At 40.2% G+C, this 72,089-nt stretch overlaps 1 protein-coding gene across 1 annotated transcript; it reads right to left on the reverse strand.

The window, feature by feature from the left end:
• Positions 1–30,144: 30,144 nt before the first annotated feature.
• On the reverse strand, positions 30,145–57,698 carry LOC126424874 (V-type proton ATPase catalytic subunit A). Its single transcript, XM_050087701.1, has 12 exons — positions 57,636–57,698; positions 54,428–54,521; positions 54,118–54,230; positions 49,290–49,517; positions 48,217–48,354; positions 47,892–48,043; positions 46,484–46,755; positions 44,266–44,392; positions 41,291–41,539; positions 38,087–38,293; positions 35,717–35,906; positions 30,145–31,410 (listed from the first exon to the last, which is right to left on the reverse strand). The coding sequence occupies exons 2-12, from the start codon at positions 54,504–54,506 to the stop codon at positions 31,318–31,320; spliced, it is 1,848 nt and encodes a 615-aa protein (XP_049943658.1). The 5' UTR covers positions 54,507–54,521; positions 57,636–57,698; the 3' UTR covers positions 30,145–31,317.
• Positions 57,699–72,089: the final 14,391 nt, after the last annotated feature.

The raw sequence follows: 72,089 nt of genomic DNA on the forward strand, positions 1-72,089 counted from the left end.
GTCCACTGAGCAAGAGTGTGTTGGAATGGCAACAAGCACAGGCAGACGATAAAGGTTGTCAGGCTTCTAAGTCACAAAATGCAGACCATGTGCTGTAGTCCCAGAAGTTTTTCAAATGGAAATGTTACAATAGGCTCATGACCATGTGCTGTCAGATCATGGTGAGCGATGAACAACAGATAGACATATTGTGGAATGGTTTTGGTTGATGAATAGGAAGTGTGTTGTGGAGCAGGATGTCAGAAACTGTGTACCCTGCATGGAGAGAGCAAATATTTTGCACCCTTTGTAGAGGTTACCACAAGCATCAGTGCTATTTCAAATGCTTGGAGTTGACATTTGCAACCCATATAACAGAAACCCTGCAGGGAATAGGTATGTGCTTATGATCATCGACCATTTTTCATGTTTTCTAGTTGACAGCAATTCCAGACCAACAGGCCACTACTATAGCTCAGACATTAGTTAACAGTTGGATATTGAAAGTTGGAGTGCCTGATACCTTCAGTCACAGATGCAAGATACAAACTTCGTTTCGGAACTTATGACACAGATATGCCACATGTTGCATATTCTGAAGTTATGAATGAGCTTATTCCACCCTCAAACCAACAGTAGGACAGAGTGCACCCATAAGACCATTTTGAAAATGCTAAGCTTTTACATGGATGCTAGACATGAACACTGTGATATCTATGTTCCACTTGTGGTTAGCTCGTACAACTTGAAGACTCGTAGGGGAACAGATAAGTCAGCATTTGTAGTAGTGTATGTGACACACATACCCTTCCCCTTTGATTTTTTAAGTCCTAAATTAGGACCAAACTGTGAATCAGTGAAGAAGTTTGCAAGAAGAATAAGGGAAGTGTAGAGAAATGTACAAAAGGTGAACACAAGGACTATGGAATGCCCAGAACAGCCGAATAGGCCCATGGACAGACAACCAGGCAGTGGGTATTGGTCGCTAATCCCTGTACGCCAAAGGAAAAGAAGATGAAGTTCTTGACCCAATATCAGGGGCTGTATCAGGTCATAAAGATGACCCCACCATTTAATGTAAAGGTACAATTTCCGACCAAACCGTTTCTCATAAGCATCATCCGGGTGAAATAATTTAAGGGTATGGTAGATACAGTACCACTACTAGCTGCAATTGATATGGTATGCAAAGGTGCAGTAGGCAGGAAGAAGGAACCTTTAGCTGTTAGACAGTACAAGGCATAACATATGCCTTTTGCTTTAAGGTCACATAATAAGTCTGAGAGACATATTCTTGATATTTGTGTTATGGGTATGTTTTGCACTGTGTTGTGCTCTGGCGGATTTTGTGTTTTCATGTCATTGCCACAGGTATTTTAGTTTTACTATTGTCAGGATTTTGTTCCTGTTGCTTCTTCTTTGTATTTGTAATTAGTTATTCATTTCAGAAGGAGGGAGTGATGCTGGATGGTTCCTTTCCTCACATGGTGAATTTGCAAGGACATCCTGGATGATGGGAATGGTCCTCGGCTAGTCATACTTCATCAAGAGTAGAGCAGAATACTTAACTGTTGATCAATCGTTAGAATAAGGTGTGTTATTCTCTAGGCACTCAGATGTCTGGCTTATAAGCCATCAATGGACACTGAAGTCAACAGTAGAGATCTGGGAAATTAGGAATGAAATTCAGAAATGGGGAGATGTTGTTTTGGAGCTGTATAAAGAGGTGCAGGGAAGTGACATTTTTAGGGAAGTGCAGTGGGAGTACCATGAGTTACAGTTTACCTACAGTACATTAGGAGCACAGTTATAACAGATGGTGGATATTGTACCACAGACCTTAGTTCAGAGAAAATAAGTTGGTTAAATGCAGGAGGTAAATTACTAAAAATGGCGTTTGGGCCAGTGGATGAGGAGGATGTTCAGGAATCAAATTATACATTTGATCAGTTCCAGCAAATTTCATGTTCTACAAAGGGTGTTGTAGAATGGCATGCAACTTGATTGTGTAGTTTACAGCAGGAAGTATTAAACAATACAAGGAGTTAACTATTGAGGTAACTTGGTATATCAGTGATACAAAGAAGGTGCTGAATAACAATCTGAGGGAGATGCAAGAACAATTAAGTTTGTGGTATAATAAGTTGTCCATTGCAAGGTTGCTCCTTGCATTGGAAAACTGGCTGGGCGACACAAGAAGTGAGGTGACAGTATCGCAGGATGCAGTAAATGGACTGCTCAGTCCAGTGTTGATTCTCTGGTACTGCACACCGCGGAATTTGAATCCTCGCCAGTCGGCATGGACGTCGAAGACCCCTAGAGGTCTCTGCACCATCGCGCCATAAGCTGTGGCGGTGCGCACCTCCTGGCCCACTTTTAGTGTGAGGGCACCACAGTGAAACACGTGGTCCAAGCGGCCAATAGCGGCGCCCCCGACAGTATACTTAAGCGCCTGCCTCAGGCTCAGCCAGCAGTCTAACATCGCATTGTGTCTCAGTACATATCGTCTCAGACAGCATATTGACTTCGTGTTTCTATTCCAGTGGACGTGGTTGTCTTGTTTTGGTTTGTACTCTGTTGTCTGTTCTTGCTGTGTTGTAAGGTCTTCTATTGGTCATGTTCGTCCTCTCCCGTTGTGTTGTTCGCGGGCCGCTCCGCGGGTCCCGCCGCGTTTCCGTAACTACTATCCCGCGACCGTTCTAGTCGCCGTTACAACAGATTCCAGCATGAAAGTTTATGTTAGAATTACACCTAGTGGAGATGCAGTTGCCAGCAGAATTAAGATGTATAGTGGAAGCAATAAAATGTAGTTTAGCATCAGTTTTTCATATGGCTAAGGTAAAACAGGATGGAGCAACGGCATATAATTCGATTCACTTACCTATGGCATGGTTTGGTTCAAAATTTCAGTGTTACACCATTTGCCAATATCCAGAGAAATGGGGAGGGGGGAGAATAATACTAAAATGGATGTGATAAAGGATACAAAAAGTATTCTTGTTTTCAGATAGTAGGGGGTTATCATATAGCTAGTGGATTTGAAGAAGTGCACTCAGTGCAGTATTGTTGTCCGTCTAGACCGAATGGTACAGACTGAGATGCAGACGTGAGGCACCTATGTTTTTATGGGAAATGAATGAGACAAGGTGTGAAAAGAAAATCTTGCCCACAGGGTCTCACTTCAAAAAGGTAGGGAGGCATTGGCTGTACTCGGTCTTCTCTCCAGAAACTGTGTTGTCAAATTGCTGTGAAAAAGGGGCTGAGAAGATCAGAGTTGCAGGGATGTGGTCTTATCATTAATGATATAGCTTGTGAGATGGTCGGGAAGGATTTTGACCTTCTGGCTACACTCACTGGTATGGCTGTAATGGCACTCATGCAGAATACGTTCTATTGGCTGGAAGGGCCACTTTAACTTACCTTAGTGCCACCCTCAATCCTGAACTTATATATTCATTAGACAAATTTATTGAATCACAGCAGGAGGCAAAATTTCAATAAAGTGAATGTTACAACATATTCAAAATTTTAAGAAATTGTCAGCACAAGATTACACTAATAAGCATTTCAGTTAACAGTTGTGGCAGGTTTCTATCGGTTATTTGCATATTTGATTTCCAAAATAAACATAAACTTGCAGAGTCTACAGATCCACTGACACATCAGTTGCCAGTCGAGTGGTTAGCCTGCATAGGTAGAGGGAACAGTTGATGAAAATGAAACCTCTGTATTAAGCAATATAATTTTGTGATGCTGGTCAACGGTGGAGCACATGGAGCAGTTAATATGGTGTGACCAAGTGTGAAGTAACATTTTGTAGCTCAGGCACTTGCTCGCTACTGAGAAACCCACATGCTGCAAATTTAACTGGGCCTAGCAATTCGTGCCCAGGGCAGAACCATTTAGGAACAACTGACAGGACAAGTGCAATGAAACAAACTTACTCATACCCCTCCAGTTTGACTACATCAAAAGCAGAGGTATAAGGGTACAAATAATCAAGCTTAGGGGCTAAAAACATTCAGTTGGCTGCCATTTAGTCTGCATCTTGAACTGCAGAGGATGATGGGCTTTTCAAGTTTCAGAGCAACCATGTCCCACACTCGGTGATGAATATCGGCTGACTACCTGCTACTGCCTCACTTACAGAGATGTGCCCTTCTGGACTCCTGGCTATCTAGACATCCTCGGCCACTATCCCGGTCTTCGATCCCCGGGTGGGTTTACGGGGCACTGCTGCTCGGCAACAGGCATCTGGTATCGACTACTGTACCCAAGCACACGATACTGGGACCACGAATAAGCACAAGGGTGTGTCGCCAGCAAGTCTCCAGAGGACCTGGGTGGCCTGCAACCGTTCTGCACAGATGGCAGCATGCACAGTGCACTTGCTGGTGGGCTGCTTGGCCTCGCAGTAGCTGTCGCTTGCAACCCACGGCAACGGTCGTCACCAGCAGATCAGGGTGTCAGCGCTTTCCATGATTAGCTGCATTTGCAAGCACACAACATGGCTGCGAGGACAGTCAGAGTGCTGTATAGGACTGTTTGAATAAATGCCTGTCAACACTACCACTGTCTGGTTGTCTGTCCTAGCATAAATTTGCTCTCCCTCACCATTTCTCCCACCCATCCTGATGTGTAGCAGCCCGGAATCGGACACATTGTAGCACAGCTTAGTTCTTTTTGCATTAGATGTGGACTACAGTGAGCCTTAAAGGGGCTTGTAGAGGCACCATTCAGTTCATGTGCAGTTCCTGATAAAACCTGAAAAAGGCTTTGTTCACCATGTTTTCATCTTCAGCAGCAGACATCTAAATAATAATTGTAACAAATTACTCAAATTTTAATGGTATGTTCTCTAAGCATTTATCTAGAAGTGCCATCTTCCTGTTTTCAAAAAATATTCATCCATTATTGAGAAACATGGTTTTTGGGTGCTAAAACCAAGCCACGGATTCCAAGATAATCAGGCACAGCAAATGTATGTAATTTTTATGACATGTTGCTGAGATACCAGTCTCTAACATCCTTGAAATGTTTCTTGGTATCTTTAGCTGTGTCTTAGATATAGAGGTTCAAAGTTAACCTACTTATACTTGTAAATATGCTTGTAAAATCTGGTTTGAGGTGAAAACATAATATGCAAAGTGACCTAGCATGGAAAAATATTGTATCAAGTGTCCCCATTATCATCAGAAGGGTTCTGGGAACCACATGTTGTAGTACTGCAGCAAATGCAAATTTTTTTGCATGTAAATTCCAATTAAAAATTCATTGTGCATTATTCCAATTCCACATAAGTAAACTATCTAAATTTTACTGACCCATAAAAGTTGTTTTCTTATGAGTGACGTACCCTGCTGCAGGTGGGAGAAGAAGGGAACAAGCAGAAAAATACTCTTATCAGAGCACAAAAAAGGTGAATGTACTCCTGTTTACAAGACTGACTTAGAACTAGGGTACCAGATGCCTCAATCTACCTTCTTCAGAAACTTTAAAAATCTTCCCAAAATTTTTTACATGCAAACATATTCATACTATTCTGTGCTGAGAGAGGAGGAGGCAGGGGCGGTGGAAAGAGAGACAGAAAAGTAATAAATATTGGAAGATAGCAGGCAGTGGTTGTGATACAGAAAGGGTGAAGGTGACAATCACAGTGAGAGATGGATGGCACCAGTAGGAAGGAAGAAATGAATGAGACAGTAGCAATAAGAGAGAGCAAGAGGGAGACAGTGACAGTGAGACAGTAGTAGTAGTAGTAGTAGTAGTAGTAGTAGGACAGAATGAAGAGACTGTGGCTGTAAGACAGGAACCAGTGTCAGAGAGACACAAACAGATAATGACAATAAGTTGGGATGAATGAGTGAGTGACACGTGCAGATGGGTACGAGCGACTTACAGCGCTGGACTAGTGGGCGTGAGTGAGCTTGTGGGAAAAGGTGAGTTGCATGTTAAAAAGGACATAGATATGTACACATGCCAAAACTTTTGGGAAAATTTTTTTAGGGTGCTGAGGAAAGTACAATAATGTCATCAGAGTCTTTTAAACAGGAGCATCTTCACCTATTTTTGTGCTCTGGTAGGAGTGTTTTTCCATTGGTAATAGTTTGTGTACATCAACGGATACATATGTTCAGCATACCTTCTGAGAAATTCCATTTGAGAGAGCCACAGCGTTTGGAAACCAGTTGTCCAAACATATGAGAAGTGCATATGTCACATAATTGATTTAAGAACTTTAATAGTATCAAACTCTCACAATTTTAATAACATAAAAATTTACACACTGTAATATCAAAGTACACATTCACCATTATCAATATTTCACTTCACACTACGATTATGAACACAAGTCTGTGAAGTGTGATTATGTAAGCACATGAATGAGGGAAGCTGTTTCTTTCAGTAATTTCTGGCTACATTCTGGAAGTTGGTCTTTCTGTAATTATTTATATTATTATTTTTTTTCCTTTGAAGACAGAACTTCTTGCCCTTCCTGTCTCAACTTCACAGATTCCTACCTGTGGACTCAAACCGTGTCAGTTTTGTTGTTGGCTGCAGGTACAGTCAGCTGTGAACAGCTGCCTATACCTGGTGAGGATGATATCTGCAGGTGGTCAGCTTGTAAGCCCATCCCCATTGGCAATAAAGTGTAAGGTAGCTTTGTAATTTTCTAGATTTCCTTGCCATTTTCTCAAATTTTTTTTTTTATTTTTTTTTTTTTTAGGTCGAGGAAGGGAGTATGTATCTCTGTACACATGAAATATCCAAATTCTTATCACAGCTGTATTTTTCTAAACCTTATTATCCAGTGCAATACTTACACACTACTGATATTAAAAACAGAGTGTTCATGCTGAAACATTTTCTTAATGAAATATTCAATATTTATAATCTGTGAAAACTATGTGCATCACAAAATTTTCTGCTTCCAAAAATGTATACTTTTACTACAATAGGATTATATTTAACTTAATGAAATATGTCAATCAGAAAATTTGAGTTTCCAGACATTGCTTGATGAACTTTCCTAAGTTCTAGGGATAAAAGTGCATGCCCAAACTTCTGCTACTTAAAACAGAACCCTTCATTTAGGCCATTTGAAAACTATACAGTCTACAGTTAAACAAAATACACTGGTGTCCCAAAACAAAGAAACAAAAAGAAATTTTGGAAGGTTGTATTTTTTCACAAAATAGTACAAACAGATGATAGTAAAGTACAAACAGTGTAAAAAATACAGAATATAAACAATTGCAAGATGCATAACAGTAGACAAAAGTGTTCTTTGTTTTTTCCAACTTAACGAATTTGCACACACATTCCAACAACTGGTTAATGTGCTCAGTAGGGCTTGTGACCTCTTCTGGCAGCAATACAGTCCTGACGATGTCTGGGCATGCTGCGAATGACGTCATCAATTTCACGTTGAGGCAATAATGCCCATTCTTTCTGCAGAGCTGCTTGCAAGTCTTGCAGAATGGTTAGTGGATGCTGGTGTGATGCCACCTGTCTCCCTAGTGCATCCCAGACATGTTCCATGGAATTCAAACTGGAAGAGCAAGCAGGTTAAGCCATGTGTGCAATATCTTCTGTTTCTAAGACAACGTTAGCCACCAATGCTCTATGAGGTCAAGCATTATTGTGCATCAATACAAAGTCTGGGTCCACAGCACCTTGCAAGAACCACATATGATGTTCCAAGATCTCTCACAATGCCTCACAGCTGTTAAAGCTTGCCAATTTTTTCATGATATCAATTTCTTTTCACAAGGCCTGGGTCCCAAAATCATGTTCCACATTCCCTCCAGATGAGAATCCATTGCAAGTCACTCTCCAGACCAAATTGGGACTAGTCTGTCAAAAGAACATTTGCCCACTTTTCAACTGTTCAGGTAGCATGTTGACGACTCCACTCTAGATGTTCCCTTCTGTGGTGACATGTCAGAGGTACGCATACAGCAGGTCTCCGACAATAAATGCCATTTTGTCGAAGCCTTCTGTACACTGACTGTTTTGATACAAAATGTCCAGTAGGTGCTGAGAAGTCAGATGCCCGTTGCCATGCAGTACTAAGGCAGCACTGTCATGCCCGTTAAGCCAAATAACATTCCTCTCTTTCTGATGTTGCATGTGGTCGGCCCTGTCCTGGTCTTTGGGATACAGTTTCTGTGTCTATAAGCTGTTGCCATATCTGAGAAACAACAGAATGATTCGCATTAAGCCACTGGGCCAAATCAGTTTGCGACTGTCCTGCTTTCGTTGTTCCTATGGCTCTCCAGCGCAGAGAGTCTGGCAGGCATCTTCTATGTACCACGCTGCACTGTGTGTGACAGTGTATGTGAACACAGTGACTGTGGATGTGGGGCTACACACCAAATACTACTGTGTTTGACATGTGCAATGACACCATCATTGTTGTGGTTGTCCATTGACCAAAATGCCATCTTCTGTGAAGGACACAATAGTACGGACATTTGTTGACAGTTTGTATGATTATATCATGAATTTAGACATGGGACGGGGAAACTGGTTTGTTGCTTTAATTTTGGACGCTAGTGTAAATCAGTTCTCTAATGCGTATATGTATTCTCTACTTATTCTGTCTTTTGTATTGTTACTTAAAATAAAACAACTTTGTATTTATGTAATTTGCAAAAACAACATTACACACTTGCAGAACACTACACCAAAGGTTGGTGATTACTCAAGCAGACCACAGAGCCGGAAAAGCTTTCTGGAATCTTCAGGTTAGCCTAATTAGTGCAGTGCTTATTGTTCACCCAGTGCCTTCCACAATCCTGACAGCAGTCATAAATGCTAGCCAAACAGCAGTTGTGCAGGCTTACACCAACAAACTGACCAACACTGATGAATGTTACATTTTTCCAGAAAGTTGTAACAAGTGCAACAGTGGTGGAATGTGTATAACAAGACTGCTTGCAATTTATCAACCTGTTAAATGTTTCCACCCAAAAACTGAAGCTCATATTATGACAACTTACACCAACCATGAACTGACAGTCTCTGCTTTCCAGGACACCAGCAATAAGTTTTCCCTGGTGGTTAAGAGATGTAGAATCTATCACCAAAATTACAATGGATGTGTGCCACATAGAAAGAGCAGAAAACATTGTGGTGATTATGTTTTGAGCATCTGTGGTGTCGCAAATACCACGGACTACAGAGAACACACCACTGGTCAGGAAGAAGATCCACAACTACACGATTTATTGACTGTCCCTTCCACTGGACTGTGTCTTACCCAAACAGCAGTGCCAGGCACCAAGTTAATACTATGATGTAATGTCTCTTGGCAGAAGCCAAGCCCCTACATTTTATCAAAAATCTGCAAAGCTGCATTCGGTAGTGTTCACAATCTTTCACATCGAGGCGCAAACATGATCATGAAGTTACTGACTGACTGTTTTGTGTGACCATTGATTAAAACATATGCTGGAGGTTGGGCTCATTTGTGTATTCAGTGCCAGCAATGCAATGTGGGATGATACATACATGCCGACATTGGGCAGTTTCGAGGCACTCTAACAACATCCGCCCGTGTGTACATCATCAAACTCTTAGGCTGCCCTTCCACCTGCGGAAGGCTACAGATACCTTTTCACAGTGGTGGGCAAAAGCTATACTCACTGTGCACATTTCTCGTGAGACATGAGTGAACACTCTTGTTGTCATGTGGGTAGCACAACTTCACATCACTACAGATCAGAGCTGGCAATTCAAATCTGTTTTGTTTACAGAATTGTCCAAATTGTGTGGCAGCCAGCATCATAATACAATGAGCTAATACAAGGGGTCTATATAATAGTTTGTACAGGGACAGGGGGGGGGGGACTAGACCAGGGGGTATGGTATATTTCTAATATTTTGGAGACAAATGGCAACTTGTAAGTAGCCAAAAATTTTTCAGATCCAAACATGTTAAATACAGTGCAATACTTTTAAATCATTTTATTCAAAGAAAAACACCTAATGCACTATTTTTTTTTTCTTTCCGTGAAAGCTACAGGGTAGGGTGGGGGTTGAGGGGCACAAGCTCCTCTTGCCCATAGGTATGGGCACCTCTGAGCTAAGATCCTGCCAGCAATCAGCAGTGGGATGGTAGAAAGGTGCCATAGCACCCAAAGGGCAGCTCTCATGAGCCACTGTGAGAAATGGGTAAAGGCCCTTCCCTTGGCCCTTTTATACTTTCACAGAGGGTACAAGCAGAATGTCACAGCATTGTGAGCACAAATGGTGTATGGGGAGCCACTAAGCATTCTCATTCTCACAAACTCACATCTGCAATGCAGCTAATCCACAGCACAAATGCCACAGCTGGTACACCATATCTGAGACCACATAGCCAATATCTTCTGCGTGCCCACTTTGCACCACAGTGACACCTCATTTTTGCCCACAAGGCTTTGGATTACCGTACACACATCATTTTCCACACACGTTGCATCAAATCACTGCTCCAACCATTGTATACAGTCCCTTCTCAGTGCTGTGATGAGGAACCAAACCACAGAATCCTGCGAACTCACCAAGGTCTTTATCGAGTGGGTTAAGCCACTCATTGATGCCACAAGCCTCACCACACCTGGAAACACCTGCATAGACACTGACTGCAGTCACACCCCCCTCCCCTCCCTCCCCCACACACTGACTACAATCAACCTCCCCCACCCACAATCACCTCAGCACTGCACCGTCACCGTCGCCAGCAGTTGGCACAAGAGCTGTCTGGTAAATGAAGTAACACATTGCCTGCCACACATTTAATAACGGAACGTGCAAACAGCTGAGGTCATAAGTGCCCATGTTAAACATAACCTTAGAACACCAATAAGTAAAAGAAGTTAAAAGTGGCCATACATTAAGACATACTGATGGAAGGAAAGATAGCTGAAAACAAGGACTTTCACTTGGAGAAAGGTCCACAAAATATGCCACACAGATAGTGGAAGTCCCCAACCAAAGGTTAAATGTCCTTCATCATGCTGCTATGACAGATAAAAGGTAAAATGCCTGTGCGTCATTTACTAAAATGGCTGATAAGTCAGACGGCAAACATATACTGGAACGTAAGTGGTTAAAAAATGGGCATTGGGTCAGGAAATGTAAAACTGCCAAAAGTTGATGACAATGAGCAGAAACTGATGGAGGTTTATTGCTTAAGAAATGGCAATGGCTAAAAAGACAGTTCCCAATATGCAACCTAGCTAAAGTGATCTCATGATGAGAGGGTAGAGAAGAGGTCGGCCAAGCCGCAGGGAGAGGTTTAATTCCCCTGTAGCTCGTGCAAGTGAAGGGAAGACCAGTAATGATGCCAAAGGGATGTCATCTGCCGACAGGTAGCAACACAGATATCATCCGAAGGAATGGGAGAACCAGCAGGCCGAGGCAGAACTGCAGCCTTGGCGCAGTGTCAGCAGCCTCATTTCCCATCAGACCGATGTAACCAGGAACCCACATCAACATCATGGTGGCTCCCTTAACAGCAAGCAAGTTGAAGCTTTCTTGGACCCATTGCACTAAGGTATGAACTGTGTAAATCACACTGATGCTCTGAAGAGCACTGAGATAATCAGAGCAAATGACACAGTTAAAAAGCCTGTGTTGCCGCACATACTGGGCGGCTCGATATAAGGCAAAGAGCTCTGCTGTAAAAATGGAGCAGTGTTCTGGAAGCATACTGAAAATGGTCAATGCCAATGACATGGCATACCTGACAGTGCAGTCGGTCTTAGAGCCATGAGTGTACATGAATGTGCTATCAAAAAATTTGAGTGCAAAAGTCAAGAAACTTACAGCAACAAAGTGAATCTGGAGTAGTGTCTTTGGGAAGTGAATGAAGTCTAAGATGAACACGGGCTGGCGCACAAAGCCAAGTTGGTGATCGGTTTACATCCATCAGGAACATGGCAGGTAGCATGAAGTTAAGCTGTTGGAGCAGTAGCCAAAAGCAAACTCCAGAAGGTAAAAGCAAACTCCAGTAGGTAAAAGCAAACTCCAGTAGGTAAAAGCAAACTCCAGTAGGTAAAAGCAAACTCCAGTAGGTAAAAGCAAACTCCAGTAGGTAAAAGCAAACTCCAGTAGGTAAAAGCAAGCTCCAGTAGGTAAAAGCAAGCTCCAGTAGGTAAAAGCAAACTCCAGTAGGTAAAAGCAAACTCCAGAAGGTAAAAGCAAACTCCAGAAGGTAAAAGCAAACTCCAGAAGGTAAAAGCAAACTCCAGAAGGTAACAGAGAAGAAGGGTGGACCCCATACTGGCTTCAAGGGAGTCATCGAAAAAGGGTGCATAGGGTGGGTGGCTGAGCAAGGAAGACATACGGCAAGTGTATCCAATGAGGACATCACGGCATTATGACAGTGGTAGTTCAGCAGCTGCTGCATAGAGAGTCAACTGTACAAGTGTAAAAGGCACCAGAGGCAAAACACATTCCACAATGATGTATTGTTACAACGATGTAAGATGGATGGACGTGCAGACAAATAAAACACCCATAATCTAGTTTTGATTGGACAAAGGATCACTATAAATGAAGGGGGTAGTCCGATCCACTCCCTGGGAAGTACTTTTAGGACACTAAGACACTGAGGGACCAGGTAGAGTGTGCAGCCAGGTAAACATGTACGACGAAGAAAGTTTCCTGCCAAGCATGAAATCCTGGAATTTCATATTTTCAGCAAAAAGAAAAGCATCAGGTCCAAGATGTGAAGACAGTGGAAGAAACCCATTGTGCTGCCTGAAATTCTTAATACCAGTGGTCCAATGGTTTTGTCAGTGGAAAAATGAAAGCCACTGTCAATGCTCCTCGAGTAAAGACGATTGAGACATCGCTGAAGACACGGCTCAAGGAGAAAAGTCCATGGAGATCTGCAATAGATCGCAGAATCATTGACAAAAAGGGAGCCAGAGATGCCTGGCAGGAGACTGTCCATGGTAGAGTTAATGGCAATAGCAAAGAGGATGACACTCGGGACGAACCCTTGAGGCACGCTGTTCTCATGAATAAAGGTGTCCAACAACGCAAAATGCGCATGTACCTTGAAAACTAAGTCTTCTAAAAATTCCGGAAGGACATGAGGCAGGTGGCCTGGGAAGCCCCACATGTACAGAGTACAGAGGACACCAACCCTCCAGCAGGTGTTGTAGGCTCTCTCTGAATCAAAAAACATGGCCACAGTTTGGTATTTCCACAGAAAACCATTCATGGCATTGGTTTACAAAGTGATGAGATGGTCAACTGCAGAACAGCACACACAAAGTTCTCATTGTTCACTGCTTAGTAGACTGCAAGATTCGACCCACCATACCAGCCAGCCATGAATCATACATTCCATCGCCTTGCAAACACAGTTGGTGAGGGAAATGGGGCAGTAGCTAGAATGAAGGTGTTTGCCCTTATCACACTTGTGTATGGGTATGACAGTAACTTCACATCAGCATCTGGAAAATGTGCCATCTGCCCAAATGTGATTGTATGTATGAAGGGGAAAGTGCTTGCCCACAAGAGAGAGTTGCTGCAACATCTGAATGTGAACATTGTCCATCCCTGAGGTGGAAGGTTGAGTGAGGTGAGCATGGTCATGCTCTCTCATAGTACAGGCAGCATTGTATCATTCACGATTCTGAGAGGAGAAGGGTGTCACCTGAGACACTTCCACTCATTTCTGAGAGAGAAGGGTGGGTGATAGTGGGTGGAGCTCAAAATCCCCACAAAATAGTGCCCCAAGGTGTTGGAGATAGCAATATGGTCCTCATGACATCTGCTAAGGTCAGGCTGGACAATGGGCAATGAATATCGGTCACAGAGAGCCATCGGAGGTTGCCCCACACGACAAGAGGGAGTGAAACTTAAAATAATTAGCAAAGGAAATCCACCAAGCTTTTTTGCTAACCTGAATAATGTGATGACATGGTGTACACAACTGTTTCTAATGAATACAAAATGCCATTGAAGGATGATGGTTAAAAACGCAAAGAGTACATCACCAGTCACAAACACATTGCAGCATGTCTCAGCCCACCAGGAGAGCTGGAAAAACAGTGGAAAAGAAGAAGAGTGCAGTATGGAACATTCAGAGACAGTAAGGATAAGTTCATAAGGTACCATACCTGGTCATTACAACTGGGGAAATGTAATTCATCAAAGGTCACCAGGCAGGAGTAAAGCCTCCAGTCAGCCTCAAAAAGCTGCAAATTGGGTTTACATGACAGCGGGGTAGGATTCAGTACACAGATATACATGGGAAATGGTTGCTCAAGTACTTATCAATTAGAGCGAACCACTCGAGACAACGGGCTAGCTGGGCACTACAGGACGAGAGATCCAAATAGGAATAGGTGTGTGTGGAGTCTGAAAGAAACGTGAGTGCTTCATTGTTATGACAGATGAAGTTGAGTTGACTGAGATGGTCAGCAAAAAGGGAATACTCAAGACAGGACTTGAAGAGCCCCAAATGGGATGGTGGGCATTAAAGTCACTGAGCAGCCAAAAGGGGTGTGGGAGCTGGCCAATAAGCTGGAGTAAGTCTGCTCAGGTGGCAGTGAATGATAAAGGTTGGTTGGTTGGTTGGTTGGTTTTGGGGTTTGATGGGGGCTAAACATCAAGGTCATCAGTCCCCTGTTCCAGACAGACATACTTGTAAAAGGCCTATACAGTAAAAGCGTAACCTCTGCACCCAGAAGGAGGGAACACCAAGGGGTACAGAGTTAAAACGAACACCGCAATAACACAAAATAGAGGACACTTAAAAGGAGCAGAGCAAATAGTTGACTAGAGTACAACAGACTACAGTGGTTGATGGATCAGGTAAAAGGTTAACCACTCAACTACAAATGAATTTGTAGAACTTCCAGCTGGAAAGCATTGATAGAGGTACCAACACAACTTGTTACCATAAAAGACACTATTTTGGTGTCCACACCGCAATTAAAAGTCGCTGGAGTGGGTGTAGCCTGAGAAATCATGCGAGAGTGCCCACACTAGAGTGAGCGATAAAACCCAGCTGCACGGATAACACGTAAAACTGAGTCAGCTATAGAGGCATCGTCACCTAGAATTAAAGGAAGTGCAGATGGTAAATTAAAGGACTGCTGCAAGGGGACTAAAAGGGGACAGTCCATCAGAAGATGGACCATTGTCAGCCCTGCATCACAGCTACACTTGGGTGGGTTCTCACGGCAAAGGAGATAGCTGTGGGTCAACCAATTATGTCCAATTCGGAGATGGCAGAGAACAACTGAGTCCCTATGCGTTCTCCTCAAGGATGAGTTCCATACAGCCATGGACGACTTTACCATGTGGAGTTTATTTGGCGTGTTCAAGACAGACCATTCAGAGCTCCAGACATCATGGACCTTGCGATGTAGGGCTGACTAGAGGTCTCTTTCCACGAGACCAAGCTCCAGGGGTGGCGAAGTGGTGACCTACTTGGCCAACTGATCGACACATTTGTTTCCTGGAATGCCGATGTGGCCCGGGGTCCACACAAACGTCGCTGAACGACCACACTCGGCGAGAGCAAAAACAGCATCTTGAATACCGAGCACCAAAGGGTCCCTAGAAAAACACTGGTCGAGTGCTTGCAATCCACTCAGGGAGTCACTGCATATGACAAATGACTCCCCAGGGTAGGAGGAAAGGTGAGCGAGTGCACGATAAAGAGCAACCAGCTAGACTACATCTGCATTGCGAAACAAGGCAAGAAGAGCCATGAATTGTTGACGAAGACTGGCAGGTGGAACAGAGGACTTGGAGTCGCAGGACAAATCCAAGCAAAGCCACAAGCAAAGGAGGGACCAAGGAGGGGTAGAAGAAGAGAGCCGGAAGGGTGGAGGAAGGGGAAAAGACTCGAGTGACGAGAGAAGGGAACGAACGTGGACCGCGATCGGGAGACCCGACCTAGGCCGGCGTCATGGGGAAGGGAGTGCAAAAGATGGAAAAAGGAGCCTGCGGTTTGGGTGGTCGGGCGAGGCATGGACGCGGGCGATGTATGAAGCAAGCAACTGTTGTCAGCAGAATCGAAGGGAGGAATTCCAGCATCTACAAGGCTAGTCACCGGACTATTGCAGAAGGTACCTGTCGCCAGTCTGACGTCACAATGTAGAATCAGGTCGAGGATCTGCAACGTTGAAGGTGCTGCTGAGTCATACACCATGCTCCCGTAGCCGAGACAGGACTGGACTAAGGCCTTATAGATCTGTAGGAGGACTGTTCGTGCAGCCCTCCAAACGATGTGGCTGAGGCAGCGAAGGATGTTGACGTTCCACCAGCACCGTTGTTTAAGCTCGCGAAGATGAGGTATCCAAGTGAGCTGAGGATGAAATAGCATGCCAAAAAAGCGATGCGTCTCCTCAATACGAAGGAGTTCATTGACAAGGTAGAGCTCTGGATGGAGGTGGACCATTTGACGACGACAGAAATGCATCACTCGGGTCTTAGAGGCTGAGAACTGAAAACCATGGTTGCCCAAAAATGTGCCTTACGGATAGCTCCCTGCAGCTGCCGTTCAGTGACACTGATGCTTGGGGAACTGTAATACAGACAAATGTCATCGTCATATAGAGAGGAACAGACCGATGAGCCCACCACAGCCGCAAGACCATTAATCGCCACCAAAAAGAGGGGAACACTGAGAACCGAGCCCTGCATGACACTGTTCTCCTGAATACGAGCAGAGCTAAAATAAGTGCCAACTCTAACCCGAAAGGAGCGATTGGAGAGAAAATTCCGTAGAAAAATCTGAAGTGGACCCCGTAAGCCCCACTTGTACAGCGTAGCAAGGATATGATGGTGCCAGGTGGTATCGTACGCCTTCCGAAGATCAAAGAAAACAGCAACTAGATGTTCTCGCCGAGTAAAAGCTGTATGAATAGCCGACTCTAGCGAGACTAAATTGTCGATCGCTGAGCGGCCCTGAGGCCCCGAGCTTCGAGGATCCACATGAGCCGCCGACTCACCATCCGTTCCAGGAGTTTGCACATAATGCTGGTAAGGCTGATAGGGCAACAGCTATCAACCACCAGCAGATCTGCACCAGGTTTCAGCACTGGGATGGTAACGCTATCCTGACAATGAGTTGGGAAAACGCCCTCCATCCAGATGCAGTTCAACAGGGCAAGTAATTCACCCTGCAGTGCGCCTAGAGATGGCGAAGAAACTGGTTGTGAATTCGCTCTGGACCTGGAGAGGTATCGGGGCAAGCTGTAAGGGCACTTTGGAACTACCATTCACTAAACGGGGTGCTGTATCGTTCCCAACAGTGCGTGCGAAACGACAACTGCGTACGCTCAGCCTGCTCTTTAATGGCATGGAATTCTGCACTGTAGCCTGCTGTCGCGAAACTACAAGTGAAGTACTCTGTCAGATGTTTGACGATGGCGATTGGGACAGTACAAAGTGTACCCCGAAGAGAAAGGCAAGGGACATACGCATGAGGGCGAAAGCCAAAAATGCGCTGAACCCGCGACCACACCTGCAATGGGGAGGTGCAAGAACCTATGGTGGCAACGTATCACCCGGGCCTGCAGCCATTTAAAGGCAACCAGAGTCTCTAGGGAAGGATGACGCCGGTGTCATTGCAGGGCTCACCGGCAGTCCTGGATAGCTTCTGCAAACTGTGGTGTCCACCAAGGGACTGACTTACGCCTTAGGGTACTTGAAGATCAAGGGACAGTTGCCTTGGCAGCAGAAACAATGGCCATAGTGACCTCGTCCACTGCCAAATCAATGTCACCAGGAAGCGGAGCAATGGCCATAGTAGCTGAGATGTAGGCTGCCCAATCAGCTCCACGAAGAGACCATCGTGGCAGCTGGCCAGGGGTTTGGGATTGAAGAAGAGAAACCAGGATAGGAAAGTGGTCGCTACCACAGAGGTTGTCGTGGACCCTCCAACTGAGGTATGGAAGAAGACCTGGGTTACTAAGAGAGAGGTCAATGGCCGAGTATGTGCCATGAGTCAAGCTAAAATATGTGGGAGCACCAGTATCAAGGAGGCAAATGTCCTGTGATGCCAAGAGAGCTTCAACGTTCCTACCCTGGCCCGAGATCTGGGCCCCACCCCTTAAAGGGTGGTGGGCATTAAAGTCCCCCAGAAGGAGTAATGGTGGGGGGAGCTGGGCGAACAAGGGAGCTAGGTCAGCAAGAGGGACAACCTCATCCGGGGGAAGGTAGAGGGAACAGATGGTAAGCTCCACTTCTGCCCGGATTCTAACAGCCACAGCCTCAAGAGCCATGTGAAGTGGCAGTGGGGCACTAGGAACAGTGGCAAGAACAGAAACACAGACACCGCCAGACACCCTGTCGTATTCTGCGCAGTTCTTATAGTAACCCCGGTAGCCACAGAGGGAGGGGGTCCGCCGAACACGAAACGAGGTTTCCTGTAAGGCCAGACAAGTGGCAGGGAAGCGGCACAAAAGCTGTTTCAACTCAGCAAGGTGGTGGAAAAAACCACAGCAATTCCATTGAAGGATAATGGTATCCGACTGTGAAGACATGAAAGAACCTTGGGGTGACGGGTCGTGCCTTAGAAACGCTCGCCGCCACCAATTGCGAAGTAGCCTGATCAGCTTCCATAGGAGCTGCGGCTCGAGCAACATCTAGCTCCTGAGTGGACGCTAGATGCTCCACATCATCTTCAGGTGCAGTGGTAAACTCCTTTTCTGTCTCTATGTCCTTCTCCTTTTGCTTTTTCTTCTTTATGATAGGGTCCCATTTGTCCTTCGGTTTATCAGGCTGGGTGTGCTTTCCCGACCCAGTTTCATGGACCGAGGAAGACCTGGAAGTCCTACGGGCCTAAGGTGGTGGCTTTTTCAGCCACTGGCTGACATCTGGAGGGGCAGTAACCATGGAAGGGAGGGCACCAAGTGATCCCTTCTGCGTGAGGGGAGGCGGAGGAGGCGGGCACTTCTCCAGCGCAGAGGTGAGGACTGAAGTCCCCATAGAAGGAGGGGTTGTTACTCCCCATGTTGAAAACAGGGGAGCAATGGAAGAGTGTGTTTCCCCAACTACCAGTGGGGCAGGAATAGATGGCCAGGATGGAGGGCCCACAAAAAGCGGCTGAGCTTGGGGGCTCTTCAACAGGGATGGCGACATCAAAGCTGCTGCAACATACCTCGATGAAATGCACACAGGGTGAAGTCGATCGTACTTGAGTTTAGCCTCTGTATAAGTGAGCCTGTCCAAGGTCTTATACTCCATAAGCTTCCGTTCTTTTTGATAAACTGCACAGTCTGACGAGCAAGGTGAATGTTTCTGTCTGCAGTTGACACAAACAGGGGGCTACAAACATGGGACGTTGGGGTGGGAGGCATGTCCACAATCCCGACAGGTAGGGTTGGCGTCACATCACGATGACATATGCCCAAACCTCCAGCACTTAAAGCAGCACATGGGAGGAGGGACGTAAGGCTTAACATCACATTGATATATCACCACCTTGACCTTCTCGGGCAGCGTGTCACCCTCGAAAGCCAAGATGAAGGCGCCTGTGGCGAACCTACTATCTTTAGGTGCCCTGAAGACACGTCATACAAAGTGGACGCCGCGGTGTTCCAGATTTGCACGGAGCTCGTCATGATGAAAATTAAGTCCCTGAATCATATTGAGGCTCTTATGAGGCGTAATGGAGACTGCAACATCACCGAGCTTGTCACAAGCAAGCAATGCGTGACTAAGCTGGGGATGCTGTCTGTATGAGGACTGCTCCAGACCTCATTTTAGACATGCCAACAACTTCTCCACACTTGTCCTCTAAATTTTCCACAAAAAACTGAGGCTTTGTGGTCAGAAATGAGTCCCCATTTGTTCAGCTGCAAACCAGAAATCTAGGAGAATACGTGTCACCAGGTAATTTAGGCCGCCGTTCCTCCCCTGGTGTGGACAGGGAAGGGACTGATTGGGGTTTATACTGTAAAGCATTGAACTTTCCTTTCTTAGAGACTCGTACTTGTGCACTATTCGTATTTCGTTTCATGGTGGTCCTACGAGCAGCTCGGGGAAGGAATGTCCACCCAGACAGAGCCCCGCTTGCCTGTGTAAGCCTAATACAACTGGGGGCGGCAGGTTCCCCAGAGGTCACCCACTAGCAACTGTTCTACTTCTACAGCCATCCATCTCCTCGGCGCGCAGCACACCTTGAGATTGAGGTTTTTTTTTATAGAGGTTTATACCATCCTCGCGACCCAGGCAGTTAAGCCAAGATCCCCGGGCTCTGTACCATACAACGTTCCACTGTCGCGTCTTACAGTGGTCATTTAAGCACGCTCAGAGCTTACGGTATTGAGGACTGGTGGCACTTCCCAGTCCCCAGCTCAGGGACCCCGGGGTCGCCAAGCCCGTACCCAGCAACTAAATGCTGAGCTCCCTGAGCGTAATGACGAAGGGATGTACACATTACAGAGAGGAAAGGTGAAATGAGGTAGGAAAATTTGGAGCGCAACAGTTTCTGGCTGGGCTTTCAATGAGATGGTTTGGCTACGGACATTATCCCGAATGAGGTGAACGATTCCCCATCTAGATGGAATGCTGTCCTTGGGGGGAAGGTCAAAGTGGACTGGAAGGAAATCCAAAAGGTCGAAGTGGTCATGAGGACACATTGTCTTCATTTGTTGAGGCAGAAAACTTTCAGGTGCTGTGATTCCAAGAGCAGGCCTCTTTTCTCCTTCTTGGATCGAACACCATGAATGTTCCATTGGAGAAGAACCGTAATGGGGAATGGGGCGGAGGGAACAAACAAGGGGCAGTCACTTTGGCAGCTGCGAGTGCCAACCTTCGACTGTGGTACAAGTTGCAGATGCTGGAGGTTCCTGTTCTATGAAATCTAATGAGGTATTGGCATTCTACCTGGGGAGAGAAATGTAGGCAGTGTGCACCGGCGAAATGGTAGTCGGCCTGATGAGGCTTTCATGCAGCAGCACTGTTGAGAGTATCTTCGATTTCTTAGGGCCTGTATGGTTGGCGGACAAAGACCTTAATGTTTGTTGGATGGAGGAATGTAAAAAGTTTTCACGGGAGTTTTCCCTCCAGCCCGCCAGTTTTGTAGCACTGATTTCACTGTCGAGGGCGAAGATTCGGTGGCTTGTTGCGCAACTGTAGGAGGAGGAGATGGGGTGCTATCATGATACTGGGTGATTTTACAACTGCATTACTGAATTGGAGGTTGCAAGTCCGCACGGTCATGTCCTTTGTGTACTGAGGCGTAGCAAGAATGGTTCGGTAAGTGCCAGATGGTAAAACGCAGGGCTTTCAACAAGCCAACAACTTGCAACCGACAGGGTAAGGTACTTTTTCCTTCACTTGGATCTCCTGAACTGGCTGCTCATTGAGATACATGGGGCACTCACACAAGGAGGTGGCACGGTTGCTATTACAGATGATGCAGTAGGGAGGAAGAGGCAAGCAATCACCTTCATGAGTATCTCTACAAGTAACACATTTGGCCATGTTTTGGCAGGACACAAAAGTGTGGTTATAGTGTTGACACTGATAGCAATACATTGGGTTTGGAATCCTGTCAAAGCCAGATGCAAACTTTGCTGACTGGTGAGTTTGTTTATTTATTCATATTAGTTTTAAAAAATTAAGATTATAATGTGATTTTTATTATAACTTATAGCACATTCATTGGATTTACATACTACATATTATCTGTTTATTTTGCAATTGCCAATGGCAGAATGCAGAACTAAACGTCGTTTACGTGCAGACATGACCGAACAATACTTAACAATACTCGAATGACCCAAACCACTTGGCACTGTACAGTCAAGTCATACTACATATACTGTAATATATTACAACTGATGCGTATTCTTGGTGTCTGCTGAAATGTATAGTTACCGAGGATATATACATTATCGGAGAGTACATTCAGACGAAGAATTGTTAAAAAAAATAATCCAGTTGTGTTAATAAATACGTGAAAGCTTTGTTAATACCATTAGAAAGAGCTATGGTGAGAGCAGTAGCTGCAGTACAAAACTGTTCAGCCCTTACATGGATGAAAGGTGTTGTGTACACTAATTATACAGCATCTAGCTACATAGACCCTAGTGCTTTACACGTTAACTATTAGATTATAAAACAAATTTGATTTTTCTACACTAGTCTGTAAAATTATGCAATAGCAAATCCAGTTCTGTGTGTTGTTGTGTATTCAGTTATTAGTTCATGCACTGTAATCTCTATTTTCATTTTCATTTCTTACGCTTTCCTATAGATTCACATATTAATACCGAACGTGTTTTTTATCTGCTACACATTTACGTTATTAGATCGTAAAATGACAGTTTAATTTTAATTCTAAACTCATCTCTGTAAAGTTATGTATTAATTTCTAATGTATGACATGTTCGCTTCAATTTTTAGATTGTAACACAACTTGTTTATTTTCATTTTTAATGGTTTTGTGTAAAAGAACATATTAAAAAGTGAATGTATAACAAAAATCCATTGTCTCCTAGATGCTCTGCTGAAGTTTTAGGCCATAAAAGAAAAGTTATTTTCCTTGTGTTCATTTCTGTTGTCTTTCAGCAGAAGAATGTGTTAACATAACACAGTTTTAAGTTTGTTTTATCCGCTGCCGTACACCAAGTACAGTTCAGTAACTGTATTACATTTTGATTGAGCGTGACTAGACCGCTGACACGTCCTTCAGAACAACGAACAGCATAGTATGGAAACAGCTCACAGCGCTCCCAACCAAAATGGCAATTTTGAAGTGATTGGGTAATAGTTATTATTTAAAACATATTTTTTTGAGGGGGGGGGGGGGGGGGGCACATGTAATATAGTATGCCTAGCGGCGCAAATTTTTTAAATCCGCCACTGCCCACCACACACCTTGCTTGTCATCATTGATTCCACCTCCCTCTATACCAGCATCCTCCATGTACACGGTCAATCTGCTGCTGACCATTTCCTCAATCAGCGCCTACCTGATTCCAAACTATGACATCCTTCCTACTCACCTTAATCAACTTTATACTCACCAACAACTACTTCACCTTTGAGGGCAGACATACAAACACATCAACGGGCAGACGTACAAACAGATCAAGGGTACGGCCATGGGAACCAGGATGGCTCCTTCCTACGCCTTTCAAGGGTCATTTGGAAGGGGTTTCTTGGGATCCATGTCTTCAGCCACTGGTTTGGTTTAGATACATTGATGACATGGTGTGGCTGACCAGCTAAAATTCCTGGAATCTCTGAATACTTTCTCCCAATTAAATTTCACATGGTCCTATTCTGAATCCCATGCCAGCTACACACTTCCATCAACATTAAACCTACCCACAAACAACAGTACTTACATTTTGACAGTTGCCATCCTTTCCATGTCAAATGCTCCCTCCCATACAGCCTTGGCATCCGAGGCAAATGTATTTGTTCAGATGCAAACTCTTTACAGCAATACTCCAACATTCTCACCTCAGCCCTCACTGCACATAATTACCCCACCAGCCTAGTTAAAAAGCAGATTTCCTGGGCCATCAAATCCAATCCTGGTACTGCTGATCTTTTCACAGAACAGCATCGGAGCACACCATTGGTGACTTGTATTATCCTGGTCTGGAAAGTGTTAATCAGATCCATTAGTTAATGAGATCCATTTTGTCTGAAATTTTGCCCACCAGACCTAGAATAGCTTTCCATCGTCCTCCCAATCTCCGCAATATTCTTGTCAGACTCTATGCTGCTCCTGCACACATCTCCCTATCATATGGCTCCTACCCGGAACATCCCCACTGCAAGACTTGCCATATGCACTCTCCTACCACCATCTATAATAGCCTTATAACTGGCAAAACATATACTATCAAAGGGAGAGCCACCTGCAAAATGACACGTCGTATACAAGCTATTATGTGAACACTGTTCAGCCTTCTACATCAGCATGACTACCGCCAAATTATCAATTAGGATGAGTGGGCATAGGCAGAGGGTATATACTGGCAACTCTCAATATCACATTGCAGAGCACGTTCTACAACATGACATTCGTAACCTCGGCACCTGTTTCACCACACGCGCCATCTGGATTCTTCCCCCAGACACCAGTTTCTCAGAACTGCCTAGGTGGGAACTAGCACTACAACATGTCCTTGGCTCTCACCACCCACCTGGCCTTAATTTATGATAATTTCTTCTGTTTCAGCTTCTTTTCACAGTAATGACTTTGCTTCACTCTGTTTTAATTTGCTACATCTTTCATTGTCTTTCGAGTCTATTTTTCACCACCTGCTCCCACCTCTGTTACGTACAAAGCACTTACCTTCTCACTAAGAGAACTTAACTCGTGCAAGATGCTTTAGTAGTAATCTTTGTCTTGCGTATTACCCTGTCTTCCACCTTTAAAAAGCACTCACGTTTTCAAATCTCGTCCGAATGCAGTTCCCAACAGTCAGTCTTTCCTTCCCATCCCATATGGTAAGCCTCCCCCAGCTGGGTGACTTTCCCAAAATATACCCCTTTTCCTAGACCTCTCCAGTCCTTTCCCATCACCCTTCTTCCTTCCCCTTCAACCCTTCTGCCTGAAGGAGCCACTGGCTCCAAAAGCTTGCCAATCACAGCACTCTTATGTGTGTGTGTGTGTGTGTGTTCTGCTTCCGCTTGGTGAGTAGATTTTTTATCTATCCAATTAAATAATTTTATAAATTATTGATTGCTTTTGTTGTGACATTAAGGATAGGTGAATAAACTGCAACTGTTGATGTGGCAATGTAAAATATCAAATCACAGACAGATTAAATCTTTTTTCTTGAGTGCAGAATAGGCTATTATGAACTTCCCTGGCCACTTACAAAATTGTGTTCAACTGAGCTATCCAAGCATGCCTCCCAGCTCCGATTTACAGTCCTACTATACATTTCCAGCCACTTCATAAGCTTTCCTGCCAACCTTGCTAGACAAGACTCCAGGAAAGAGAAGGGATATGCTGGAGAAATGACAATTCCACAATGTAGGTGCTGTTTCTATAAGGAATCTTTCAGTCTATAGAGGCTGCCCACCAAAGGAAAGATCTGCTACTGGCTTTTAGTCTGGTATACACTTTTAACCTGCCAGGAAACATTAAGAAACAGTTCATATTACAAACAAAAATTGCTGAGAAGTTTTTGGTTCCATTGTGTAGTCATATATACACAATTTTTAATCATACCTATCATTTTCATTTAAGTCCATTTGCTGCTGTTTACCTAGCCGTTTATCATCTCTTTCCCAGCTCCAGCTTCCTGGCTGTGGAATACAAACACTCGCTATCTCGGATCCTAATAGATCATCTGTTGCTCGGTATCTTCCAACTGGAACCCTCTTTCCTCTATATCCGATTTCACTGTATCTATACAGCAGTTTCTGTTCCTTGCATGTGGTGTTTTCCTTGAACATTTATTTCAAAATATTTTCAGACACATTTTCTCATTCTTTCTCATAATGTGCCCATATCACTGCACTCGTGTTTCTTTATTACATTAGTAATAGGGACACTGATGCTGGCTACATTCCTGTCAAAGCTTAAAGAGTGTCAAATTTCTCAAAACTGCACAAAATACACAATGTAGGACTTGCATTTCCATCTCTAATTTTAGGGGGGGTGGGGTGATATAATAGGCAATATTACAGCACATGACACTATATACAGTCACGGAGAGGAAACACTTTTGTTGCTGTTTAAAGTGTGAACTACCCAAGTAAAAGGCCGCTGCAGTGAAGTTACAGCACTGGCAAAGACGAAATGTTATCAGACCCAGACTGAAGAATACATGAGAGATAAAAACAGCTGTTACAATTCAGCAGAAATTTACTGTTCTTAAGTATGATAAATAGACTTCATATAAAAAAGCCACTGCTGTAATGGTACAAAAAAAAGTAAGGGAGATACTGCCTCTAAAGACAACAGAGAAACATTTTTATTAGACAGATAGAGAGAAAATAAGTTATTCATATGTGGCAGAGAGCAACTTTACTACAGCGACATGATGTGTTTTTAAATCACAGGATGGTAGCTTGTCCTGCACATTCAGAGGTGGTACACATCACTGTTGGTAATGCGGAAAGAGAGGGCGTCATATTGAAGGTTGCTTTTGTCAGTCACATTGGTTCGGCAGAGATTTTGAGCCAACAAAACAATGAAGCAGTAGAAGACTGCTTTCCTGGTAAAAAAGGTTTCTGTGAGGACAGTACATTCTTTGATTGATTGATGATGATGATGTTGATGTCCCATAATCTATGACAGAGTATAGGAGACGATGCGGGAGACCCACACCGCCGTACTACGCAAAGTCCTGGCGGAGGTGGTTTGCCATTGTCTTCCTCTGACCGTAATGGGAATGGATGATGATGGTGGTGGTGGTGGTGGTGGTGGTGAAGACGGCACAACACCACCCAGTCATCCCAAGACAGGTGAAAATCCCTAACCCCGTCAGGAATCGAACGCAGGACCCCGTGCTCGGGAAGTGAGAATGCTACCGCGAGACCACGAGCTGCGGATTCTTTGATTAGAGTTGTTTACTCAAGATTTTTTGAAAAAAAGTGGTGTAATCATTATACAGCAGTGGTTGCAGTGATACACAGAGCAACTACAGATCTACTTTGTTGATGAAATACGGTAGCAATGTTTATGAAAGGAAAACATGGGCTTTCATTATTATTATTCAGAGGTTTCAAGTAACATCAACATGTTACTTATCTCACAAAGAGAAATTGTATTATTACAATACAAAGACGGTTCGAAAGTGAGTGTTCCAGAAGAGAAAGAAAATAAAATATCCTCACTTCAGTATCCTGTGCAGAGCTTGAAAATTATGCTGCAGGGAAAAGCTAACATTTTGGAAAGGGGGGTTTCACTGCATGAAAACAGCTACCTAGAAACGGCTGAAGTCTGAAAAATAGAGTGTAAGCAGAAGACCCTCAACTTGTTGAGGCATTGTGGCTCGAATATACAAACAATGAGGAGCTCTGAAACTTTTTTTTTTTGTTTTTTTTTGGGGGGGGGGGGGGGGGGGAGACAGATGATTATGCTCTTCCTAGCCATGTAAAACTATTACAATGATCAGTTTGTTAAACTTACTGTGGAATGAAATCTTCACTCATACCAAAAGAGTTTTGCTTTGGAACTGAAAGACGTATGTCGAAAATCTGATAGTGATAAGTCTTATACCATTAAACAGTACCTCCTTTCTCTGATGCAGAGTTCTCCCTGCAGCTGCATTTTTCTCTCCTTTCCATTTTCTATTTCCTAAGCATGCCTATTGATTCATTTGACAGTACTGCTGTTAGTGTACGTGTTAAGCAGCTGGTGCGCAAGCAGGTCAGAGTGACACATCCTTAACTGTGAAACAAATACTAACAAAGAGATAGAGGGGCTGGCCAGTACTTACCTCAGCTCATTACAGCCGATAGATACACAAAAAACAGAACCGAACATTTACGTTCCTAGCTTTCGGAACAAATGTTCCTTCATCAGGGAGGAGAGAGGGGAAAGAAAGGGAAGAAGGGAAAGTGGATTCAGTTACTCACAACCCAGGTTATGAAGCAACAGGGAAAGGAAAACAGGGAGGGTAGCAAGGATGGAGGCATGGTTGTCAGAGGGAAGCCAAAGATATTCTACTGTAAGTACTGTGCCAGCTTCAAACCAAAGAGGATGCATACAGAAGTAAAAAGGTATATAGTATAAAGATAAACACAACTATGTAGCATGAAAAAATGTGAATGGCTAAAGAGGAAAGGGAAGACTGAAGAGTAAATGGGAGTGAGGTTGTTTAACGTAGGTTCAGTCCAGGGGGATGGCGGGATGAAAGGATGTGTTGGAGTGCAAGTTCCCATCTCCGCAGTTCAGAGGGACTGGTGTAGGGTGGGAGAAGCCAAATGGCACATGCGGTGTAGCAGGTTCCTAGGTCCCTAGAATTATGCTGGAGGGCATGCTCCGCTACTGGGTATTGGGTATCTCCTTGGCGGACAGTTTGTCTGTGTCCGTTCATCCCATATACCCATGGTCTCTCTGCCCTTGAGCACTACCTCTCCCAACGCCCACCCGAAGATCTTCCAAAAACCTCGTTCCTTATCACACTTACCAACTTCATCCTCACCCATAATTACTTCACTTTTGAAGGCCAGACCTACAAACAAATCAGGGGAACGGCCATGGGAACCAGGATGGCTCCGTCCTATGCCAACCTCTTCATGGGCCACATGGAGGCGGCTTTCCTGAAGACCCAACAGCTGCTTCCCTTGGCCTGGTATAGGTTTATAGATGATATCTTTGTGGTCTGGACTCATGGTGAAGAAACACTCCTTAATTTCCTCCATAACCTTAACACCTTTTCGAATCTGAATTTCACCTGGTCCTTCTCCAAAACCTAAGCCACCTTCCTGGATGTTGACCATCTTGTTGAAGCTCACATCCACACCTCTGTCCATATCAAACCCACAAACAAACAACAGTACCTTCACTTTGATAGCTGCCATCCATTCCACATCAAACGCTCCCTTCCCTACAGCCTAGGTATTCGTGGCAAACGTATCTGCTCCAGTGACGAATCCCTCAACAATAACCTGACCAGTGCTTTCCTCTCCCGCAACTATCCTGCAGACCTTGTCCACAAACAGATCTCCTGAGCAATACATTCCTCCCCGTCCAACAACAATGTTCCTACCCCCAGACCACATACAAGCATCCCCTTGTCACCCAATATTATCCTGGCCTCGAATACATCAGCAAATTACTCCGCCAGGGATATGACTTTCTCAAGTTAACCCCTGAAATGAGATCATCCCTTGACAAAATTCTCCCCACACCACCCAGAGTTGCCTTTCGTCGCCCCCCTAACCTCCGTAACATCCTTGTTAAACCCTACAATATTCCCAGACTACCTTCTCTACCCAGTGGTTCCTACCCCTGTAACCGACCCCACTGCAAAACCTGCCCCATGCGTCCCCCCCACAACCACCTACTCCAGCTCCGCTACTGATAAAACATACACAATTCAAGGCAGGGCCACGTGTGAAACTACACATGTCATTTATCAGCCGGCATGCCTCCACTACATAGCCTTTTACATCGGTATGACAACTAAACTGGCTGAGTGCATGAACGGACACAGACGAACTGTCCGCCTAGGAGATGTCCAATACCCAGTAGCGGAGCATGCCCTCCAGCATAATTCTAGGGACCTAGAAACCTGCTACACCGTATGTGCCATTTGGCTTCTCCCACCCAACACCAGTCCCTCTGAACTGCGGAGATGGGAACTTGCACTCCAACACATCCTTTCATCCTGCCATCCCCCTGGACCGAACCTACGTTAAACAACCTCACTCCCATTTACTATTCAGTCTTCCCTTTCCTCTTTAGCCATTCACGCATCTTTTCATCCTACATAGTTGTGTTTATCTTTATACTATATACCTCTTTACTTCTGTATGCATCCTCTTTGGTTTGAAGCTGGCACAGTATTTACAGTAGAATATCTTTGACTTCTCTCTGACAACCATGCCTCCATCCTTGCTACCCTCCCTGTTTTTCTTTCCCCGTTGCTTCATAACCTGGGTTGTGAGTAACTGAATGCACTTTCCCTTCTTCCCTTTCTTTCCCCTCTCTCCTCCCTGATAAAGGAACATTTGTTCCGAAAGCTAGGAACGTAAATTTTCGGTTCTGTTTTTTGTGTATCTATCGGCTGTACTGAGCTAAGTACTGGCCAGCCCCTCTATCTCTTTGTTAGTATTTGTTTCACATCTTTATATGAGATTTTCCATTAATCATTTACATCCTTAACTGTTTCTATCCAGGTCCAAGAGCCCCAACTCCTCATGTAAGTATTATGAATATTAATAATGAACATAGAAATTTAATAATTTCAAGTGGATTTTTTCTTCCAAGCTTATATTTTGTATCTCTTTAGTGATTTCCCCATGTCCTTTATGTTTTCTGTGTTTGCTCAGAATTAAAACATATGGAAAGGTTTCCAAACACAAACTTACGATATCAGTTTGCAAAGCCACAACTCCAAACAAATACTTCATTCCACACCATCCTGAATGAGAAGATGACTGAAGTAATAAACTACAGCTGAATCCTGCATTCATGGCAGATTTTAAGACTTGGCAAGCTCCAATTTGAGCAAAATGGGTGGTATTACAAGAGAGAAAAACTAGTTGTGATCATGTTGGATAATTTATTCATGTGACAACAGTGAAATGCAAATGAACATGAAGTTGACCGTATTTCTACACAGTTATGTTTCGTGAGGAATGGTAACATTTATACACAGAAATAGGATTTTTTAAACCTTAAATGCTATAAACATTACAATACAATAATAGACTTTCACCTTTATGTCAATAAATTCTTAAAAGTAACAACACCTGTACAACTATACAGTCAGTAACTGTACCCTGCTATTCTAAAGCTTTACAGTTACTGGGATCACTATTTTACACATGCAACCAATATCTGACACATACATCCACCAATTTTATGGAAAAAATATCTTCCCACTACATCCCACAACTACAGTTGTTTAAATTAATACTGGCAATCAATCAGCAAATTAGAAACCATCTCCACTTCACATATACACACTTTGTGCACAAACTGCTATGTTAGGTTTACACACATCTCCATTAAGCCAACTGAATTAACTTTGTGTCTACAGAGAAATATAAAATACATTAACAATTTTAAATGCAACTTTGTTCCTTGTACTTTCAATATACAACAATTATTTTTTCTTTTTTTTTGTAACACTTAAATGTGTGTGTAAATAGTGAGCTACAACTGCAGGATTGACTCAGTCTCAATGGGATGATAATTAAAAGAACCTGCAACACTGCAAATGTGAGTACTATTTAAATAAATAGGAAAATTGATGGCAGTTTGCACGCATGCTATGTGAAACAATGAGTAAGTGATGTGATTCATCTTCTAACTGATTTCAAATACTGCAGTATGGTGTGTACATACATACAGATGGCAATCTCATGTTACACACAGAAGGGATTTAGAGGGGCAAATAAATTTACAGGACTGCACCACACACAGTTAAATGGGATTTATAATTTATGTTACCTCCATACTGACAGTTAAAAGCAGGGAGAAGGAAAACTGAAGAAAATGGAAGTAAATTCTTCTCTGCTGGAATGTGAGAAGCAGAAATGGGCACAACATAACCTTAGCACCAATGAAACCAGTCAAACTGAAATTCCATCTGCTGTAGTCCTTATGGGGCAAAGGAATGCTTAGATGTTGAGCAACCATGCCACTTGGCAGTCCTAGAGAGGCTACCGAAGGAGACAACTGCACCGAGTGAATTGCAGGCAGCTACCACTTTAATCCTCCAGGTTCCTGAAGGACTGCTGAATGTCTTCGTGAAGTTGCTCAAAGTCTGCCTTGATCTTCGCTTCTCCATCCTTAACTGGGTCCTGAAAATTTAAATGAAACACTCATTATGTGTGTACACAAATTTACTTCCATACTGTACCACGATGGTAGGTAAAAAACATCATACACTATAGAACACACACAGTGGGCACCAGCACAATCGCGATTTAACTAAGTGGAAAATTACAAGTTGTAAAACTGTGGAATGTATTTCTGAAAAACTATAGTAATGGAAGAAAAATATCTGTCTACCAACCAGCAAAACTGGAATACAAACTGACAGCAGAAGAAAGAGAATTCCTGCCACTTCATCAAAAGTTTCTGGAGAGGCAATCCAGTTTCAGCATGTGGTAAGCAGAACTTGTCCTCCATTATGGCACTGTCATTAAATTTAATTATGTGGGTAGGGGGAGGGTTGGTGGTGCAGGAATGATTTGTGTGTACAATATACTTCTTGGTACCTCCTAAGTATATTACAGGAACTTCTGCAACTTCCAAGATTTATTTTCCACAAACATCTCTCATCTAGTTTCATGGGGTCCAGTTGATCATATTCTGCACCTTCTAGCCACAAAAATCTTAGGATAGCACTTAACTGCATTCTGCAGCCTTCCAGTAAGTAGGTACAGAGAGAAACCACAAGACCACGAAACAAAGGCAGTAAAGGAAACTTATCTGATGACAGTTTTGCATAAAAAAGCTTAAAATTTCAAATGAAAAAATGCAACGGAAGGAATCTGAATCGTCGTTTCCACTCCTTATGTAATGAAACCCTTACAGATTGCTAATACACTCACCTGACTGAAGAATATATTAGCAAATATTACAGAACAGTCTAATATACCGACAACATTAAACACATTCTCATATTTTAAAACAATTTGCTGAGTTCTCCACAATTTAATTTTCTGGCACCAAGAGTTCACAACTTAGGAAACTGCATATAAACGCAGCAATGACAAGCATGTGACTAATATGAAGCCTGTCAACTGATGAGACCTAGAAAGTAAAAGTCGGCCGAGTGATTTGAACCTGGCTTTTGTCCGTCAATTGATACATCATCTCAACAAACCAACATTTTTCAGGTGTTTTCCCCTGACTACATAAAGTAATGGAAAGTGATGGCCACATGAAGCTACTACATCTTTGGAGATCTATTATTGCAAATAAATTTGAAACACAGAACCACACAGGCAATCACAATACATAACCAGCTACAAATGAAATGGCAGTTACAGAGACTTTACTGGTCTCAAACACACATAGGTGCATTAACCACTAATCCACCTTGGCATAGCAGTTCACACAACTGCACATATTACCTTGACATGCCTCCCTTCTCAATCCAAATTCTCACTGCCGCCCCAGTCTACTTTACATTTCCCCTTACACATGAACAGAACCGCCAAGGCTCTCCAAGTTCTGGAATAGCACCTCAGTATCAAACGTAAATGGGGCATCAGAGTCTCCGAAATTGTGTAATTTCATTTGTGTAAGTACCTGCACCTGGGTTTCGGGCTGGGTCGCTCACTTACATTAAATGCCGAGATGCTATTCCGGAATACAGAGAGCCTCGGAAATGCTGTTCATTTGTATGGGGGGATTTAAAGTAGACTGGGGCAGTAGTGAGAACTTGGAACGAGGAGGGAGGCATGTCAGGGTAATCCGTGCAGTTGTGTGAATCACTGTGCCAAGATGGCTTCATGGACACCAGTGGTCAATGTATTTTCTTGATGGCCTTCATGTACCTTCTGCTTATTTAGACAATGGGAATGTCAACAATATTCGGAAAAGGATAGATTGCCATTTACTGCAAAGATGACACACAGTTGCACACAGGCGCAACGAAAAGACTTTTCATTGTTCTGTTTCCAATTCACGATGTCAACTTTATGGTGAGTACCAATCTACCCTTTTCCTAATATTACTATTTTGTTTATCCACCACCTTAACTATATTTTGATATTTCAAATAGTTACTGTCAGCATCTTTAAGTTTCTTCTGCTTTTACAGATGGTTCTATTGAGGAAATGGAAGGAGATGAAGGAATCTGGAATACTTTTGAAGATTATTGAAGTGATTATTCATATGTTTCTAGTGAAAACGATCATGATGACTGTTTCATGGTCCCAAGGATGACTGCAGTGAATGACATCATTAAACCTGTAAAAAAGTGTAAAGCGGTAATGTTTCTAAGTGATTACAATGAAGGTGATTCTATTCTTGTGAGTAACTCATTTTGTCACTACGTTAACTGTTTCAACTGAGTCAGAGTCTAGCACCATCTCAAATGTGTCAAAGCACCATCTCAAATGTGTCAACACCTTCCAAATTCCAAATGGAGGTAATCCGTTATCCTTCACATAAAATCACTCATGTCTTTTTCTGGAAACGAAATGGCTGGAAAAGTGACAATTGGTATGTTCAAAAAGTAACAAGAATGTTGTAATTTCACACGCTGTGTAAGTTTGACTTGTGAATTTATTTCATTGCTGTGTTGGTAAACATGTCTCATAAGTATGTACACTATGTTAGCCATATTTAATACTTAGTCTGGTGTCAGCTATCAAAAAGGTTACATATGTTTTACTAGCACTGACAACTACTTACTTCGTATAGAAATGGAACAGAGAATTCATATTTAATTTTGCTATAAGAACAGAACAAACCACAGCCAAGTTTTAGAAGTCTTACATATTGTTTTTGGTGACTCCACTGGATAAAACAAGAATTTGAAAGTACTAAAGCATTTTGAAGAAGGCCTTTAAATAATTAAGGGCAGAAAGTGCCCTATATGCCTCAGCAATTCATCGACCGATGAAATCTTAGTAAAAGAGAATGAAATGATTATGAATGATCGCCGAATCACTATCAAAGAAGTCAATGAAATTAGCCCAAACCACAAATTTTTTTTGATGACTGGTATGAAACATGACAGAGGTACTCAAAGTACCCTCCACCACACACCATCAGGTGGCTTGCGGAGTATGGATATAGATGCAGACAGCAAAATTTGTTTGAAAACTTGAATTTCATACAAGAACAGCAGCAAATGCAAGATGCTCGTGAGTCACTGAAGTCAATGACAATGCAGAACTACTGAAATGTGTCATAACAGTTGAGGAAATCAGCCTTAGAATAAAATGCCAAAACTAAGGCTCAGCTGGCTAGGTGGAAGCTCAATGAGTGTGGTCAAATGAGGAACTTGTGCTAGCTTTGTTCTTTGTTTTTTCATGGCATAGTGCAAAACAAATATTTGCCACGAGGTCTAACAATCACTAAGAATTACTATTTATATGTGGCTTTTCTGTCTCCGTACAGAAACTAACCTTTAGAGTGCCATTGTTTCAAAAACATAGACGATATCAAGAATGCATCACTGATGGAGCTAAAGCTATGCTTGAGACTGAGCTCCATAAATGTTTCTGGGATTGAAAAGAGTGTGTATTTTGACTACAGTGACTATTTTGAAGAGGATTACATTGATGCAGTTGAGGGGAAAAAAAAGCCTTCCCCCCTCCCCCTGAACACACCTCATATTTTAATAGGTCAGGAAATGTAAGGAAGCACAATGACAAGATGATTACATAATCAATACATGCATTTAACATCTGTTCTTATATCCTAACATTCACACTTGTGTTAATGTCTAGTGATATTGATGGCTGGGGAAGCTCTCGTATTAAAGTAGGAAAGAATATAAAGTCAATAAAATTACCAATTGGGGGGGGGGGGGGGGGGGGGAGTGTATAAGGAAATGAAATGTAATCCCAATGTTATTTCCATAATGACCTAAATTTAAAACAGATGGGTAACAATGTTTTGCAATCAATTTCTCTGCAACAAGCCAATAGTTGTATTTTATGGGATGGGAGCACCACTCTTCACTGAACACATACAATGTTCACAAAAACTTTTGTAAACAAACTGTTGGTTGTGAATACATTAATAGTATACACAGTGTAAAATCTTTTATCCCAAGCTGAGAGCACTGAAATTTTTGATGTTATAAGAAATTTCTCACCTTTACTTACATCAATAGACACATTCTGTGCAATCTGTATATTATAGATAGCACATATTATTGTTTCTGGGCAAAAATATATTATTGTGCAGTGTCTCGCAAGTCTAAGTGACATTGCAATTGCAGGAAACAGGCATATTTGTTTGTCCAAGAAATGCAATCCTTTCATGTTTAACTACTTTCATTTCATGTTACAAGAAAAAAAAGTGGAATTACACAATGTTTTGTCAGCACTACAAAATTATTTTCATGTTAAGCATTTTTCTTTGTATCTAATTTGCCAGACCTATAAGTCTCAGCCCAATTAAAATAAGTTATTTTACCTTGAATTTCATAGATGAAAGCTGATACAGAATGTTGCCCATAGAATCTCTGATAACATTCCAAGTGATCTTGTTCTCACTCTGAGCAGTAGATTCAACTGCATGCCGAGACATGTCATAGAAAGCAATCATGTTTTTCAGCATGCCCACTGTCTTGTAAAATGGGCAGAAACGATCATATGGTGAGTAGCTGAAAAAAATATGGTGTTGCTTTTAATCTTTTACCCAACACTTGACAGATATCTGATTTTATTATTACAATTTATGGTCATTAGCATCCTTCTTTATATTAATAAGGTGAGTGTGATTTACAATACTGCTTAAATTTATTATTTATTTCAATATCTCAGTTGCACAATTGTATGAAATAAACATGCAGCTGAGAAAATGAAATAAAGAATAAATTTAAAGAATAGTTTCAATAAATATTTTCGAGAAAGCAGTGAAAACAATCAAGACAGCTGTCATCAACAACACTGAAACCAACAGAAACACTATAGGAACATTACTCTTGCACCATTTAAAAGTGAAAAGTGTGTCAGTTACAGAAAATGAGTATTTCAAAATAAAAATTTCAAATACACAATTTATGAACAAGAAACACATGAAAATGGTGGTACAATTACATTTGCCTGCATTTGCAAAACTAGTACAGGAATGTGTAATAGTATGTAAATGCAGCTGAATATTTTATACGGTTTTAATGTAGTTACTTGTGGTAAAGTAATCCTGTGTGATGCAAAAGCAAATGAACAATACAGCCAAAATGTTCAAGTCCCAAATTTACTTACAAATCCTGACTCCCGATATGAGTGTGGACCAATAATCACCAAGTTTAGGCAACTGGAGGATGCATATATGCAAAATAATATTTCATGTAACTTTAATGCAGACAATTTATGCCATATGGAGATTGCCTGTAAGTTTCTTTGTTGCAACAGATTGTAACTGATGGTCTGAACCATTGAATAGAAAAACACTGTTTACATCAGTACCGCGAAGTCCAAAATGGAAATGAAGAATGAACATTGCTCTCATACAAATCATGAAAATGAACACTCTTTACAGGCAACTGAAACACGTGTGTGAGTGATTCATCCTTCATACTTTCTTCTAGAAAGCATGAATCTTCTGTCAGCACCTTTGTTTTTGATCCTGGATCTCCATATAAAGCACCCAAAATCTCTGCCTTTGTCAGGTCCTTACAAACCATTCCTACTGCGTAAACGTTCACAAACAAATAACAAATGACTCTTCTTGCACCACCACTAAGTAGAGCCCTTTTAGCAACAAAACAAGGGACTATCTCCATTTTATGTTCTTAAACAGAGTCTGTGACACACTAAGCAGATGCTTTCCCATACGGCGCACAGGCACAGTGCTGAAAGGTTTAACAACACTGTCTTGATATGAATTCCCATGGGCACTGGTCACAGCACTATCACAGTTGTCCGGTGGCTAAATGTACTCCCTCTTTGGATGGTACATTCCCTTCAGGAGGGTATTATCCTGGGCTAGTTTCTGAGGTCATGTATGAAGCCACTAGAGGATATACCTATATTTACTACTAACACACTGTCTATAGACAGAACAGAAGACTCTTCATACACTTGCAGTGCGTGTGTTAATGCAAATTCTGATGTAAATTCCTTCAGATACACATGCATGATGTAGACACGTGGTTGATGACATAGAGACGTTTGGATCTCACCATGAGTCATACCTAATGGTAAGGTGACAGCTTGCGATAAGTGGGAAATCTGGGTTCGAGTCCCTATTCATTGTCGTCATTCCATCAAATAGCTGATGGTAGTCCATATTCACAGCTGCGAATATATTTCCTGTACTTAGGACAATCAGTTTGCACTTAAATTACACACTTCAGCTTCAGGTCACACAAATTTTATCATTACCAGTTTTGACTTGTTAACAAGCCATCAGACAATGTGAATGTTACATAGTAACTCATCAAACTACAACTGACCATGGCAGGAGATGCTCCTTTCCCAGCCAGACTTTGATAAATTACTTTGTAATACATTTAGATCGTCTGACGATGACTAACAGGCCCAAACTGGTTACGATACCATTTGTGTGAAATAAGGCTCAAGTAAATAATCTTGCAAGATCATTAACAATATGGATGCTGTGTTACCTCTAAGGCAGCACTACGTACAATCGGTTTCATTCCTAAATTCAGTACAAAACAAATCAGGACCCACGGAAAATGGAAAACTGCAGACAAATGTCTTGTGTACACAGCCAATAGGAAACAGAATGAAATACTGGAAAACTTAAGTCATTTTGAGAGAACTATGAAACACAAAGCTGAAAAGTTTTTGTAAAGCCCTATCTATAGTAGCAACCAACCTGTTCTGCTGCAAGAAGTCATCCTTCAATAGTTTGGCCACCTCAAGGGTAATCTTGTCAGTTTCTGCCAAGGATGCTTTACCAACCAGTTGTACAATTTCAGACAGATCTTCTTCCTCTTGCAGAATCTCTTTCACCTTTGTACGCAATGGCACAAACTCAGGGAAGTTCTTGTCGTAGAAGTCATCCAGAGCACGCATGTATTTACTGTTAAAATAAATATGTGACTAAGCTACAGATCAAAAAATGCAATTGAGAGATACACACTGATCTGACAGAAATCAGCTGTACATATGGTGGTTGTATTGCATATAAGAGGTATAAAAGGGCAGTGCATTGATGCTACTACCATTTGTACTCAGGTGACTCACGTGAAAAGGTTTCCATCATGGTTAAGGCTGCACAACAGGAATTAACAGACACTGAACGTAGGATGGTAGTTGGAGCTAGATGCATGGGACATACCATTTCTGAAATCATTAAGGAATTTAATATTTCGATATCCACAGCATCTAGAGTGTGCTGAGAATACCTAATTTCAGGTATTACCTCTCATCGAGGACAGTGCAGTACCTGATTGCCTTCACTTAATGATTGAGAGCCAGGGGCGTTTGTATAGTTGTCAATGCTAACAGAGAAGCAACACTGCATGGGGGGGGGGGCAAAAAAAAAAAAAATCAATGTGGGCCATATGATGAACATATCTGTTAGGGCAGTGTAGCAAAACCTGGTGTTAATGGCCTACAGCAGCAGACAACCGATGTGAGCGCCTTTGCTAACAGCACAAAATTGCCTGCACCTTCTTTCCTGGCCTTGTGACTATCAGCTGGACCCCAGACGACTGGGAAACAGTAGCCTATTTACACGAGTCCCATTCCAGTTGGTAAGAGCCGACGGTGGGATCTGAATGTGGCACAGACCCTATGAAGCCATGGACTTAAGTTGTCAACTAGGCATTGTGCAAGCTGATGGTGATTCCATAATGGTGTGAGCTATGTTTACAAAGAGTGGACTGGATCCTCTGGTCCAACTGAATCGAACATTGACTGGAAATGGTTATGTTCAGCTACTATGAGACCATTTGCAGCCATTCATGGACTTCATGCTCCTAAACACTGTCACTGAACCACAATTGTTCGCAGTGGTTTGAAGGACATTCTGGACAATTCAAACGAATGATTTGGCCACCTGATCACCCAGTCCCAGCAAACCTTTACAGGACATAATCGGGAGGTCAGTTCATGCACAACATTGTGCATTGGGAACACTTTCACAATTAGGGATGGCTCCATATTTGGGGGGGGACTTGCAACAACTTGGTGAGTCCATGCATTGTCGAGTTGCTGCACTATGCCATGCAAATGGAGGTCTGACATGATATTAGAAGGTGTCCCGCAACTTTTGTTACCTCAGAGTATAATAGGAACATTATATATATCTTAACAAGTATGTTCTGGAACAAATTGTACCTCAAGTTTCATTTCTGTAAATTTTCAGTTGCTGTTACAAATAAAGTTGCACAATCATTCTACAACAATTTTAGATGTTTACTTATTTCAGGATACAAGACACCAAGGCAAGATATATAAACAAATTAAAGATAACTGAATTATGGTAATGATAATTGCAAAGTGGTTGATAATGGCTAAATGTAATATGTAGCATGTTCTTTACCCATTATTTTAATTGAATTTTCTGTTTTACTTTTGCCAAGATCTGTTGCCGTCCGTCCTACTTCATGTACAATTTCATAGCATGGATTATTGTGCTATCACTTTCCACAAGAATTAATTAATTAGCTACTTATGAATAAAATTAGTTGTTATAGCCTACTCTTAGTGTACCTATCAGCCACTAAATGCATCTTCTAAAGGGCGTAAATGCTGACTGTTAAATGTCTTACAGTGGCCTAGAAAAAGTTGGTATGAGCAATTTACTATGGTACACTTATGGCGTACCATTTAGAGACCATCTCAAAATGGTGTATATAAACTATCTAGGCTACAGCACATGCACAATACGTGAAATTTTAAACTTCCTCTCTCACTCAGCTAAATTGGTTGCAGAGAAAAAAATGGATTAGACTTTTCTTGTTAGAAATTTAAAGTAGTTTGATTATGTATTGAGGTATTATCACTATGGGCCACAGTTTTTGACTTATTCAAGAAAAAACATACAAAACTGACCTGCAAAGGTACACCCACCCACTCATTCGTTCACTCACTCGCCCCCCCCCCCCCCCCTTCCTTTCTTTCTCCAATGGTCAGGATTTTTTTAGTGTTTTGTTCATACCATTCCCTCCTACCAGTGCACAGAAATTTTTATCTACATGACAATTTGACCTTTTTTGGTCTTCATTGATTTAAACTTTCTCGTGAGGGATTTAAGAAAAAAGACTTTTGTGAATGTTACGCAAAATCTATTTACATTTTTGATTTGATAACTTAGTCCTCACAGGCACAGTAGTCTCACAGTAAGAACGCCAGACGGACAGAATAATTTACTTGTTAATTTTATGCTGTTAAAATCTACAAAACTGTGTAGTAAAAATTACACAAAAGTCAGCTTTACAATTTGCAAGTTCACAGCTAAGCTGAAGGCCTGACATACTAGTGAACAAAGAACAAAAGAAGGTCTAACATGGAAAAAATGTTTAGTTGCAAATTTTTGTAGAGGTAGAAAGGAGGGACATTAGCGATATAATAAAAATTCTGATTGATAGGAGGTGAGAGAGAGAATATAGGTGCATTTGAAGGTCACTTCTGTAAGTTTTTTAAAAATAATTCTAAAACCACAGCGCCTAGTGCACATCCAAGTAAATTTCACTACATTAAATTTCCTACAAAAAGATCCTATTCATGTTTTTCTCTAGGACAAATGGTTTTTGTGCAGAGAACGAGAGAAAACTGAAAATATCATGCACCGCACATGCGCTGTAGGTTAGGCCAATTTGTCATCTCTCGTCTTAATGGAGCACAACAGAATCCTGTATCAAATTGTTTACAACAACTTCTTCTATATCAGCTTGGTGCATCGTAAACAACTACTGTATAAGGTAAGCAGCACTCTATTCAATTTCATATTATAATGTTAATCCATCTGGATTTTCCATTGTCAGATTACACACAGAGGTTGCATATCAACTGCTGCACTGTATTTCTGCTTCTGATGTCACCAGTATTACAAACACTGTCAAAAGCATACCTGTATGAGATGAGCCAGTTGATGGACGGGAAGTGCTTTCGCTGGGCAAGTTTCTTGTCGAGACCCCAAAACACCTGGACAATACCTAGTGTGGCCGTTGTTACGGGATCTGAGAAGTCTCCACCAGGTGGCGACACAGCTCCTACAATACTCACAGAGCCCTCTCGGTCTGGGTTACCTAAGCACTTCACACGACCTGCACGCTCATAGAAACTTGCAAGTCGTGCACCTAAGTAGGCAGGGTAACCACTGGAACAGAAAAATAAATTATTGTAGGCACGCACGTACCAAAACCATAAAGCGGAACATACTCCCTTTTCTAGCTGTAACTTTCATTTTCTGCACTGTTGTGACCAATAAATTACATAAATTTCGTCATGTCTTATCATTTTATACACAGATTTTATGGAGTGCGGCAAGTGCTAGTTCATACATAAATGGCACATATTTACGACTTATAAATGTATTCTGTTTCAAAATAAAATCAGAGTTAATGTGATTACAATTTGTAATGCCTGTCACAGTAGCAGTAGCCTATTAATCATAACACTGAGGGTACATGGCAAAATTTTTGTAAAGGTCTAACTTGGCATCAATGCCTCAAATCACTTCATTTAACACTTATTAATCAGTCATCTCTAGAGAGGTCTGTTTACAATTGGTTTACAGAATTTCATTGTTTTAATGCTGTCAGTGAAAAATTTTGTAGAGGTCGACTAAAATCTGTTGTTCCTCCAAAAACCAACAATGCTGTGTGCAACATAATTCAAGAGGGTTGGCACATGGCTTACTGTGAGATAAATGTGTATTGACAACTGCAGTAGATTTGATTTTGTGTGAATCTTTAGTTCTGAAACAGATCAGTTCTCAATGGATTCCACACAATCTGACGATCTCAACAGAATTCTTGCGTCAGTTTGTGTACGGAAAAGCTTAAATTTGTCCTAGAAAATGCAAAATATGAATACAACATTATAACAGGAGAAGAAACTTTGATACATTTATACAATTCAGAAACTGAGCAGCAATCAACTGTTTGGATGTTCCATGATGAACCAAAATCAACAACAGAAGTTAATTCATGAAGCCCTTCCAAGTAAATAACCATTTGTTTCTTTGGTTAATCAGATGCCACTGCTTTGAAATAATAGTTAATGCTCAATAGTAAACAACAATTGGCTTGTCACAGGTCTTCGATAAAAATCGAGGGAATCAATTTGAAAGAAACAAAAGTTGATTTAATGTCCCGTTGTCTGTATTCACCTGATTCACCATTTAATAACTTTTTTTTCTCTCTTTCATCTAAAAGAAAGTACGTAAATAAAGATTTTCATCACCGTAACACATTCGAGATTCAGGCAGTGTGTCAAAAAGGCTAACATTACGATAAAATAAATCATTCATTAGAACAGAATCATGTGTCAGAATTACTTGAAAATGCAGCCACCTTATGCTTCTTTACAGGTCCAAATGTGTCACTGTCAATGGAATAGTTCTCAGAACCATAAAGCATTCATTCATACACACAGTCGCCTGCATATTCATTCTCACTAGGAACATCTGAATAATCAAAAACATCACAAAGTATTTCAGATTTTTTCACGTCCTTCCAGTTCCTGAATAGGCAGGAGGACCTTCAAGGCGAAAAAAGTTACTATTTGAAACACCAAAATACAATTAAAATGCTAAATAAGCAAAAGTACATGCAATCTAGTTGATACACAATTAAATAAATGGAGTAGTGAAAATGGGGCACCTATAGATATAGAGTAGAAAAAACTAGTTATCTTGAGATCCATCTGTAACAAATGGCATGTGAAACATGAGTAAACTCTGGATCCTTCGGCAGTGTGTTAATGTGTTTAACCTTTCTAAAACCATGTTTCTGCAGTATGAATGTTGGAGTGAGAATAAATATTTCTAGATCTGTTCCAAAATCATGAAAAGTGTATAAGTTTTAAAGGTAAACAGTTTGAGAAACAACAAAATGACTTCTGTCAAATATATGTTTTGTGAAAATCTTAGAAGGCAACCTTCACACTGTCAATCAGTACAAACAGGAAACTGGGTACTACAATTCATACCCTGCACCACCAAGGAAGAAAGTCTGAAAATTAATAATACCAAAAGCCGTTTCACATTATGTTGGCCAATGTGTACGCATGTGGAGAATGTGTTACAGTTGAGAAAATATAGTTTTCACAATAACAGGTACCTCGCAGCATGCTAAAGCTGCAACTCAGTTATACAAATGGACAGTGTGGCACCACATACCAAAAAGAGCGAACATATTTGGAATATAAAACACACACTGCCCAGCCCCAAAACCACATGATGTGGCTCAGAAACTCATTGTCAGAATGGATATGCACACACCCCATCATTGAAATTGTCTATGCTTGCAACATCTCATTTACTATGATCAGAAGAGGTAAGTTTTCTGCTATCTAACAGTGCCACAAGATGAGAAATAAAGTGAGTGCTCTGATATGGTGAAAAAGATGGCCACATTTTCATAACTTCCGTTCCCGGTCTTTGATGTACTTTGTACCACTACTAAGCCACAGCATTATACAAGGATAGCCTGTGACTTCTAGTTAACATTTCACAATCCTTCATAGTAACAAACATATTGCTATCAATGACATGTCAACCTCACATTTTAATGGTGATATCAGTTGTACCAAGATAGTGAGCAACTGAATATGCTATGCACCCTACATAAAATCATGAAGGGGGGCCACCTATGTTTTTCATTAAGTGTAGAGTGATGAATGTGGAAAGGGGCTTAATGACGGACAGAGCCACAACTGAGGAAGTGGTGCTTTCACAGCCACCAGTTATAAACAAACAAGGTACTAGAAAATGTGATGAGCAAGTGGAATAGGTGCCTATACCATAGTTGTGATTATTATGAAAAGTTTCTAATTAAATCCAACATTAAAGAGAATAACCATTAAACAATTCCACCTCACCTGTCTGCAGGCATTTCTGCCAATCGACCTGAGATTTCTCGAAGAGCTTCAGCCCAACGTGATGTTGAGTCAGCCATCATAGATACGTTGTAACCCATGTCTCTGAAATATTCTGACAGTGTAATGCCTGTGGAGAGAGAAAAATGATGTATTTTTTTTCTAGTATGGTATTTATGAGATCAGTAGAATTTTGAGAGCAACACAATACATATTTGTGCAACGCAAAAGATTGCTCATTGAACTTGCAGTAAATGTATACATTGACTCCACTGTGTAGAATTATTTAATTTTATTATATTCATTTGGTACATTCTCTTATTACTATATTAATAAACAGAACAGAGAGGTGGGCCCCAGATTCGGTAGGAGACTAACAAAAAAGCTAATAGTGTGATGCAATAGGTACACATTTTTTGTCATAAAGCCATCACAATGCTACTGTTTGATTGTATGCTACTGATTTTTGGAAATGATGTGCATTCAGAAGTGTATTTCCATCTTCAATATCCACGTCTTTCATGTAAGGAGTAGTAATCTATTGTATTTAACTACTAGAGTAAGCTGTTTCATGCTCTTAGGTTGCAACCCTGCTTCAGCCCTTTAACCCAGAATCATACCAACAGTGTGACAATTACTAATCAGTTATACAGGGCTCAAAAAGCTAATCAGGAAATGCAATACCAATATATGTGTAGAACCAATTACAACCATTTTCTTCACTTTAAATGAAGTGGACGACTGTGTCAATAATTCAAAATAAACAAATCCGCAGCTCGTGGTCTAGTGGTTAGCATTGCTACCTCTGGATCACAGGGTCCCATGTTTGATTCCTGGCCAGGGAACTCTGCCCTGGGACTGGGTGTTTGTGTTGTACTCATTATTTCATCACCATTCATGACAGTGGCTAGATTGGACTGTGAAAAAATTGGGACTTAGTACGGGCACTGATGACTGCACAGTTGAGCACCCTACAAACCAATCATCATCATCAAAACAGGCAGAAATATGAACTTGAGATTACATTTACACCGATGAGCCAATATTCTTATGACCACTTGCTTAATAGCTGATTTGTCCATCTGTGGAAAGAAAAACATCACTGATTCTGCATATTGGGGTCCAACAGTTTGTTGGAAGGATTTTGGAGGTGTGTGGCACACACAGGGCCATGTAATTGGTGCAAATAATGGGCTGTTGACTTGTACGTGGTGATGGTGGTGCCCAGTAGTGACCCAGATGGGTTCCACAGAATTTACACCAGGCGAATTTGGTCACCGAGACATCAATATGAGTTCACTATTACAATCCTCGCATGACTCTAGCACAGTACTGGCTCAGATAAGGACAATTATACTGCTGAAAGACATTGCGGAAGAAATCATGAAAAGATTCGGTTGGTTTGCAGCTGTCAGTGTGTCTTCAAATACTACCACAGAGGCCCAATGCAAGCACAAAAGAATGTCTCCCATAGCATAATACTGTTTCCACCAGCCTATGCCCATGGCATGCTGCATGTTTCAAGTCATTGTTCACCTCAATGACTGCATTTGTGGATACAACCACTGACCTAATGTAGCAAAAAATGTGATTCACCCAAGGAGCTGACATTTCCACTGATCAACAATTGAATCCTGATGGTCTCGTGCCACTGAAATCGTTATTGATGATGAAGTTGGGTCAACATGCAAACACATTGGGGTGGTCTGCAATGGAGCTCCATGTTCAACAATGTATGACGAATGGTGTGCTTGTGTATGCAACAGCACTGTGCTCTTTCGACAGATGCCACAGACCACCATCTATCCTATTTTACAGAGTAGACAAATCTCCAAAACCCACATTCTGAGAAGACTTATGGACGTCCAACCATTTAGAGCCTAATCGTAGCTTCACTGTCCTACCTCTTTCCGTAGATGCTCACGACAGTAGCATGTGAATATTCAACCAGCTTCACCATTTCCGAGCTACTAGTTCACAAGCTCTGTGTAATAATAATCTGCCCTTTGGCAGAGTCACTTATATCCATGGTATTCTGCATTTGCAACCTACATCTTCACTAGGGTGATGACCTGCCCATGTATGCTCTAGTCACGCACTTTTGGTACTGCTTCACATGCCTGCAATGCCAGCAGGTGGTATCGAACATTGTGGCAGGCAGTGGTCATAATGTTTTGACTTATCAGTGTACAGCATTAATAGCTCACTAACTGAAAGGTACCTGTGTAGATAGATGCTTCTCGGGCAGCGACAGGCATGTTAGATGTGTTTGCGACCAGTGCTGTTCTCTTCATGATAGACTCAGTCACACCATCAATCTCCACTGACAGCTCCGGGAAGTCCCTGAGTACCTCAGACATCTCATTACCTCGCTCCCCACAACCTACGTAGATAATTACATCAGAGTTTGAGTATTTTGACAATGACTGTGAAATTACAGTCTTGCCACAACCAAAGGCCCCAGGAATAGCCGTTGTTCCACCCTGGACACACCTGAAATATAAATAAAATTGTATGATTATAAGCATCACATTCATTTACAATTTTTTGAGCAATTATTTCTTAAGGTCTAAAAAATTCTTTTTGTCAATAATCAGGAGCTTAGAGAAGTAGCTAGTTATGAAAGAAAAGGCAAAGGAATTGATTGAGGGCTTATATCTGAAATGATTAAGAGAAACCACAGAAAACCAACACCTGGATGGTTGGACGTTGATTTGAATGCTTTCTGTATGAAAAACATTGCCTAAACAAACTGTAACAGGTCACTCAGTTATCATAAATATATTACCAAACTAATAACACACATCTTTCACATTCAGTGATACTGGCAATGGTACCATTGAATACAGTAACAAAAAAATTAAATTAATAAAATTAAATCCTGAGCAGATCAAATGTAAATAAATAATAAAAGCAAAAACAACAGCTGCATCTCACAAATCTGAAAAAAGAGCTATAAAATTTCAAATTTTACAGTTTTTTTAGGTCATTGTCACTGCATTGTCACAAACTATCTCCGAAGACAAAGATGGAGGAAGGTACCTGTTGTTTATTGTTTATTTAGGAGAACATCTCTGCATTCACTGGAAACCTCATCTTTCATTGTCTCTCATGTGCGATCATGACCCCCCCCCCCCCACATTTAATGCACAAGATGAAATTAATATCCACAATTTTAGAATCATCTTCAACGAAAATTACCAGAATACTGCAACACATATGTACACCAGTATAACCCCATAACAAATAAAATAGGTGGCTAGCACATTAAGATCTTTCCCTCTTAAAAATCTGGCATCAAACCAAGGACGCTATTAACTTTATTCTCAGTCTGGACAGAGTACAACTTTTTCTGTGATAAGATGTTACTTAACACAGTACCACAGTTGTTAGTTTGTTTGTTGAGCCCTTTACCTTAGTGGTGAAAGGTCCAGTTGCTTCTTTAATGGGCAATAACAGTAACGAGAGATGACACAGCTAGGTTGTTCATGCCAGCAGGCACAGTCTCAGCCGTTGTTTCCAATTTGTGTAACTACGGTGTTCATTCAGTAGTGAGGCGATATTAACATTAAACATTTAAACAGGTGTTACTTTGGGCAGTATGTCACTGTGAAAAATAGTTAACTCACGGGAATAGGGAGTCAAGCACACGTTGACCAGTAAGGAGTGGGTAATTGGCTGGCAGCTTTTCTGTAACAGGCCTGGGCTGACGTACCGGCCACACTTGCAGCATAGTGAACTTCGATCTCTCACCATCAAATTCTGTCTCCAGAACAATATCCTGAAACAAACAATCCCATGTACGATTTTGTGTGTGTGTGTGTGTGTGTGTGTGTGTGTGTGTGTGTGTGTCACAATATGGTGACCGTCTTTACTCACTCCAGTGTATATATGTCAATAGTTTCTATTATCAAGTTAAATGTTGTTTAATAGCAGAACTACTGCAGTACTCACATCAACTGTATAATTTCCAGGTTCTGCAATGTATGTGACAGTTCCTTTGGCACGAGGTGGCAGCAGCAACTTGTGTTTCACCAGAGTATTTTCATGGACCAAACCATACAGGTCACCACCAGTAATGTGGCTCCCAATCTGAAAAATCATGATTTCAACTCCTTAAATATAATTAAATGAAATCTTTTTCAATGTGTTCATTCATTTTATTTCCACACATAATCTGCTATATTTTTGTATACAGTTGACAATTCAAATGAACCAACAGCATATTTTCTCAAAATCCTGGACTCTTGACACTTATTTCTTCACCTCTGCCTTCTTTCATTCTTCTCAAAATATTTGGATCCCACCCTTAGCTTAGCCTCCTTTGCCAATTGCTTCCCCCCCCTTTCCTCTTTGACAAAGGAACTAACAGCTCTGAAAACTAGGAAGAGTTTTTTTCGTGTGTGTATCGACGCTATGCCAATTTCATCGCCTCGTAATTTTACAATATTCTCAAGCGGATTAACCTTTTGAGAGAAATAGCTTAATTTGCAGTCACTTTACGAAATATGTCAAACATTTCACGAGAACTGTACTCCAGGTTAAAACTTATGAATAGCCTTCAATCCTCTCCACATCTATCCCATAGAGATAGCACAGATAAAATTAGGTAAATAACAGCTCTCATTCTTCCCCTGCTCCATCTACCAATAAAAAGTACCCTCTGCCACGTAGGTCTACTGTATCTCAGTTCAATCAAAAGTTTTCCAAATGGACAAAACAGTTATTTTCCACTCCTTCACATGTTGTCCTGAACTTACTACTATGAAGCAAAACTTTCCTTGCTAAAGAGCCACTAAATGGGGGAAAGTCCAGGAAGGAATAACAGAAATATGAAAGGATAGACTGCCACTCATGACTGAAGGCACTGAGTAGCAATTTATGCTTTCCATACTACAGTAACAATTTAACCAAACATGTAGAGATACTATTTAGGAAGTACTCATATTTTGCAAACAGCATGTTACTACCATATTCATACTGTCTGAATGTTTACAAGCTCTCGCAGAGCACATAATTCGGCTTACCTTAACACTGACGGGGCTAAAATCCCACTGTGCAGTGCGGCTGAGGGCAGGTACGTTGACACCTTTTGGGATGTAAATACTATTCGACAGTTCATTGATGTCCTTCAATGGACGCTGGATACCATCAAAGATGCTGCCCATGATACCGGGCCCAAGTTCCACCGATAGTGGCTTGCCTGTGCGCAGCACAGGGTCACCTACTGTCACACCTGAGGTGTCTTCATATACCTGTGAGACAAATAAGTTCTCAGTTCAATATTTAGGATATGAGATCACAAAATAATATTCACGTTGTATTATAATAATGTTACAGGATGTGGCACCCCCAATGTTTTACATGTCTGAAAATGAATTTTACACAGGGCAGTCTTTGATTTCAAGTAGCAGTATATATTTATATGGGCTTTTGGCACGAATTCATGGAAGAAATGAATTTTGCCACTAATTTCTGTAATACTAATAAGTGTTAATTTGTTGTTGAAACCTCTTTAGTGAATGTCCAGAAGTTAAGATTAACTTTACTCTTACAGCAAATTATGTAATGTATAGTGAATCATTTTGAGAATGGCCTGTCACAAGAAGGGGAAAGGGAGGATTATCTGTCAAGACGTTCAAATTGTAATACATGGCATTTGTCACCAACATATTACAAAATTCTAAATGAATTTATCAAAATTCATTACAAATTTAAAATGCACAGTTATGCCAGTCATATGCTAATGCTGAGATTTTTTTCCAGAAGTGATGGTCTTCTGTAAAACGAACTGGGAATAACTAAAAAGATTGAAAGGTAAAACACTCTTCAAGCCTCCTAATACTGAGAAGCAGTCTTATTAAAAATTAAAGTAATTTTATCCATTTTGGATACTGCAGAACACATGACTAGGCATTAATGAAATATAAATACAGATTACTGTGAGGAGTTCCAGAACTAGTTTTGAGCCTTTTCAGGCTGTCTGGTAAATCTAATACTCACACACACATAATCATGATAGCTGCAATAAACTGAAACTGTGTTTAGTGATGTGCTTCTGGGCGTTCTGCCAAGTTGTTGCTACCTTTTTATAGGCAATATTTAGAGTTTGGTTGTTATGCTTACTCGCTGCAGCAAGAAAAGGAGGGGGAGGGGGGGGAGAGGTAAAGAAGGGGAAAAGACTAGTAGCTGCATTGATGGGATAGAAAGCATAGTACTAAAGTGGGAGCAGGGAAGGGGATCAGCAGGTGGAGGACAGGCTAGTGAAAGTTGAGGCCAGGGGAGTTACGGGGACAAAGGATATGTTGTAGGGAGAGTTCTCACCTGCACAATTCAGAAGAGCAGGTTGCATTTATTAAAGTGAAGCAAATCATGTTGGACAGCATGTTAAGTAACTGGGTGGTCCAGTTGTCTCTTGGACACAGTTTGGCTTGGCTATTCATTTGGGCAGACAGCTTGTTAGTTATCATGCCCATGTAGAAAGTGGCACAGTGGTTACATCTCTGTTTGTAATTCACATGGTTGCTTTCACAGGTAGCCCTGCACTGGACAGGGTAGAAGTTACACACCTTTGACAGGGCTCAAGTATGTGGTGTGGGAGGTTGTAAGAATCAGGTCCTGTATCTAGTTCTACTGCAGGGATATAAGCCAAGAGGGACAGGTTTGGGAGTAGGGGTGGAGTATGGACAGACAAGGGTATTGTGTAGATTTGGTGAGTGTGAAATACTGATGTGGGAGGGGTGGGGAGGACAGTATGATAGATATTCCTCATTTCAGTGTTACAGCAAGAGGTAGTTGAAACTCAGATCAGTTGTTCCAGTCATGAGTGGTAGTCATGAAAGAATGACTTTTGGCTGGCTGGTGGGTATGGGGGAGGCGGGAGGTGACTGGAGATTTTTCTGGATGAGGTATGGAGGCTAATCTTGGCCTGTGAAGGAAATGTTTGGCATATTTGGAGAGGGACTGTTCGGCACTACAGACGGAATGGTCCCAAATGGCTAGGCTGTAAGGAAGGAACTTCTTGGTATGTAATCAGTGGCAGCTGTCTAAGTGGAGATATTGATGGTGGTACCGTAATGTCAGTCATTGGTCAAAGCTTATAATGAATGATCCCTTCATGTTTCCTAATTTTTGATGGTTGTTGCCCAACTGGATAGTCCAGTATCCTTTCGCTTCCAAGTATACGACCCGTATTTGGCCATTATTACAGTGACTGTTACTGGTTGGATTCTATATGGTTGAAGGAAAGTTAAACTCCAACACCTTGCCATGAGTCAATAGTGATAAAAGTCAGAGTCTGGTTGAATGAGGTTGACATTGGAAATCAACAACAAGCCTGCTGAAGGATTCATTTTTGGTGTCATCTGAACTTATTTAGGCAAACTGTGAAGAGCATAATATTAGGATGGATGGACCAATGGATGACTTTTACTCCCAGCCTTCTTAAATATCAGTACTTTGTTTTGACAGCAGAGAAATAGAATGTGTGTGAAATTGTACAAGTTAATAATTTCGTCTTTATCAAAGTATCTGACAGATTAAATGTAACACTAACTGCAATATCAGTGGCCGTGTTATGTACTCCCCTTCGCCAAATTTGGCCAGTCACAACTACTAGATTCATTAGGTCAAATAATGATTCACGTGTTCCTTCAGTAACCAATTATGATACTGATGAAGTGTTTAACTGACAATAATTAATTACGAATCACAAGATGTATTGTTTATTGCTGAAATAGGTTTTTTAAAAAATTAATTCAAGTTACACTTTGAAACTGAATGAACCTGTATGCCAAAATCCGCAATTAATTTCTTCGTACCATAACTTCAGATACATTGTAAATGTGGTGCAAATAATTAAACTGGAAAAAAAAAAAAATCTCAATTTGGGTGCAATTTCATTGCAGTTATAATGAAATGCCTGTCTCATTGCATCTGCATATCAAGAACACAACTGACCAATAGTTACTGTATTTCAAAATTTGCTCCCAGTGAACGTAAAACAACGATATTTCACGAAAGATTTTCAGCACGTAAAGATTATTTTTACTGCACATTACACAGCTATCAAATCAAAGGTGGACATTCTGAGTCAATATTAAAATATTGAAACTGTATGAGGGAAGGGTGGGGTGAAAGCTTTGTTTGTTAATCTTTCACTTCCTAACATTGTTCCCATTCTGTCAAACACACATCAGCCAATCATTCTTTCACTTGAGCCTTTCCTCCTTTATTATGCTGCTTTACCTCCCCACAGCTTCATGTCCGAGGGAATGCTTGTAGTTATCAAATTATTATTTGTGTTGATATCTGGTATGCACTTATACCATTGTTAAGAAGACAGACTATTACATAAAATTATACTCTGACATCTTCAGCGGTGTGATTGAAAAGCGGATTAAAATATCAAGTGCTGTCAGAAAATCTCTTAAAACCTTATCTTAATTAAGTTGCTGATAAGATAAGACTTGGCAGACAACTGTGTCAACTTTCAATCCACTGTCACAAAAATCTTTGTACAGAGACATATTGCATTTTAATACCGCAAATTAAAATGAAATCTGTGTAGAGTTTTACAAATTACTTCAAAATTTCAAATGTGTCTGATAATCATGCAGAAATATGGAAACTTGCAATGAAAAAAAGATTAACATGTTTGGGCTTAGCAATGGAAAGTGACTCACGATCCTGAATAACTGTCTGATTCTTTGAATTTAATACCCACCAACTTTTAATACTCTGTTACTCAAAGCCAAAGTGTATTACACCGGTGGGACATGTTATACGAGATCATTACGGAGGTTCTACAGTAAGTCAAAATAGAAGTAAAAGAAAACTACTCTTTTCTTCCACGCCTACAGATAAAGTGGAAAAACAGCTATGTAATATTCTAATTTTATTGAAAAATTATTACTAAATTTATGGTTATACTGTATGTGCAACAATTCATTCCTCTCTCCTATAACAAAATGTTTTCTCACACTTTATGTAGCTTTGTCAACCCTGATTGAACCAGTCCCTCTGAATTCAGTAAAAACTGCACAGTATTATATATAAACAAGTTAACTCACCTCAATGTTACTCGAGGAACACCACTTACATGGCAATTCAATCATCTCATGCTAGGTCCACACACTAAATGCGTTCTCCAGCAAGTACTACGACTAAGTACATAACTTCCATAGCAAACCTCCAAAGGTCAGTAAGCCTAGCAATACTGAAATAACAGACTGGCACTGCCACAGCAGAAAATGCAAGCAAGCTTTATTAGGGTGTTCAAATTCTCACATCCTCTCTTATGCCTAGTGACCACCCTCCAGACCTGATTAGTGGGATCATTATCTCCATTCTTTGCCCACCCTACCAATCTGATTAAAGCCAAAGACAGATACAGAGTAAAGAAGCCTTGAAGCTGGGAAACTGGCAAGACTCGAGAAGGCCAAAAATGTAAGTGATACCAGCTGAATCGAGAATAACAAAATAAGGTGAGAGAAATAATCATGTCAGCAGACAGGCGAGGCTAAACAAGTGTTCCCTAAGGCCAGATTTCCTCCCACTCCCAATATATTATAATCAAAAATATAAATCCCCTGACAAACGCATGCATGCATGCATGCACACAAAAATATTTAATTGTATACATGTACTACCTACCAGTTATCTATTTGTGACAAGTTGTCTACACATACGTGTATATTGTTGCCTTTCCAGCAGTCCGAAATTGTGTAATATCTTTAAATACTTCCAACGGTGTAAGGGAATTCTTGCATAGTTTCACATACAAAATAGCTGTAACTATTACATAGAAAGGTTACTACAGTTATTTTACTTATTGTATATTGAGGTTTTACTCACTTGGATTGTTGCCATGTCACCCTCCAACCGGATGATTTCTCCAACCAGTTCATAATAACCAACACGCACCAGTTCGTACATAGCAGAACCGGCCATCCGTTCTGCTGTCACCACTGTAACGGAAATAAAACCATCCCCATTGCATGAACATATACATTACACAATATACAAACCAATTTCCAGTATTTTGCACATTCACACAGAACAAAATTGGCTCTTGATCTTTCATACGTCATATGTCATCAGTGTGAGAAATTAACCTAATACTCCAATAAATAGAAAAGTCCTTATAGATTATGAAATTACTCACCAGGTCCCGATACGGCAAATACGAAGCCGAATTTGGACTCTCGGTCCTCATCGGATGTCTTTATCAGTGTGCTCGTCATTTGGAATGATTTTATCTGTGAAAATAAATGTGTAATTAATATATTGTTTAGTAATAGCACTTTCTGGGGTCATAAAAGGGATAAAGTCATCTCTGTATTACAATATCAAACTACAGTACTGAGAAAAACCACAGATCTCTGGAATAATTTTTTTCTGAATCTACCTCCATATCTATATCCTGCAAACCTTGAGATGCACGGCAGAGGGTATGCCCTATTGTTCCAATTATTAGGGTTTCTTCCTGTTACATTCATGTATGGAACACAGGAAGAATGATTGACTGTTTGAATGCCTCTGTGTGTGCAGTAATTATTCTAATTGTATCCTCACAATCCCTGTGCAAGTGATATATAGGGGTGTTGTAATATGTCACTAGAGTATTAATTTAACGCTGGTTCTTGAAACTTTGTTACTAGACTTTCTCACTATAGTTTACAGCTATCTTCAAGAGACTTCCAGTTCAGTTCCTTCAGTATCTCTGTGAGACTCCCACGGATTAAACAAACCTGTGACCATCCACACTGCCCTCCCCTGTGTAGGTTCAATACCTCCTGTTAGTCCTATCTCATACATGTCCCGCACACTTGAGAAATATTCTAGAACGAGTGATTTGTAAGCATTCTCCTTCGTAGATTGATTTAATTTCCCCAATAATCAACCAATAAACCTAAGTCTATCATGTGATCATTCTATTTCATATCCCTACAGAGTGCTACACCCAGGTATTTGTACGAGTTGTCTGGTTCCAACAGTGATTCATTGATATTATAGTCATGGGAAACTACATTTTTTTCATTTTGTGAAGTGCAAAATTTACAATTTTGAACATTTAAAGGAAGTTGGCATGCTGAACATTTAAAGCATGTTGCCAATTTCAACATCACTTTGAAATCTTACCAAGATCTGACTGAGTATTTATGCAGCTTCTTTCAGATCGACTTCATTACAGATAAATTTATCATCTACAAAATGCCTGATTTTACTATTAATATGGTCTGCAAGGTCATTAATATACCACACAAGCAGCAAAGTTCCCAACACACTTGCATGGGCCACACACAAAGTTACTTCTACATATGACAATGCCTCTCCAACCAAGATAACACATTACATCATTTCTACCAAAAAGTTCTGAGTCTAGTCCTAATTTCACTTGACACCCCCATATGATCACACTTTTGACAATAAGCATACTGAATCAAATGCTATTCGGAAATCAAGAAATACATGTACCTGATTGCCTTGACCCAAAGCTTCCGGTACGTCATGAGAGAAAAGTGCGAGTTGGGTTTCAAATGATGTTTTTGAAATCCATCCTGACTGGCATTAAGGAGGTCATCCTGTTCAAGTTACTTCATTAAGTCTGAGCTTAGGACCTTGAGATCCAATGCAGAAATATTAATCTATGAAGCATCTGAAGTACAGATGAAACACTATATAAAGAAGGTCTATCACACAGTGTGATATGGAAGGAAAAGATTAATTTGGTTCGATTTTGGGAGGGGGAAAAAAATCAATGTTTAAGGCAAGGATAAGCAAATGAGAGTTGAATAAATACGGCAAAGCAATCAAAATGACTTTGATGCTGTAAAAATAATTGGGAAGTATAAAATAACCTGGTGCCCAAATTCTAAAAACCAGGAAACAGGCATTTACAAGACCAGAATCAGCATCACACTACTATAAAATGCATAGACTGAATTGATACTACAAAGGATTCAGGTATGAATGTGAAATTGGGGAGACGTCCTGGGGCTTCTCACTGAAAGTAATGATGATTAAGAGTAGATATTGAATGGAGCCGACAATGAAAACACAATAATGTGTTAATTAAAAGAAGCGAATTCTAACAGAAAAGTCGAAATGAAATCTGGGAATGCACAGAACAGCTGAATGTATTCTATGCAAAAGTAGTATTACTCAAGATCAGCACAGGAGGGAGAAATATTTCACAAACTTTTGTACAATGTTTTAAGATAGTATTCAAGACACATTCATATCTTAAATCTTGCATAATAGACAAGTGACGCATTTACGTTTAATGGGATTATGAGTTGAAATTTTTAGGAACCAAGGAGAGTATATTATGGAAAAAATATCAGAATATTCCTCCCCACCCCCCCACCCTTGAGAAGAAATATGTGAATAGGATATCTAGACCTACTTATTTACCCACAGTTAACTTGTCAATGGAAGAACCTGTAGAGGTTGGACAATTATCAGAACCTGCAAAACTGATCATTCAGGATATAAAGTTTGGTAGATATGCAGAGATGAAAAGACTGGTACCAGATAGAAAGATAATGAAAGCAACATCAAACTAGCTATTTTATCACTGACAACTTTAACAGCAATTAAAAACACTTTAGGAAAAGAAATTAACGTTGAAGAATGGTGTTGCTTTTTATTCTTACACAGAGCTCAGATGTATAACAATATAACAACTGACTGTGTGCCATTACAAATCAGATATATTTAACATGTTAGATGAAACTATTAACCTGCCGGACAAACGTCTACCATAAATTTTCTATCAGAGTCGTGCGACCAGTATATTAAATGTTCACAGATAAAAAAGGCATTGGCCAGATGTTTGTGATATATGTATGAAGATACAAACCTATTACTGGCGCACGAACAAAATGTAGGTCACATATAATCAAACATAAAGTGGATTTGGTTTAATGTTACAAACACAGTTAAATGAAACTGTAATATTAGGTGTTCACATGACATGACTTACAAACTGCGGTCTGGACGAGTAAAATTAAGTGGCCCACAAAAGGCGAAAAGTAGGCGTAACCTCCACTGCTGACTGCCAGCTACTGGAGACTGCGTGCGTCAAAAACAGAAAAAATAATTTTCTAGCGGTTTCAAGACCTAGAAACAGCCTCACAATCCACTATTTTAGCATTATATTCCTGCTGATGGAAGTATATACTGGACTGTAACAGCAACTTAAAATTCGCACAACAACTACCTTAAATCCCCTAAATCATTTGAAACATTTATATGTCAAATTTGCGAAACGAGTCTTCAGTTTTGTTTAGCTGAGAATTGTACGCCATGGATTAAAAATACAACAAAATTCCAAATTAAACCGGATAAAAACGACTTTCCGTACTCACCAGCCCAGGACCCCAATCACAAGACTAGTCAGCTGACCACCCACTGATGAAGTCAAATAACATCGTAGTCTTCCGTAACATGCTCCTGTCTTCTGCCTTTAATCATCTCGCACAGGAAATTTAAAAATTATTATTATTAGGCTGGACAAAACATTTTCTGCTGCTTTGTTGGCGGTAGGATCTCTCCAGAACGCTAGCAAATATTTAATTAAATTAATAACTTCGTTCATCGAATGTCCTGAGGAATATTTCCGCTCCACATTAAAAATCGAATCTGCTTGAAAATGTTGGTCGCACACATTTTCGTGTCTGGAGCTAATACTGCACTTCGATATTCCAGCCGAAATTGTTATGGTAAAATCAATGAGAACTGATCAAAAAGTAGCACATATGTTCTGCTTAGGCCACTGAGTACTTGAGTCAGATGTAACGGCTAATTTTCTATTAATTTCCTCGGATTTTTTACCTACGTGAGCTCGAAAAAATTAACTGACTTCCTCGGAATTAGTAATTTGTCCCGTTTTCACATATTCGGGTCTTTGACAATACGTAAAATGTGTGAAAAGAACACAACTTTACTACAAAACAATTGTCTCTAGCGCCTCGGTACCACAAGCACACAGTATTTCAACAAATTATTTAAAATATTATTCAAATTACTAAGACACTTACGAGATCCATGGTTTGTATAAGTATTTAAGGCGACTGGTAGCAAATAAATGGTCTTAAAAAATCTTGGCTGTTTATTTACAGAACTATAAAACGAAATACTTTAACAAAATATCTGGGAACAATCAGCAAAGACATTCCTGTACTTTATTCATACACCTCTGGTTTATCGATTAGGAAACCAGCTACAAGGGCGGCAACTTTGAAAGGCTCGTAATCTATCACCCACAAAACGGGCGACACGAAAAAATATAAGAAAAATGTATTTTACATTGTTGGATTTTTTTATTTTGATTAATCTTTTTGGAGGCTACGATGAATCTACATCGCTTCTTCTTCTACTATGTTTTCAACTACAGTTTCCTCTGCTCCCAAATCTGTTAACTCTTTGAGAATGTAATTTCTTCTAATATTGTGTCTTTACCAGTTCTCGATATTTTTTCTGTCCTGAGAACTTACCTTTTCCATTGCTTCTTTAAAAAGTGTTCTGTTTATTATCGTGTGCAAGTCGACTCCTACATTCTCCACATCTCTTTCCGCTTCTCTCAACCATGTGGTTTTGAATTTGTAATTTTTAATAAGTCGAAGATTTGTTTAGTTATACTGTCGTTATTCATCTTGCATATGTGTACTTCAAATTTTAATCTCCCTTTGCCCATTAGATCTGCTACGTTTTCAACTTTCAGATCTTAACCACTGTTCAGATTCACTACTGCTTTTGAATGCTAGTATTTTTCTTCGGATTTTTCTTTCAGTTTTTTCTACGTTTTTAAACTCTCCCTTCATAGTCAGTTTAAAAGGTTCTGCTGCACAGAGTATTTTTTGTCTTACCACTGTTATACATGTTTCTTTTTTTGTTCCAGGATTTTTAATACAGATGATTCTTGTTATTTCAGAGGCATTCTCAGTTTTGTGTATTCCAACCTCTGTTACTATTTAGTATGCATAATTCAAAATTTTCTGGCAGTTGACGGATAAATTTTACTTGTGTATTGATGAAGTTGATTTAATTATTCCTATTGTTTTATTTTTTTAGTCCAGACTTTTAAAACAACGTGTAATGTTTTTCTACCAATAAAAGCTTCTGTTACACGTATTTCAAGTATATAATTGCCTTAATTTCTAAAATGTGCTTTATGTCTATGACTTGATCTGCAAATGATCTGCTCTTCATGAAACCTTTTTAATACTCCCCTAACTGTAGATCAAGTATTCTTTCAGCTCTACTTGAAAGTGCGTTTGTCAAGATCTTATAGGTCACTGGCAAGATGGGTGCAGGTAAAAGTTCTTACTGTATGCAGACAGTCACAGGAAAAAGACTTTCAGCTCCCCCTCATGATGGTCTGCATAAAGAGCATTCTGTTTTCACAAAAGTTAAACCTAGAGCAACATTAATTGCTGTAATTGAAAACCTAATAACAGAAACAAACAATTTGAAAAAAGATGATCACATTATAATTATAGGTGGCGCTAATGATGTTTACAAAAATGAGTGCAGGACAGCACTTGAAACTTATAGGAAGTTATTGCACAAACTGTACAACTCAGTGGTCACATGTTAACAGAGAAATTGAGTGCTACAACTCTTAACTACAGAAGCTGTGTAAAAAATTTAATCATGTGCACCTACTAGATATGAGCAAATTAATACGTGAAGAACATACCAGGCATGGACTCCACTTAAACACAAATGGTAAGCTCAAGTAAGTGAACCAGGTTGTGGAACTTTGTAGCGAACTGCATAAAAACGTCGTCCTAGACTACAACCAACAGGTTTTTTATGCACAAGAAGCAACACAAGAGTGTGGACCAAACAGCACCAGCCAGTCAAAAACAGTAACCAATTCATCACCAGCAGCCTGTCCAGCACCATTACTATTGAAAGGCGAGAAGGGTGCAAGAGCTGATATACACAGTGACAGTTTTTCATGGGATCCGTGTAACAAGAAAAATGGCAAGACTCTGGTAATTTGTAAGTAATGTGGGCACAAACATAGCCAATAAGAGGGAGTCTCTCAGTAAATCAGATATCAATCCTTATGTAATGAGAGAAATTAATTTAACCACGAAACATTGTAACTTAGAATCTGATATGAATGATAAATTACATGTATTCCACCAAAATATCAGGAGCCTTAGAGATAAAGTGGAGCTTTTGGCTCTCAACATAAATGAAAATTACTCCCCAGCCCAAGGCCATTTATTGTGCTTCACAGGGCACTATGTAAAGTCTGCCATGCTGATGCCTCAGTTGGAGGGTTATGTCCTAGTTGATAGTTACAGTAGAGCAAATAGAGAGAAAGGTGGTGCTGTGATATACATCAAAGCGGGAATAGCTCATAAATTGCTTAAGTATGTATTGTGAAGATTTTCATTTTTAAGTCAGTGGATCTGAAATTTTTGTTGATAATAGGTTGGTTACAGTGGTGGCAATAAATAGTGCCCCTGAAGGGAAAATTTGTGTTTTCTTAAAACAGCTTGAATCAGTTTTGTTAAAAATACATGCAAAGGGTAAACAGTTAGTCATTCTAGGCGACTTTAATGTAAACTTCCTTACAGACAACACCAATAGAAGAGAACTAGAACATTCGTTACAAACATTTAATCTAACTCCAGTAGTTGAATTTCTTACCCGAGTGACAGATACCAGTGTAAGCCTTATCCACATCCTCATTTATAAGTTTAGTCATAGTCACAGTACTGTAAGTCAAATTCTCAATGGTCTGACTGACCATGATGGGCAGTTGCTTACTCTTAATAACATATGTTTGAGCATTGATGACATTGTAAAATACTGAAAAGATTTGTAAAGTGCTCTAAAACATTACATGTTAAATCTGAAATAGACAACTCAAACAATAAAACAAAAACCATTTGGAGTGCTATCAAAAAGGAGCTGGCAAAAAAAGGTAATAATGTTTCTAACATAGAAATAAGACATTGTAGTAGTTTGATTAAAGAAATTGATGCAGTTGCAAGAGTCCTTAATGAGCACTTTCTAAAAGTTCCAAGAAAACTAGTTGTAAGGGCTCAGTCAATGATGCTATGGACCTTCTGAAAGAATCTGGATTGTGCAGAATAAGTCAAATGCATATAGCCCCAGTTACTGTGAGGTGAAAAGGGTCGTCATTAAAATGCAAACCAGAATTTCATCTGGCTTTGATAATATTTGCTCTAAGGTATTTAAACATTGTTATACTGCCATTTGTGTATTACTTTGCCATATATTTAATGAAACCCTTCAACAAGGTATTGTACCATACAGATTAAAGTATGCAGATGCGAAACCACTATTCAAGAAACGGGATAAAACTGATGCTTCTAACTAACACCTGATTTCCCTTTTAACGAGTTTCTCCAAAGTTCTTGAGAAACTTATACATAAGAGAATTGTGGAGCACCTGAACGCCCACAAGACTCTTGTTGTTGTTGCGGTCTTCAGTCCTGAGACTGTGCAAGTTTCTTCATCTCCCAGTACCTACTGCAACCTACATCCTTCTGAATCTGCTTAGTGTATTCATCTCTTGTTCTCCCTCTACGATTTTTACGCTCCACGCTGCCCTCCAATACTAAATTGGTGATCCCTTGATGCCTCAGAACATGTCCTACCAACTGATCCCTTCTTCTAGTCAAGTTGTGCCACAAACTTCTCTTATGTGACCTACCCATCTAGTCTTCAGCATTCTTCTGTAGCACCACATTTCGAAAGCTTCTATTCTCTTCTCGTCCAAATTATTTATTGTCCATGTTTCACTTCCGGGACTAGTGCAGCAGGGGATACAACCCGTCGGCTTTGGACAATAACGTCACAAGTGGCCAATGGAGAAGCGATTCTTCTTAGTGTTGTAGCTCCCTTCAGTGGCTGATAAGTGTTTTTTGGCTTTAAAAAAAAAAATCTCACGAGATAGAATAAACAGATCCACTTTATTAAGCAATCAGTAAAAAAAACGAAACTGAAACATAACAGCAAAAGCGAAAATGGTAAACTGCTCTCTGGCGACTTGTGACGTCATTGTCCAAAGCCGACGGGTTGTATCCCCTGCTACACTAGACCCTCACTTCCATACATGGCTACACTCCATACAAATACTTTCAGAAATGACTTACTGACAGTTAAATCTGTACTCCATGTTAACAAAACCATTGTCAATTCGGATTCCAAGCGGCCTGTCAACTGATGATTCCATATTTTCATTTAGAAGCACTGAACAACAGGTTAGCTTCAGTTGGTGTGTTTTGTGATTTAACCAAGGCCTTTGACTGTGTGAACCATGAAATCCTCCTTTCAAAAGTTGTATATTATGGTTTAAGAAGCACAATGGGAATGTGGCCTCGATCATACCTAACTTGATAGAAAGCAAAGGGTATGGCTTAATCATAGAGATTGCACATTAGCTTCATCTGGTTGGAGAACAGTAAGTACTGGATTGCCGCAAGGTTCTGTACCGGGCTTCTTGAACTTTCCACACTGTACAAAAGCTATTACCAAATTTACTCTCTTTGCAGATGATACATCCCTTTTAATTGAACAAATAACTGACAGTGACATTGCAGCATCTGCCAACTTTGTGTTCAATGATCTCTATAAATGGTTCATCTGCAATGGCCTGACTTTAGGTACATTCATTTCCATGGGTCTCAGAAAGTGCAGGAGGACATAAATGTAAGCTGTAATGATCAAGATATCCATCAAGTACATTCTTCTAAATTTTTAGGCCTCCACTCCACATTGACAATAAATTAAACTGGTTGTATCATATTTTGGATTTGAGAAAAGGAATTACTTCAACAACTTATGCTCTACATATCATAGCAGCTACTGCAAATACTGATGCTGTTAAGGCTGCCTATTTTAGCTATTTTCATTCATTGTTGTGAAACAGCATAATGCTTTAAGGAAATCAACCAATGGCAAATAAAGTATTTGTCACTCAGAAAAGAGCAATCTGAATTCTAAGTAGAGTGAGTAGAAATCGTTCATGCAGAAATCTTTTTAAAAACACACAAAACATTAACAGTGACCTCACAATATATCCTATCACTTATGTCCTTTTTAATTAAGAACCTCCCCATGCACAAAACCAATAGTGACTATCATGACTAAAACACAAGATCGAAACATGACTTGTGTGTGGATGGGAAGAACTTGAGCATAGTACAAAAAGGTGTACACTACTCAAGCAAAAAGGTGTTTAATGCACTTCCTATGTACAAAAAAAAATATCACTGGTGTAATACCACAATTTATAAGTAAATTAAAAGAATATCCTCTGGAACACTCTTTTTACTCTCTTGATGAGTTCTTTGACGTAAACACTTCTACATTGTAAGCCAGACATGGCACATTGACTTGTAATATTTTTTGTTATCGCTTTGTAACTGAACATGATGACCTGTGCCAGAATAACAATGTACTTCACTTCTAGAAAAGCTATAATGAAACATGGAATAATTGTAATTCATTATTGTATTGTTTTATACTCCTTTTTTACTTTAGGAAATGCATAAGCTTGTAATTGTGAACATATTTTGTTCCTTTACAAACATTGCAATTTGTATCTATTAGCATCTATAAGTAGGCTGCTGTTGTCATGTATAATTATGACTCATTCCACATCCATAGTATTCCCTTGTATATGGGATCTACAGAACATGAACAAATAAATAAAAAATAAATAAAAAGAGGGAGACTCCTCAATAATTTTTAGGACCTGTTTTATCGTCCATCTTATCTAGGGCGTGTATTAACACAGATTTCCACCCAGCTGACAGTGTGTTCATTTCCCTGATTTCTTAAATCATTTTTGTGAGGTGTGCTATCATACTGTCACAAAAGCCTTTCCATAACTCTGCAACTATATTGCTCTTCTGTTTATATACTTTGTTATTTTTAAGTTCTCTTATCATTTCCTTAATTTCTTTGAATGTTAGTGGCTTCAAGGCTCATTCTCTTGATGTTGTGTTGTCAAGTCTGAAATTTCCCAGAAATGCATCACTGTTTTGCAATTGTTTAAAATATTCTGCATGTATTTCAAGTGTCTCACATGCAGGGCCATGTTTAAGGTGTGTGACACTCCTGTGCACTAATTTATTTTACGCCCCATCCCTAAAGTTCAACATTGCTTTTCATTTATGAGCTACTAACAATAAAGCTGCACACTCATTAACTTCAATTCTAACCTTTACTGAAGTATTAAAGAAAATGTGTAACACAAAGCACATGTGCAAGTTAAATATCCAAAAATAATAAAATAACTACTATCATTCAGTAGCCCCTTGTACTGAAAAATTACTACAGAAATATCAAACTGGATATAATATAGGGTAAAAATACAAAAATAATCATTGCAGTTTAATACCTTACACTAAAATTACTTTACTTAAATGTGAAGTTTAGTCAGTCCCACAAACGTCATACAATACCATTTAACTGGCCTTTTCCAAAATATAGCAAACTTAAGGAACTTCTCAATTTTGTAGTTATGAATTCATTTATCAGTCCCTGAATATCAAGACTGACGTCATGCCTGATTCTATGGCTAGTAGTCCAAGACTGACAAGTCATTCCTGATTTTCTGTTGTCTGTAGGTAGTTCTTAATCTGTTTTAAAACAGAAAATATCCTTTCAGCTGAACATTTTGTTACTGGGGTACAGCTGCAAATCTCAAGTGCTATGTACTCCCTACTTAGCAATCATATACAACCACTCGCTCACTGATAGATCTGTACCTACAGATTGGAAAACTGCGCAGGTCGCACCAGTGTTTAAGAAGGGTAGTAGGAGTAATCCATCGAACTACAGACCTATATCATTGACATCGGTTTGCAGTAGGGTTTTGGAGTATATACTGTATTCAAACATTATGAATCACCTCGAAGGGAATGATCTATTGATATGTAATCAGCATGGTTTCAGAAAACATCGTTCTTGTGCAACGCAGTTAGCTCTTTATTCGCACGAAATAATGGCTGCTATCAACAGGGGATCTCAGGTTGATTCCGTATTTCCAGATTTCTGGAAAGCTTTTGACACCGTTCCTCACAAGCGACTTCTAATCAAGCTGCGGGCCTATGGGGTATCATCTCAGTTGTGCGACTGGATTCATGATTTCCTGTCAGGAAGGTCGCAGTTCGTAGTAATAGACGGCAAATCGTCGAGTAAAACTGAAGTGATATCAGGTGTTCCCCAGGGAAGCATCCTGGGACCTCTGCTGTTCCTGCTCTATATAAATGACCTGGGTGACAATCTGAGCAGTTCTCTTAGGTTGTTCGCATATGATGCTGTAATTTACCGTCTAGTAAGGTCATCCGAAGACCAGTATCAGTTGCAAAGCGATTTAGAAAAGATTGCTGTATGGTGTGGCAGGTGGCAGTTGACGCTAAATAACGAAAAGTGTGAGGTGATCTACATGAGTTCCAAAAGAAATCCATTGGAATTCGATTACTCGATAAATAGTACAATTCTCAAGGCTGTCAATTCAACTAAGTACCTGGGTGTTAAAATTACCAACAACTTCAGTTGGAAAGACCACATAGATAATATTGTGGGGAAGGCGAGCCAAAGGTTGCATTTCATTGGCATGACACTTAGAAGATGCAACAAGTCCACTAAAGAGACAGCTTACACTACACTCGTTCGTCCTCTGTTAGAATATTGCTGCGTGGTGTGGGCTCCTTACCAAGTGGGATTGACGGAGGACATCGAAAGGGTGCAAAAAAGGGCAGCTCATTTTGTATTATCACGTAATAGGGGAGAGAGTGTGGCAGATATGATATGCGAGTTGGGATGGAAGTCATTAAAGCAAAGATGTTTTTCGTCGCGGCGAGATCTATTTCCGAAATTTCAGTCACCAACTTTCTCTTCCGAATGCGAAAATGTTTTGTTGAGCCCAACCTACATAGGTAGGAATGACCATCAAAATAAAATAAGAGAAATCAGAGCTCAAACAGAAAGGTTTAGGTGTTCGTTTTTCCCGCGCGCTGTTCGGGAGTGGAACGGTAGAGAGATAGTATGATTGTGGTTCGATGAACCCTCTGCCAAGCACTTAAATGTGAATTGCAGAGTAATCATGTAGATGTAAATGTAGATGGATAGACATCAACATTTAGAAAAAAAAAAAAAAAAAAAAAAAAAGAACACCATTCTACAGAGAAACTGAAATGAAGACAACTTGTCATCATCTTCTTAATTCACAGAAAACGTATAGCTTTTAAAATGTATACATTCTTCAACAGTTGCTCACTATGTCAGAATTATGGATGGATTTAAGTTTCTCTGCAGAATCACAAATCTGAACAGCTTCTACTTCAGTGATATTTAAGAGAAATAAAAATTTTAAGTTTTATTCTCTGTAGACATCAACTGTCATCTGTAATTCATCCAGAAGAGTTTGTAATTCTTCTCCATATCTCAACACACTCTGATCCTGTTTCTTCTTTAGGACATGTATGTTCATCTTCCAAGTCTGACGATTCATCGAACGATGTCTTGCATTTAATTTTAAATTTATTTTTTTGATTCTCAGCAGCTGAAGGAAGTGGAACTGATTCTGAATTCTTGATCTCCATTAGTTTCTTTTCTGCTGAATCTTTCTGTTTCACCCACCATCTTGCGCACACCTGCCTGCCCAAGCCTTTGTAGAAAATCACAACCTGGTAGCTGCACGCCACAGGCAAAGGTGGTCTAGCATTGGCACCCACCTCCTGTTTGGCCGAGATGATGCTGTAACATAACGTGCAATGCAGAGACCGTGACAGGCACCTGTGCAGGTTGTGTGCTCCATGTTTGACAGTGCCTTAATTTGCTCATACATGAAAGATGTTATACAGGTGGACTAGTAGTGAAATATGAATTTAATGACAGACAAAAATATTTGTCAACATTTAGCCAATAAATTATTGAATGCCTGAATGATGATGCAATGACCATTAAAATTATATTAAAGAAAAAAAATTTTTTGATGGTAACATTTTGCCATCCTGTGCAGCTACACCTGTTGCACCTGCCTAAATAAGGCCCTGCTCACATGGTTTTATACCTGACACATTACTACTGTTGTCTATTCAAAATCTGTGATATTTGTTGATGACATTTAGTGTACTGATAAATGGCCCAAGCACGTCCACATGAGGCACAGTCAAGAGAAAAATGGAATAGGCTCACAACTAGTTTACAGCGAACAGCTTACTCGTACAAAAACTCATATTATGAATTTTTTTAGGCTCTTAGGAGTCTTACACATGTCAATATATTTACTCCCTAAGTGTATTTGTAGTTCATAGTTAGAGTGACTCTAGGACGGGTTGTAAAAATAATTTCCATACATACTATGTACTCCACCGTAGGATTCTGAGTGGAGTCATACATTCTAGGGCAAACATTTTTAACACATTTCTGGCAGACATCAGCCACTCCTTCTGTGACATATACAAATATTTTGATGTAAATTTCCTTTCACACTAATGTGCATATGCATATGAAACAGGCTTTCATTTGTTCAGTATGTAAAAAACTGGTAGCATTCTCTACAATCAATTAAGTTACATAAATTCTTAGAAAGAAATAATATATAAAAGTAGCAGCTGAGGGGTGCAAGAGGAAGGGTAGTGATCTCCCTGACCCACTCAGTGTAGCTGCCTCTCACCTTGTGGAAGTAATTGCCACTAGCAGAAAAATGCTAATGCAAAAATGTTTCTCTTAAAAGAGTCTGACAGAAAAGTGATGAATGAGCTGCTTCAATCCTTGTTCTGCCCTCCTCACCAAAAATTTTGATGTATGAACCTGTTTGCACTGTTTTAACACAGAACATTCTAAATCCTTTTATCCCATCACTCTTCTTCATACTCATCATCATCATCTTCGTCACAATACCACCGTCTATATGTGTCTCTCCCCCACTATCTCCTTTTTCTCCCATTGATTTACAGTGTATCTCACTGCCACTGTCTACTCTCTCACTTACAAAGTATCTTTTTGTCTTTCTTTCCCAATGCCACTGTCTCCACCATACTGTGACAGCACAAAAATTCTGGAGGGTTCTACTTACATTTTCCCCTATACCTGCATGTTTAAAATTTCAATCCAAAATGCACCCTCCCCTATACCTATGTGTGTGGGTCCAGACCCCCAACTCCATGTGTGGTCTCCACTCACCTATATTCTTCATTTCTACTGTCTCCTCTCTCATTTGGTCCCATTGCTTCTACCTCCACCCACATCTATTTCTCTTTTATGCCACTGACTGTCAGTATCTTCTCTCTCTTTGAATCCCACTGCTGTTGTCTCCATCCATCTCTCTCTTTGTTTCACTACCACTTTCTCTCTCCTCCATCACTGTCTCCTCCCTCTTTCTTTCCCATTGGCACTGTCTTCTCTCTCTTCCATCATCATTTTATCTCTGCTGCTCTCTTTCAGCCCAAAAAAATTGAACAGTTTTGCATGCCAAAAGTTTTGGTAAGTAAAGTAGAACGAGGACTGAGCAGCTGGTGCCACACTTTTTTGTCGGGGTCTTTTAAAGAGGAACATATTCACCTTCTTTGTGCTCTGACAGGAGCACTTTCCTGCTGGTTCCCTTGTTTTCCCTGTTACAGCTGAGCATGCTACTTATAAAACACAAACAGCTCAGTAAAGTTTTGACAGTTTATTTATGTACTTCAGCGTAGTTATGTACTTTGGCTCATATAAACAACAAATAAGTATGCATAACATAAGGTTAACACAAAATCATTTGCTTTACAGGTTTTCTGGATAGCTGTTTGCTCATCAACTGTGGTTCAACAAAAATAATTTGTTTCTTAAAAGAGTAAAAATGTTGTTAGAAATATTTTACCTAATTTGAAGTCTTTCCAGTTTTACATAATTTTTGACAATCATTTCAGTCCTTTTCAGGCAAATTAAAATCCTTTTTAGTCCATTTTTTGTCACTGCACTACCACTTTGTGTATACTGTATTTGTATAGGTGTGAAGTGCCTGAATACAGTTTTATTGGTGAAAAAATGCTAACCAAAAATATTGTTTTGTAGCTTCAGAACCTTAGTTATGGTGCTAAAGCCTTTTCCATGTGTTCACTACATCAGTTACAACTATATTCATGCCTCTAGCCAGATGTTAACATGCAAATTTTATGTGCAGAAGGTTGGTAACTTTTAACTGCAGGATCTCAGAGGTGGATAATGCCATACATTTTTTTTTTGGCTTTTACCTAGAATATCATCTTAAGAACTTACAGCAAACATTTTGGTCATTTGCCATGATTAGAAATTATAGAACTGGCCATCCCTTTGTACCCAAAGATCAAGATTTTTCATTGTTTTCTCAGGAACTGTCCATGAATAAATGAAGCTTTTACAAGCCACCAAATTCCACCATAGACTACACCTAATGCAAAAGAACCAACCGAGTTGTTCAATTTGCCTGGTCTGGAGAAAGTATGTAATGTTTAAATTTTAACACTTTACTGTAGGATAGACAGAGTATGTCTGTTCTTCCAATAGATATACAAATGGTTGTTAGGCCAAGGGCTATCCAAAGCACTTGACCCCTTCCTTATCTCTGTGATCAGTATAACCTGAGATATGACTGCCTGGAAAATCACATTTTCATGCACTGCTTTTTAGAACATATTGGTACCAACTAATTTAAATAGATTACCATGAGTTGTAACTGGTTGTTAACATAATTTACAGAGTAAGCCTGCAGTTGCTGCTTCTGTCTGTTAACATATACAGGTAGCTGACTTCACATATTACACCTGAAGACTCTCCTTAATGGTGCCATTTATGGAAAATGATGGGTGTGTGAATGATATTCAGTTTCAGTTGCTTCAGCTCCTTTTCTATACCAATATTTGATAATGTTAATGTATCACTGACTCTTTCCATATCACATATCTGAAGACTTTCCTTAACAGTGGCATCTATCTCTCTCAGTTTCTTCTTTAACCAAATTGACAAATCCTCAATGCCTTAGGATACGTCCTATCAACCAATTCCTTCTTCCAGTCAATTTATGCCATCATTTCTTTTCTCTCCAGATTGATGCATTACCTCCTCAGTAGTTATTTGATTTAGCCTTGTAATCTTCATCCTTCTTCAGTAGCAACACATTTCAAAACCTTCTGTTCTCTTCTTGTCTGAACTGCTTATTGTCCAAGTTTCACTTCTGTATGAAGCTACACTCCAAATAAATACCCTTAGAAAAAACTTTCTTACACTTAAATTTGTATTAGATGTTTTCTTGAAACAGCCAGTCTGCATTTTTATCCTGTGTGCTCTGGCTGTAATCAGTTATTTTACTTGTCATATTTCAAAACTCATCTAAGACTTTTAGTGCTTCATTTCCTACTTGAATTTGCTCAGCAGTGCCTAATTTAATTTCACTATGTTTTGTTACAATTGTCTTGATTTGTTGACATTCATCTTTAGCTGTCTCTGAAAAAACCACAATGTTATCAACAAACTTTGAAATTTTTATTTCTTCTTTCTGAACTTTAATTGCATTTCCAGATGTATCATTGTCTTCCTTTAATAATTTGTTGAATAAAAATACAGATAATGCAACCTGTCACTTATGAGATACTTATCTATTTCAATAAAGTAGTTTTTGAAGCTTTTCAGATTTGCCTTCAGATGGAGTTCACAAAGGTGATATGTTTATTTTCGTAGCATTATGCTTGGCTACTGGATACCACAGTATATACAACACTGCAGTTAATATCATCTTGGCAGTTTCCATTTTAATTATCTATTGGCTACAGAATTCAACACTTTATATTGTAAACACTGATTGACATGTTTCAAGCATGTGCTCGTACAACCAATTTCACTCTGTCACTCTGCTTCTGATGTCTCCCTTGTTTCAGCTTTCTTGTTTCCCGCATGGTGAAAGACTTTATGTGTTCTGCTGTGTATTTTATCTGTTTTTATATTCTGTTTTTCTTCATCACTTTTGAACAGAATTGTTTACTGTGGAAACAAATTCTGTCATAAATTGACTCAGGCACCTTCGAGGAGAATCTTCAGGGATATGCAACAAAGATGGAAGGAGTTTAACATCCCATTGATGAAGAGGTCATTAAAGATCTAACATAAACTCAGATACTGGGAAGGAACTTGACCCCGTCTTTTCAAGGAAACATCCCAAAATTTGCCTTAAGCAATTTAGGAAAAGCAAGAAAATCTAAATCCAAGAGGCCAGAAGGGAATTCAAACAACCATGCACAAATATAAAAATCTAGAGCCCTACAACTATGTCATCTCACTTGGTGGTGAAGAACAAATCAGTGTACGTAATAACAAAGGAAACTCTTAGGGACCTAATCTGTACACTGTATTAACAACAAACTATTACTGTTCTTGAAATGGCAGCAACTTTGGATGCTGAGCATTAAGAAGGTAATCATTTTTCACATATTTATTTGCCACAAAAGCCAAATTTAACATAAACAGTGATGAGAAATATTAATTTGCCACAGATGCCAAATTTAATGTTCACAATGATGAACACTAAAGTCAAGGGAACACCACAATAAGTTAGCAAAACTTGAAATTGCTGTCTTTTGAATATATCACAGGATAACCTTTTTAAATTTGTAGCAAAGCAAAACCATTGAACTTGACAAACATTGTTAATCACCGCTGAGTTACTCACTGGGTTTAACATTTATGAGGGAAGACTGGAAAGTAATGCATTTATTACCAAAACGTTTAATAGGTAGCAAAAAAATTACATCTTTTACCTACTCTTCTACATAGTCAACAATGTTTTCAACACATTTCTCCAATGA

This window comes from Schistocerca serialis, chromosome 10 (genome assembly GCF_023864345.2).
Source record: "Schistocerca serialis cubense isolate TAMUIC-IGC-003099 chromosome 10, iqSchSeri2.2, whole genome shotgun sequence".
In the NCBI taxonomy this organism is placed as follows: Eukaryota; Metazoa; Arthropoda; class Insecta; order Orthoptera; family Acrididae; genus Schistocerca; species Schistocerca serialis.

Bases quoted from the DNA above. Each gene is read 5' to 3' on its own strand.
- LOC126424874 (XM_050087701.1), bottom strand. From the start codon at position 54,506: ATGACGAGCACACTGATAAAGACATCCGATGAGGACCGAGAGTCCAAA. The intron at 54,231-54,427 runs GTGAGTAATTTC...TTTCCGTTACAG, and splicing joins ATTTGCCGTATCGGGACCTG to TGGTGACAGCAGAACGGATG. The intron at 48,355-49,289 runs GTAAGCCGAATT...ATGATTTTTCAG, and splicing joins TTAGCCCCGTCAGTGTTAAG to ATTGGGAGCCACATTACTGG.